Source organism: Choloepus didactylus, chromosome 8 (assembly GCF_015220235.1).
Source record: "Choloepus didactylus isolate mChoDid1 chromosome 8, mChoDid1.pri, whole genome shotgun sequence".
Lineage (NCBI taxonomy): Eukaryota > Metazoa > Chordata > Mammalia > Pilosa > Megalonychidae > Choloepus > Choloepus didactylus.
In genome coordinates this window covers 63,903,932-63,976,020 of record NC_051314.1, presented here as the reverse complement: position 1 = coordinate 63,976,020, position 72,089 = coordinate 63,903,932, and the positions used below count along the sequence as shown (strand labels likewise).

Genomic DNA, 72,089 nt, shown 5'->3' with positions numbered 1-72,089 from the left:
ACCATATGACCCAGCAATTCCATTTCTAGGAATGTGGTAACAGGGTCTCAGACAGATAGTTGTACACCAGTATTTAAAGCAGTATTATTCACATTAGCCAAAAGGTGGAAACAACCCAAGTGTCCATTAACAAATGAATGGATAAACAAAATGTGGTACATACACATAATGGAATATTACTCGACCATAAGAAAGAATGAAGTTCTGAGACATCAGTGCAATGAGGAAGAAACCTTGGAAACATGCTCGGTGAAATAAGCAAGGCACATAAGCACAAATATTGTATGAAATCGCTTATAACAGATGACTAGAAGTAGCAAATTCAGAGATAGAAAGTAGATCAGAGGCTACCATGGATGAGAAGAGGGGAGTAAGGGGGTGTTTGTAAAAATAAAAAAGTAAATAATAAAATAATTCTTTCAAATGGGGATAATATCAGCTCCCCCAAAAAGATTATCAACATTTCAAAAAATGCACTAATAAAACACATCTTAACATTTGCACATGGGTTTTTTAAAAATCCACAAAAAGACAGGTTTCTTGGCTTTTGTACCCAGCCCCGGTGAAAAACAAGAAGCTCATGACTGATGGTGGCAACTCTCCCTTTGAAGAGGCTGCTTCCCACATGTGAGAGAGGGACCTGGGGCGTGTGGATGCTAGCTCATCACAGGCCTCCTGTAGTTCTGATGATTCACAGGAAAGCAGTCCAACTTGTTTGGCCAGTTCTTAGGTTGTTTTCCTTACAGTCACTAATAGCTGTAGAGCTGCTGCAGTCTCCCCTCATCATCCAAAACTTCAGTTCTTCTATGAAACTCAAAGAGAGATATTTACTGTATTTTATAGCTACTATTTTGGTATAATTTCATGTCTTCTCTTTCCATAAACTATTATGCTAGAGCCAAAGAAATGGGACTAAATCTGTCCTTTAAACAAAATTCTTTTTAAGTGTCCACGATCATACTACAAGGCACCAGCAGCCAAAAGAAAACAGCAAGCCTTGGATTAAGCTTTATTTGCAGCCGTGCAGGAAGCCACTGTAGCAGTGGGAGGAGCCTGGCCACACCACCCATTTCGCTCTCCTGAGGTTGGTGGATGGGAGTGTGAGGGCTGGAATCGAGGAACTGAGTTGACCCTAGCAGAAGGCTGGCTGGAAGTCTGCATGCAGTTCACAGAAAGATAATTGCTTTATTGGAACCGGTTAAAACAAAAAGTAACCATCTTACCTCATCTCAGCAGGCCTGAAAATTCCACCATTATTAAAGTGCATGAAATGCTAGAGAGATCTTTGGATGTAAGTGGGGAAAGAAAGGAGGAGTGGAGAGAGCAGAGCTGAGCGTCAGCAGGTTCTGGAATCAGAGTCCCACCCTCTTACAAAATAGAAAACTGGGACTTGCTGGGCACAGAAAAGTGAGTCAGGTCTGACTTTAGAATGGTTTCCTGAATACCCACCAGCCCTCACTTCATTTATAAATCATTAAATACCAGGCTGTAATGACACAGGTAGAGAAGAAGTATTTTGTAGTGCAAGTAGCATGCTATGCTTTTTTACCTTGATCTCTGTGTGCACCATGGATTTCTAAGGGCCAATATAATGATCTGCAGTGAAATGAGCTTTTTTACACATACTTAATTTCATTTACAGGATTGCCCTCAATTCTAACACTATGCCCTCTCTCTCTCTCTCTGTATCTCTCTCTGTCTCTCTCTATAAATGTCCCTTTCTTTCATGAAGTGATGGTGATAGCCAGTAGTATTATTTTGAGAAGAGGGTTGTTGTTTTCTTTTTTATTTCTTCAAATATTTTTCCTGCAAGAATAAAAATTCTGCAACTTGATGTTACTTTATTCTCCCCCTGCCCCACACTTTTTAAAAATATTGTAAGATTAAAATGAGATAATGCATGTGAAAGTACTTTGTACTCTGATAACGAGTTCCCCGGTATATCTGACAAGCTTGAAAAATACTTTACATAGCTAAGTCAATTTAACAATTCTTTACTGAGCATTAACTAGTTACTAAATCTGTATGAGTCCCTAGCTGGGAATACTAAATACATATAAAAATTTACAAGGAAGTCCTCAAGGAACTTATAGTCCAGGCTAGGAACAAGCCACCTAGATGAGCCAAAGGAAAAAGCAGCGCAGCATAGCCGGGACACATTCTATTTCACAACATTCAGGTGTAAGAAATGCCACTTGACTTTGTTTTAATACCAGATAATCTACTGACAGTCCCCGCATGCGTGGCTACATGAAATTCAATCTGTCTTTCCAGGGCTCCTGCATCACTCCTTAAGACGGATGGAGAATTCTAGATACATGTGGTGCCAGAAAAGTGGGTGGGAGCTGAGGGCTGATGTGAGGTGGCCTCTGTCATTGCCACTGCCCTCTCTGGCCATAAGGGTCCGGATTGGGATTGTGCTCTCCACTCCCCCATGCTGGCCCACAAAGACCCTCGTGCTGCTCTGGGGGCAGTGGTTCATGGCACACCCTGTGCAGACTCACCCAGCTTCCTTCCCGTGGGGCTCTGTGTGAGCAAGGGAAGACCAGCTCTCTATCATGTAACCCCACCTACCCCCCATTCCTGGCATTTCTCTCAGTTTTGGGAATCTTCAATCCAAGCACTCACCTCCATCCCCTTCCCTTCAATAACAAACCAGCTTCACCCTTCTCACAAAACCTCAGCTGAGACCCATGAAGACACCTTGCTGGCCTCTTTCCTGGGGAGGCAATGGTGAAAGGAGGTAGGTGTTAGCCCCAGTCAGCTCTATTCTTATCAAGTAATTTCATTATAGTGAGGGTAATTAACCACCCCAATTTGCTGGGGAATGAGCAATTTCCTAGGATGCAGGAATTTTTGTGCTAAAATAAGGAAAATCTCTGGCAAACTGGGTTTAATTATAGCAGTATCTGATTACGTGCTGAATGAGTAAGCGAGACAGTAAATATGGTTGAAGGCTGGAATCAGCAACAGCATAGTAGCTTGGAGATTTACACAGGGCTCTATATTTTACAATGTACTTTCACATGCATTATCGCATTTTAATCTTACAGTAAACTTAGGATGGAAGAGGAGGTAATTATTATCCCTTTATGTAGATGAAAAAATTGAACCCCCCAAAATAGGTGACTTGCCCAATGACACACTGCTAGTTAGTGACAAAGGATGCAGGTGTTGCCTCCAACTCTCTGTGGAGTGAGATGGGTTTTGACCGAATGGTTGGAAGGGCAGTGTTGCCTTTGAAACATAGGCATAGTGGGATTACTTTCCCTCTCGTTACTTAGCTTTTGGGGCATGATGCTCTGTGCATAGTGACAATTTTGCAGTGGAGAATAATTAAATGGGCATTCACGGCCATTAGCCCCACCCCACCCCCAACTACCACAGTTCCAGTTTGCTAATGCTGCCATTTTGCAAAACACCAGAAATGGATTGGCTTTTATAAAGGGGGTTTATTTGCTTACAAAGTTACAGTCTTAAGGCCATAAAGTGTCCAAGGTAAGCCTTCAACAATCGGGTACCTTCACTGGAGAAAGGTCATTGGCATCGAGAAAACCTCTGTTGTCTAGGAAGGCACATGGCTGGTGTCTGCTTGCTCCCAAGTTGCATTTCAACATGGCATTCTCCAAAATGTCAGCATTGGCTTTCAATGGCTGTCCTCAAAATGTCTCTCAGCTGCAGCACTCTCCAAGCATGGCCCTTTTTAAAGTACTCCAGTAAATCAATCAAGACCCACCTGAATGGGCAGGGCCACACCTCCATGGAAATAATTCAATCATCACCTATAGTTGGGTGGGTCACATCGCCATAGAAACAACTTAATCCAGAGATTCCAACCTAATCAACACTAATACGTCTGCCCCCACAAGACTGCATTAAAGAACATGGCATTTTGGGGGACATAATACATCCAAACTGGCACAACCACCCAAAAGGAAGCACAGACTCTGGGGCACTGGCTGTGGTCTCCACCCAAAAATAAAATGCCCTTGACAAAGATTACACTCAAGTGATCTGTGATGGTTTCCTGGTAGAAGGAAGAGCTGAAGGTGGGTTTATTCCAGTGAAGAATGCTAAGGATTCCCAGGATTCTCAGGATAAGGAGACTGAGAGGGCTGTGCATCTTAATGCAGGGTGACAGGTCCAGAAGCAAACAGCTCCAAGGCCTTGAAATGTAGAGAAGCACTCAGGGTTCTGGAATGAGAAACCTGACTCGGCAGTTATCTCTTCCCATCAAACATAACAGTGTGTTAGGACTGCATTTGAAATGTTTGCTCTGTCATCAGGGACAGTATCTAAATTATGGTATTTGAGTCTCTGGGAAGACAAAAGGGATGCTGGTTGGGGTCCTCAAATGGTGGGCTGTTGAACCACTTCAGACACAGTACTCAAGTGGCAGCTGGTGGTTTGGAGTCTAGTTGAACACTAAACCATGAACTTGGGAACTCAGGGGATGGGGGTCCTCGCTTAGGCCTGGATCTGAGGGAGGGAAATAGCCTTGTTCAAAGATCTGAAGCAGGAGAACCAGCTCCTTACTACTCCTACCTGTAGCAGTGCATGCACGTAAAGTTGTAAGTAGGTATTATTTGGGAAATTTTAAGGCCAAGTGGTTGGTGGTTCAGAAAGGAATCATGATCTGTGTGTCCGTTTTCCAAATGGTTAATATGCTTTAGAATATAAAACTAAATGAGACCAGAAATGGAAAACTCATTTCTGTATTTGATCTTTTTTGCCAATGTTCTCTTAATTTATCTCTCAAACTATTCAAGCTACCTTCACAGGTAAAATAAGTGGGAGAAACATATAATATTTAACTCTGCAAAAGAATAGAGTTTTGGTTTTGTTCTCCGTTCATGAATTCTCTGTGAATTAGAGTAGCAGATGAGGGTGAGTATGGTCAGATTGATGTTCTGTGAACAGACAGGTGTAAAATGTGGTTACTAATAAACCATATTAATGTACTTAATTAAATTTTTAAAAATGAAATCAATTACGTTTTCTGGTATGAAATGATTTTGACTAGAATTAACATTTTTCTCACCTCATGAACACAGCTGCATTTGCAGATTCTACAACATTTTAAATTGAGAAAGATACGTGATTCTAGTTGCTACTTTTCTTAAGTTTCTGTTCACTCTCTTAAGTTTTCTTCATTTCTTTTCACTTTCTTTATTGTCCATGCCTAATTCCCACCCTGAATTCCAAACATTAGTTTAAAAATTTTCCCACTAAACTCATCAATTGTCTGGTATTGTTCTTCAAGGCACAATTAAAGAAGATTTAATTTGAATTTTTTAAAAATGAATAATCTTTTAAAATGAAAAGATATACATTTCTTATGCCCTTAATTACTCTCCTTTCCCCAGATTTTTAACCAGCTCATAAAGTGGTGAGTACTTGGGTACTTGTTGTTATTACTTTTGATTTTCCACATAGTGTATAAAAAAAGGTGTAGTTTACCTCAAAAAGGAAAAAGGAAAAAGAAGAATAATGTTACACTTTTGCCTTGTACATTTGGAGCAATCCATCCTGTTCTACAAGTGAGAAGGATATGTACAAATTAGCTTGCCATGACAAAATATCAAATGTGTCAAAACTATCATAGTATTGATCATTCACAGACATATATGGCATCTGCAGATTAGGAGGTTAATAAACCTTAATTCACCACTTCTATTCAAACACAAATTCTAGCTCTTGGGTAAGATTACATTGACCATTTTGTCCTTTCTTGTGAAATGCCTATATCCGCACACTGAAATCCCAGTGTCTGTGATTGTGGTTGGCAAGTGAACTCGTCTGTAAAAAGGTAGATGACATGTTAAAATAAGAAAGAAGCAAAGGAATCCAAAAAAGATGAAACTTTATGCTCTTTCTGAAATCCATATGTTTTCTTCATATGATTCAGCCTTGTTCTTGTGGTTGGTGAAACATTTTGCAGTTATTAGATTTGGGTTCAATAACTTTATTTAGCTCAGAAAGGCCCTCTGTATGTAGTTAATTGTTGGATTGTTTACATGTGTCTCATTTCTACTGGAAAAGGGCCCTGGAAAAAGTTTTCAGCATCTAACAGAGACAAATTCTTAATGTGGAACATTTAAAATAAATGGGTTCAGCCTCCCATTTACAACCCTAAGTTTCACAAGAACAAGCCTCAGGTCGAGGGCTTGATTTATTAAGTAGTGGGTTCCTAATTTCACTTAATATATAGGAGTCTACATTGTAGTGGCAAATATTTCAAATATTTCTATCTAAATACACCCCCAGGGAGTTTAGCATAAAGAACGTTAGAAGTTTTACTTTTTTATTGGTGAAATAAGTTGTGTTTAAGATAGGTCAGCACATGGAAAAATTTGTGCCAAAAACGCTCCCATATATGAGTGGGTATGGGAATCTGATGAGCCCTGTAGCCTTACATTTTTGACACAATACCTTAGGTCTAGAACTCCCATCAGTCCTATGTGCCCCACTTCATGGGGCTGATCTTGCCAATAAAATACATGCTGCATTTGCCTCGTTGATCTACTTTGATGTAATGTGCTTGCCAGAATACCCAGAATGGCAGAGAGTTATGATTTCACCAAGTTTCCAGGTTGTAGGACTATGTTTGGTATACATGTTAGAATCCAGTTTGAAATTTGCTAATAGAAATATGGGGGAGGGAACTTATAGTTCCCACATTCTTCTCATTGTCTGAGGCTTCCAACAGTGGTAAACCAGGAATGACTTAGGAAATTTCACAAAAACTTTCTTTCTTCTTCTATCATCTAAAATAATAAACTCTGCCTTATCTCTAGCACTTAAGTCTCTTTTCTCTTTGTCGTTAAAGGTAACTACTGTTCAAAAAATTTTCCATTAGATGATTCCATGGATCTATTGTTGAAACTCTGATTTTGCATAAGATCCACACCTAGTCTATACACAGGACATATTTATGCATGTTACCTCTAAGTAGCAACAGATGGTATCAGATTTGCCTAGAAGGGCCCACAGAAAAAGACATAAGGTCCTAATGTACCATTAAATGATAGTAAAATGAATCAGGGTTAAGCAACTGCAAATTCAAACATCATGTAGCAGAATTTCTAGGGATGCCAGCAACCTCTCCTGGTTCCCTCCTCCTTTCTGAAAATACGTATCTTTTAGTAGAAAGCAAAAGAGATAAAATACAGGTAGAGTTTTGACCCTGACTGGAGAAATCCATATGGTCCTTTGGGGGTTAGTGTAGAGGATAGTAGCAGAAACATTGCAATAGTACTCCTAAGTGCACCTCTGCAAATGATCACAATTAAATCTAAGCCAATTGAGAAAAAAAAAACCTGTTTAGAACATTCATGTAACAAAGAAGATGGAACTAGAATTTACTGTTTTTCTGGCATTACTATTACATTTCCTATTTGGCACAAATATTTCTGTAAGGCTATTTACAGTTGTATAATTGTTTATTTGGGATTTAGGTACATTTCCAGGGATCTGAGTTTTAACTGGGAAATTAGATCTGATTATGAATAGTAGAAAAATATACTAAAGATTTTCAGAGCAATAATTCACAAATTAAAAAATCCAGCATTGTTTAATTATTTAAAATTTGGGCAAGTTTTTAGAATTTGGTCTTTTATTTTGATGGGGAAAAGATTGGGGGGTTTTATACAGCTAAATTTATTTGGTTTTCAAACAAGAATTTTGGGCTAGAAAAGACTCTGAGATTCCACCTTATCTCTTCCTTCTTCCTAAGCTAAAGTATAAAATATCTGGTAAAGACTATCATTGATTCTGGCTTAAACATCTATAAAGTGAGAGAACCCATATCATCCTTTTATACCTGTAGAAAAACCATGTTACATCCCTGTTTATAAGCTTCATTTTGCTCTACTCTGTGTAAATTTTTAAGCTATGCCTTGGTAAGTTTGGCCTTACTATATTGCTTAAGTTAGGTTGCATCAGGAAGAGTTTGCAAAGTTTCTGGAGAGCTGTGGTACTTAGTATATGCCAAGTAAACGTAAGCATTGTATGACAGTGATGAGCTGTTGGATCAAATGCACACTTATCAAACATTGGCTAATAGCAGTCCCTCTGTCTCACAAGGATTCATAAGATGTGTCCCTGACCCTGAAGAAAACACCCCTATTGGTCACCATGAGAAGTAGAATGACTCCATTTTAATCAAGCAAATATATGAGGTTTTCTGTGCAATGTATTCATGTTGTTTTATAATTTTTTTCTCTTTCTACTTGGCCAAGAGAAGAAAGGAGACTAAAGTTGTAGAGGTAAGTAATTGAGAGCAGGATTTATAAGGGCAGAGAGAGTCTTTCCTTATGTCCCTAATAAGTTCAAAGGTAGAATGCTCTTCTAGGGGTGATAAAGCACATATAAATGAAATTTAGAGTGTCAAACTGCCTGTAAAACTAGCCACAGGTGGTACTAACCATAGTTGGTGTGTTTGGTTTACAAGAAAACAAAGCTAGGAATCAAAATAACCATGATAAAATTTTTGAGGTAGCCACTAGCTGTATGTAGCTATTTAATTTTAAAAGTAAATTAATTAAAATTAAATAATATTAAAAATTCAGTTCCCCTGTCACACTACCCACACTCAAGTGTTCAGTAACTGCATGGGATGGTACAGATTATAGTACATTTCCATCATCACAGAGAACTCTACTGGACAATGCCACTTTACAGCAAGCATTTCCCAGTTGTCTTGATTTGTAGCACAAGGTAACTCTGAACTCCTCCATTACCCATTTGCATGTGTATGAATCTTGTCAATGAGTGACTGGAGGGAACTAGCATTTTTTCTTTTGTTGCAGGTTCCAGGTGTTATCTAAGGTGAACAAGCACAACACACCTGGAAGCACTAACATTGCCCTTATTTTCCTCATGCCATAGCTGTTGAGGAGTAGACAGTTGTGTATCACAATGGTCACAGTAATTACCTCAGTCTCCACATCCCCAGGCAGCAGAACCCCTAGATCCCTTGTCCTCTCTCTCTGTGCCAAGGTGTCTGACCCGTCTAGCATGACAGTCACTGAGGTTGATATTCTCAACGCTGCTCCCAGCACAACTCACCACCTGCAGCCCCAGGTATTGGATGAGCCATTCAGCAGAATGATGTCCTGTCACTCATGTTGCCATGGTTGCTGCTTCAGTGAGGAAAGGGGCGATTTCTCCCCACTACGATTACAGCTCTCTCATTGGACCACATAGAGACTCATCCTTTTGAATTTTCTTAAAACTCCTTCCCCTAACCTCCAGCCCCTTAGAATAAATAAATTCCTCCATGTTCAGATAGAATATGTTAAAACGTTTAAGGAGAATCACACATAATCAAATCCAAAATCAATTCTCCTTGTCCTTCACTATCTAGGGACCCAGGAGTGGGTCTAAGTATCTCAAATATTTTCTACCTCACAGAGAATGTCCTGCCCCCCCAGAATACCAGAACTCTAAGGAGATGGAGGGGACTGTTGTGGCCCTAGTGGCCAAAAATTTTATTCCCTGTTTCCCAAGCCCAATTAGAAGTCCCCAAATCCTTTCATGATATCTCCCAGGAGCCCCTTGGCACCTCATACAAATTGGATTTCTGTTCCCCCAGTTTCTGCCCTGGAATAATGTTAGCACTGTGAACTATGAAATGTTATAAACTGGATGTTTTAGTGATATTTAAGCTATCAATAGGAACTTTTGTTTGCTTCTGTGCTTTGAAATCATCTGTGTCCTCTGGAAGGATGTGAGACCACTTCAGCTTTGTCATCCTGGGAGCAGATCATGCAAATGAGCTTAATCTTAACTTGTTTGTCTCTGTCTGGGCAACATTTCTTGAAGGATTTGTTGGCTTACAGTTTCTAGGCAGCTAGAACTGCCCTTACACGGACCCTGGGCAATACATACATGCTAAAATGTAAATTTATGAAAGAACACATGGGTGCCTCTGTCTCTTGGCATCAGACAATGGCACAAGGAGACACGTAACTCAGCTAATACTGTTCAGGCCCCAGAGAAATGCTTCTCCATAGCTCTTGCCATATGTCCTTGAAACAGAAGATAACTGAGTCCAAATGTCATTAAGGTTTGTGGAGGTCAGCACTGCGTTAGAATACGAGGAGGATTTTAGGAGAGAAGTTCTTAAATTAAAAAAAAAATCTTCTCAATAGCGTAAATGTAATTGTTTCTTGCATCATGAAGAATTATTGTTTTAGATCTGCCAAGAGTCCGTTTTCTTGCTTCACTTCATGTTCCAATTCATGATTATGGAGGTACTTACAAATTAATGCAGTATTCACAACAGTTGTACACAGAGGCTGAGGAACATTTCAAAAAGCTTATATTGCTCTTAAATTTGTATGTATATAGATCTAGATATAACACACACCAAGTACGATACCAGGTCTTTACATTGGCAACTAGATAGATTTTGAGTGTTAGAATTGCCAGTATTTACTTTTTATGTAAATATTTACCAAAAGTTAAATTAAAATTTCAAAATATTAAATAGAATTTCAGCTTTATTTAAATAATTTTGATTTTCTATTTCGATTCTTAACTTTTAAACACAGAGACATATGGTGTGTGGGTCTCTGGTTGTACTCTGGCTCTCAGCTCCACAAAGGTTGGAGGTGGGTCAGCAGCCTGCAGTGCTGTGGCTTTCTATCTGGTTTTATCACAACTCAGAATGAATTATTTTATAAATGTGGTGCCACTTAAATTTTCAACATTTTCACTGAATCAGCAGCTGATATGCAATACAGGAGCAAACTCCAGTGACATGGTGAAGGCCATTAGGTAATGTGGACCATCAGTGATTCCTTTTGGATGTCAGAGATATGGAAATGATTCAGTTATTAGAATCAGTGGAAGAATGAATATTAAAGCGGTCCATGAACTTGGGTGACTGGGATATATTCTGAAGAAGATTTGAGACATCCTTTCTTCTCATTAAAACTCACCCCTTTGTTTCAATTCCCTGGTGACCCTACCTGGCACATCCTCTATCAATTTTGGTGACCAAACATCAACACTTCCTCAGCAAGGTCTGAAAATATTCACACTAGGTATGACAGGTAGAGATTATAAGTGGCCTCATGTCCATTCAGATCAGACTTTTCCACCAAATGTGTCAAGATCAGGTCAATTTTTGATACCGAATAACTTTCCCCAAAACAATTTTGGTTTTCAGAGCTTACTGAATTTTGGAATTATGAGAAAGGATTGCAGATAAATAGCTCTTCCTCATTTCTGCTTAAAGTTTCCATCTAAGAAGCCTTCCCTGACCTGCTAGACTAGGTTAGGACTGCATTTAAAAAGCTCCCCGAGGCAATCTCCATTTTTCTTCCATAGGTTATCACAGTGCAACTTCCTTGAAGGAAGGAAATCTGTTTCTTTTTTCCTGCCATATCCCTAGTACCGAGTTCAATGCTGGTAAATAGTAGATAATAAATACTTGGTGAATGGCTGAGGGAGTAAGTGAGTGATGCATGATTCCTATCACAGCCTCCTAGCAGTGGCCCCTTTCCTCCAGTATCTTTCTATTCTATATTACAAATGGCAAAGTTTGCTATGTGCTCACAGTACCTTTTCCTCATCTCACGGACACACAACTAGCCTACATTTCCCAGCCTCTCTTGCAGTTAGGGGTGGCCATGTGACTGATTTCTTTTTTTTTAAAAATTACTTTAATTTTTTATTAGAAATGCTGTGGGTTTACAGAAAAATTATGCGTAAATTAAAGCATTCCCATATACCTCCCTATTATTAACACCTTGCATTGGTGTGGTATATTTGTTACAATTGATGAAAGCACATTTTTATAATTGTACTTTTAATTATGGTCCATGTTTTACCTTAGGGTTCACTGTTTGTGTTGCACCATCCCATATACATTTTTAAAAACGGTTTTACTGATATATACTCACATACCCTACAGTCATCCACAGTGTAAAATCAATTATTCACAGTACCAGCATGTAGTTGTGCATTCATCACCAGAATCAATTTTTGAACATTTTCCTTATTCCAAAAGAAATAAAAATAAAAGTTAAAAAGAACACCTAAAACATTCCATTCCCTCCCATCCCACCCTATTTTTCATTTAATTTTTGTCCCCACTTTTCTACTCATCTGTCCATACACTGGATGAAGGAAGTGTGAGCCACAAGGTTTTTACAATCACGCAGTCACACCATGTGAGCTTCATAGTTATGCTATCATCCTCAAGAATAAAGGCCACTGGGTTGCAGTTTGACAGCTTTAGGTATTCCCCTCTAACCATTCCAACACACTAAAAACTAAAAAGGGTTATCTATATAGTGCATAAGAATGCCCTCCAGAGTGAACTCTCAACTCCATTTAAAATCTTTCAGCCACTGAAACCTTATATTGTTTCATTTCTCTTCCCCTTTTGGTCAAGAAGATTTTCTCAATCCCATGATGCTGGATCCATGCTCATCCCCAGGAGTCATGTCCCACATTGCCAGGGGGATTTTCACTCCTGTGTCTCATGTCCTATGTAGGAGGGGAGGGCAGCAAGTTCACCTGCCGAGTAGGCTTAGAGAGAGAGAGGGGAGACTTTTAGGCACAATTACAAGTAGTCTTAGCTTCTCCCCTGTAGTAACAAGCCTCATAAGGGAAAACCCCCAGATCAAGGGCTTGACCTACTAAATTTGTAGTCCTCAATATTTGTGAGAATAGACTAATTTCTTTTTAATGACATATGGACAGAGGATATGTGTGTCCCTTCCATGCCTGCCCATGGAGTTCCTTTGCAACCCTCTGCACTCACTCCTCCTTTGTCCACTGGCCAAACTCAGGCTCCAGTAAAGAACTCTGAGGCTCTAGGGGATGGCAGAGGGAAAAGATGAGAAGAGGGCCCTGAAGGACCACATGGAAAGCCACCTGCCATGAGAGGGCATCTGCATTAGACTGTATTTGACCAAGACATTTTTTTGTTAAACAACTGAGATTTTAGGCTTTGCTGTCACAACAGCTGGGGTCACTTATCATGACCAAAATATCATCTAGTCACACTAACCTTGGCCTCGAGAGTAAAATAAAATAGGAATTTACCTATTTATTAGGCTTAGGGATATTTAAAAAAAAAAAAAAAGTTGGCTTCAAGCTGTCCTTCAGCCTCCAGACTTGTAATTCTGTCTGGACATTCAACATCTGTGTGTTCTGTTGGACAGACCATTGTCTGAAGAAGGTCAGTCTTCAATCTCATAGTGGCAGGAGGACTGGACTTGAAGTTGGAGGACCTGAGTTTCAGTTTTAACTCGGACTGTAAAAGCAGGGTGACCTTAAGGCGGGTCATGTTTTGCTGTGAGCCATTGTTTACTCATTCACAGAAAGAAAACAATGCTTCCCTCCTGGGGTTATCAAGAGGAATAATCAATTAAAAATTAATCCACACAATTAGCACAGAGTCTGGCATGAAGTGCTTAATATGGTTAAACAAAAAACAGTTAAAGGGCAAGTTTCTCATCTGGGAACTATGGTCTCACCCTTGTACACTGGCACTCAGAGTCTGGGGGACATAGACTGTGGCAGCAGCACTAGTAAAACAGACCTAGGGGCAGGCAATTGAAGGGATGGCCGGTAAAACAGAATTATACCTGAGAGGCTTATCAGGATTTCAACTCAATAAAAAGAACTTTCTATTCAAAGCTTGACTACATTTTAAGGTAGTGAGTTTTCCATCCCTAATTGTGTTCAAGCATTGATGATAAGACCATTCGGTGGAGGTATGGGGAGCATTTAATAATAAGATGATAGTGGGAGTAGATTCCCAACATGGATAGAATATTATTATAAGAATAGTAGGGTCTATTAGCATAGAAGTGGATATAAAAGAAGCACATTCTTACACAGTTCATGGGGACAAGAAGTTTTCATGAAAATATGTCCTCGGGAGAAGCTCTAGTGGTGGGCTGCCCGGATGGAGGGGCATTGAGGAGAGCAGGGAAGAAGGAAACAATGTGGAAGAAAGAATGTGAAAACTCAAGAGTATGCTTCCCTTACCATGCAGTTTTTTGAAGAACTGGCTCCACATCCTGTACAGAAGTGGTAGGATATCCTTCAAAAGTTATTTTCATTGCTATTGCTCTCTTAGTAAGCCCATACTCATCTCCAGTAATCACCCCATTAAATCCAAGCACACATCCCAACATTCTAGTGGATAGCCTGACTGTGCAACAATGTATGCCATACTTAGCACCCAGGAACCAGGCTGGCCCCCACTGGGACCTGGCAGAACTCTCCTGGGTGCAATGCTCAAACTGTTGGCTCCAGACTCCCTCTCAGGGCAATGTGGTCTGAGTTGCAAAGAGAGTGTCATTGACTTGAGACTCTTAGCACACAGGCAGATTGGCAGCTCTAACTTCTGAGGGATTGAAGCGGGGGTTCTTTTGAAAACCTCATGGTCAGTTAAGCCCATCATGCCTTGCACTTCTTTGACCTTGATTACTAGCTGAGATGGAAGCCTCTCTGGCTTCTGTGCTCATCCCCACTTTCTTCGTGCTTCCTCTCCCCTACACAACCTCCTAGTGCTCCTTTTTTCCCTCACTGATTTTCCCTTTATACCATATGGAGCCTCTATACCTTGGGAAATACACTCCCTACTTCCAGCTCCATAGCCTAAATTAAAAGCCGGCTCTTCCTGGACCGAATACTTCTCTTGCAATTGTATTGCCCCAGGGGAGGTGCAATCAGGTACCAAGCATCCCCTCTGCCACTTCCAGATCATAGCTCCTCTGTCATAGTATAAGAAACCTCACTCCTGGGAAAGCTATGCCTCCCTGGCTCTTCAACGACATACTTAATTGCTTCACAACAGTAGAAAGTGCTAATTTTAACATTTCTGCCACTTAAGTCACAAACTTTGCAGCATGAATTAATCCCACTTAATCTAGGTTGGAATCCTTCCTCTGCTCCTTACTAGCTCTAGACCTTTGGCCAGTTATTCAATGTTTCTGAGCTTCAATATCTTTATCTAGAAAATGGGGATTAAAATGCCTACCAAAGGAGGTTTACTGTGTAAATTAAGTGACACAACATAGGTGAAATCATCATAATAGGTGCAAAGTGTAAATTGAATTTGATTAGAAACATCTTCAATGGTGTAAGTATAATTCACCCGGAGGTAATTAGGAGTTAGTTATAGCTATTTGCTTAATATTTAAAACAATTTGTATAAAGCAAGTTTGGCATGAGTTGATATTGTTGAATCTGGTAATGAGTTCTTAGGAGTTCTTTATACTCTTCTCTCTATTTTTTTTTGTATATATATATATGTGTGTGTATATATATATATATATATATAATGTTCTGTAATAAGAAAAGTTTTTAAAAATGTATTTGTTTAAATTGAATCTCTTGGTTCATCAACCAGAGGGAGATAGTTGACATTTCCAAATATTAGGTATTTACTTTTATTTATCTACTATTTATTGATATTCTATTTTTTTTATTAATGGTCTATTAATCATCAAACTGAATGTTAGTCATAATGGGGGATTCCAGAATACTTGAAGATATGATAAATTTCTCCTTTAAGAAGTTTAAATCTTGGTGCAGAGGCAAGAGGTCTACTTGGGAAATGAGTGAGTAGCACCAGAAAACAACATAATACAGAATTTAAATCCATGGCACAGAATGCATGTTATGTGAGGAGTCAGGGAAAAACTGATAAAAATTTATCAATAAACCTGAAACTTTCTAAATATCATCAGGAGTTTTGCCAGAAAAAAATATATGGATTTTCTACCAAATTTGAAGTGTAAGATGTCACATTCTGTTCAACCTGTATTGTTTTTTTTACTCCAAAGAAAGGGACAGATGGTGCTGCAGTAAGGTCTCATTTTTGAATTGAAAGTAAGGAAGTGAAACAAGATAAAAGTGTGCTTTAAGGGCTGAGCAGTGCCCAGAGCTGGGCTGGATGCTGTCTTCTAATGGAGCACTGTGCCAAGCATTGAGCTATTGCTGAAATGACACTCAGGTGCCTGCCAGCCTTAAGAATATTAGTGTGGACTCTGTGAAGAGTTCAGATAAGGAGAATGTTTTTTGTTTAGACCAGCTCAACATATAAATTGTGCCGATGTGCATGCATGTTTTCCGGGTTTACTTCCCTCTTTATAAAAATGGGTGAGCTGTTAGAAAGTACTTATAGTCATTTTTGCCTTATTGGAGAATTAAATGATGGCTCTGTGTAGGAATCTGTTGTTGGTTCCCTCAGAATTTATACATTAAATGATTTATCAGAAAAAAAAAAAAGAAATCAGGGATTGGATATTTAGATTTTAATAGGGAAGCTCTGAAATTATAACTCCTTGGGAACCAGGGGCATTTGAGACTCTCTGTGCAGGGTTATTTGTTATTTTTAAATTAGATCTCAAAATCAAATTTCCTGAAACACAAAGTCAAGGGGGTTGTAAATTTCAAATTTTGGCAGCTTGCACAGTACACAGGTATCTTGTGATGACTTTTAATTTAGATCTTGGAAATGGAGAGTGGAAATCTAATTAATCTCTCTGTCTCTTTTTTAACTTGTAGAGTCTTTTGACTAGTAAATAAAATTTTGAGGATGCATAAGAAGCATATCTCTACTCCGGAATAGCTTTCCCTGACAACTCATGGGAGACTTTAAATCATTCCCTGTGTTCCTAACTGCTGCCAATTCCTGGAAATGTCCCTGGGTTTAAGAAACAAAGCCAAGAAACCACAGTTTCTCTCTGGAGAGGAGAAGGAAGGGATCTGAGCTGAGCGCACTCTAAACATAGACATAATAGTAGTCATTTATAGAACTCAAAGTACTGTGGTTGATGCTTTATCTATACTATCTCATATAATCCTACAACCGCTTTGCCACAGGAACTATTATCACCTCCATTTTCAGAGGAAGAAACTGAGGCTCAGAGAGCTTAAGTGATGTGCCTAAGGTCACACAGCTGGTACAGTCAAGGATGTACAAGGTCAAAAATGGAAACCGCAATCTATCTGACCTCAAAGCCTTCACATCATGATGCTTGCATAGTTTCAGTTTGCCCTTCACACTCTGGGTAAACAGTTCAAGCAGAAGAGAAAAGGTTTGTGCCAGTTTGAATGTATGGTGTCCCCCAAACGCCATTTATCTTTGATGTAGTCTTGTGGGGCAGATATTCTGGTGCTGATTAGATTTGCTTGGAATGTGCCCCACCCAGCTGTGGGTGATGACTCTGATGAGATATTCCCATGGAGGCATGGCCCCACCCATTCAGGGTGGGACTTGATCAGTGGAGCCATATAAATGAGCTGAGTCAAAGAGAAGGAACATAGTGCAGCTGTGAGTGACGTTTTGAAGAGGAGCAAGCTTGCTAAAGAGGAACGTCCTGGGAGAACGCCATTTTGAAACCAGAACTTTGGAGCAGACGCCAGCCACGTGCCTTCCCAGCTAACAGAGGTTTTCTGGACACCATTGGCCATCCTCCAGTGAAGGTACCCGATTACTGATGTGTTACTTTATGGTCTTAAGACTGTAACTGTGTAGCCAAATAAACCCCCTTTTTATAAAAGCCAATCCATCTCTGGTGTTTTGCATTCCGCAGCATTAGCAAACTAGAACAAGGCTCTTATCCCATTCCTGCAGGCCAGCCAAGTTATTATTTAAAAGTTCACCTGTGCACAAAGCAAAGAAGTGAGTCACCTCTTGGGATAATTTGAGAGATACCCTTTCCTCGACTAAAATATCCACTTTGCCCCAAGATATGAAAATCCTGGAAATTCTACCATTACATAGTCAATCCTTTGAGTTAAATATTGCTTTCTCTTGGTTCTTCTTTTTAAAAGGCAAATATACTCAAGGTAGGGATGGCATATTAATCATTAAGGCCATACTCTTAATAGTCAGTTAATCACATACTTTTTCCCTTCTCAGAAGGGGCTCAGGTAACCCAAAGTACTAGAAAAGCAAAAGTATGCCATGTGGGTTTGTAATCTATAGTTGTGGGTTTTAAAGGCTATGGAGAAATTAATAGAAAAGAGGTTAGTAGGCTAGTTTCAATATGAAAACAGAGATTGTATGTTCACTGGCAAAGACCTTCACACTTTTAGATGAAACCCTTAGTTTTTGGCTAGTTTTACACAGAAATAACAACATACTGGAATTTTGTTCTGAATCACATTGGGTGACTACTGGGTACCCAGCTCTTGCAGGTAAGCTCAGAAGGGAAGGGACTGCATCGCCAGTGAGGGCATCCTGTGGTCCAGCCACCATGCTGGGTTTATAAATCTAATGCTTTAAAAATCTCATCACATTTTATCCTCCAAACAACTCTGAAAGATAGGTTATTAGACCCGCTATGCAAATGTTACTAATAGCGGCCATAAATATCCTTGATTTTTAAAAGATGCAAAAGCCAATTATTGCTTACATACAGATTATTTTAGAGACAAAGTGAACCACTGTTAATTTGTGGCATCAATGGTGTGTGGAAAGAGCTCTGAATTTTAAATCAGCAAACCTGTTTTCACGTCCTGCATTTACCACTTACAAGTTGTGTGACTGTAGCTAGGTGTCTTAATCTACTTAAATCTCAGTTTCCTCATCCATAAAGAAGGGACATTAATAACTTATCTTACCTACCTCCAAGAGTTTTCAGATAAATTAGTGGTGCAATTTACTTGGGGCAATGAATCATTATAGGTGCCCTGGGGAAAAGACCTAAGTAGAGGAAGACAGACTGTGAAGGGTGAAAGTTTATCCACAGAAGAAGCCCTCAGTCTACCTCACAATTTTCCTCAAACTATGCCTTCACCTAAATATCTTCTTCATCTCTCATACACTATTATGTTTCCTTATCCAGTTCTAACAGTCAGATTTCTATAAACTGCCATATATTACAAGACTGAAGAAAAATTAGCTTACATTCTCATTATTAAGATCTCCAAGTTATGTGTGCCACTTCAAGCAATATTAAAATTACAGTATCTCCATATTAGCTGGAGGGGACATGGGGTAAATACAAGCAAAGCACTTGTGAGTAGAAAGCAAAACCACTCATTTCCATAGGCTGAGTAACGCGAGTACACCGAATATCTTGATTCCTCACCAAATAAAAACTGGATCAAAAAGGAGGCAACCTAAAGGAATGTGTTGCAAGATCCACCAAACAGTAGACATTTTCCTGGCACAGAGCAGACACAGGTTTGATGAAATTTAGAAGGCACATTGAGGCTAGATGCAGTCTTGAAAGTTTAAGGCACAAAGCTAAAACCCTCTCCTCCAGTTCTTCTCTGTGGCTGGATGGTGAGGTTACCTTTCCCCAGAGTATTTCCTTACTGATCTCCACAGCAAGCTGCTTTCTGTAAGAGACCAAAGTGGGCAGTGTTGTGGAGTTGCCCCTTTGAGTCCATGCCTGACAATTCTGAAAGGCAGTTTAGATGTAAGCCTGTAACTAAGTGGCTACAATCATGCTGTCAGCTGGGGCTGCAGTCATCTGAGGCTTTACTCATGGCTGGACGATCTGTTTCCAAACACACTCAGGGGAGTGGGTTTGTTATGGAACAATTTTACCTGCTGTGTTGACTAGCTGGAATTTCTTTAAAGAAATCTAGGGAGGTAAGTGCTTTTCAGGCTAAGTAAAGACTTTAATTTAATACAAAACTGTGCTTTTCCTCTATCACTTTTGGGTATTGTACTTGTGATAGCATTGTGTCTTCTGATTACTTAGGAGTGCTCTGAAATGCAAAGTGTCTTGCTGGATCTGGTGCTGGGTTCATGCTATGGTCATCATTGCTTGAATGAAGGAGCCTAAATGTCCATGTGACAACTGGAAAGAAAACTAACAGCTTCATGTGGCCTAATCAAACTGAAGACTGCCAGAAACTATGATACTGGTTTTCAGGGCCCAGGGTGAGGTTGGGGAATGGGGAGCTAATGCTTAATTGGTACAGAGTTTCTGTTTGGTGTGATGGAAAATCATAGTCACATTCTGAATGTGACACTACCAAATTATATATTTGAAAGTGATTAAAATGGGAAATTTTAAGTTGTATATGTTATCAGAATAAAAATTTTTTTGAAAAAAATAGAGCTATTTTCACAAAGAGTGAACCCTAATGGAAACTATGAACTATAGTTAACAGGATAATTATAATAATATTGTTTCATCAATTGCAGCAAGGAGACCACACTAATGGAAGGTGCCAATAATGGGGAAAACTGTATATGTGTGTGTGTTGGGAGGGGTGGGCAGGGTATATGGGAGCTCTGTACTTTCTGCATAATTTTTCTAGAAACCAAAAAATGCTCTAATAAAAAAAGAGAGGGGAAAAAAAAAGCCCCCAAAGATTGTGAAATAGATAGCAAATTTGTATTGTGTTCAAACTCCTCAGAGAGGGGGGTTTGAACAAGTATTTACAAGCACCAAAGAGTGAAGCAGAATGAACAAGTCTTCAGGGAAATGAACTGCTCATCTGGGTGAAGTTGAGTGAGTGCTTCTAGGAAATTACCTTTCCAGAGAACTAAACAAAGTTCGGAAGTGTTAATGTGACTTTGTTCCCATGGATTCTTCAGAGTTCCCGCCATTATAATCACCAGGCTTTGAACCTGGAGGGAAAATACTGCCGGTCTGAACAGCAATTTCATGTCCTTAGCTTGCTTTTGAGGGAGGTTTTGAACAATCTGGGCCCTTAGTTTTGTACATGGGCCACCAAAGTATAGAAAATGAAGCCAGCTGTGGAAGACCTATTGGGAATGCTTTGAACTCATTGAAACAACTGCTCACAATGAAATGAAGTGCCACAGTGCAGGTTTCCCAAAGTTTCAAGAGGGAAGGCTTAATTGAAAAACAGACAAACAAAAACAAGGCCAGCATGTGTTCTTAAAATAACCAATAGCCATTTTCAATAGAAATGAGACAAAACTGCTTATTTCTAGAAGGCAAAAAAGCCTCCTGCAGAAAAAGTGAGGCTGTTATTTATTTTCTTGAAGCCTGACATCAAGGCACGATATTATTGAAGAAAATAACCAGGAGGGTGGAATACTAAACTGGAAAAAAAATGATGTCCTTCTAGCTGTAATGCCTATGTATAGGATTATGAAAAAGTTTATCAAGAGTTTTACAAATTACCATAACTTCTCTTCCACACTTCCTAGTAAGGACACTTGTAAGTGTTTAAACTTATGTTCTTATACATGTATTCTTTTTCATTGTAGATTTTTACGAGAAATATTTATCCTATGTATGTATCCCTTAGCACTTTTAAGACTTGGTCCATCTTGGTTTCACTAATAAGTTGGTAAATGCTAAAATATCCTAGAGTTAGCATCAAATAGACTATGACTAAATAATTTTACCCAGATCAATAACAAGCTAATGGCATTGGTTTGGCATCTACAAAATTGATACTTATCTTCAATTAAACTGTTCTGTTCTATACTCTATTCCTGTATACTCTTTATACTAATGACTCGCTCAGAAGATTTCACTTTTTTTCTGCTTAGCCATACCTTGAATATATTTTTGTTTAATTAAAAATAATTTTGAAACTTTATTCACAGAAAACATTAAATATATGTATATATTAAAATACATAACTTATATAAACATATAAAAATAGAAAGACATTAGAAATATTATACATGGTTATATATTATAAATGCTATATATAAAAGAATAAGGAAAAATAAGATACCTTATGACCTCACCATTCAGCTTAACCGCTGTTAACAATTTAGGGTATTTCTGTCAAATTTTGTTTCTATCGCATTTTTATACATGACCGAGACTATATGTCTGAATCTTGTTTCATTCTGTATCTATCAATATCATAAATATTTTCTCACATCATTAACTTTGTTCATAGAATGTTTAAAGCTGTATAATATTTCTTAGTACGGATTTAAAATATTTTATTTAAACTTCTTTTATTGGAAGGCATGTAAAAATTATTGTTATTGTTATTAAAAATAACACTGTGATTAAACTTTTTTTTTTTTCATCATTTTCTAAACAAAATTTCCCAGGAGTAAAAGTACAGGGCAAGAGAACGTGATCATTTTTAAGGCTTAGGATCCACACTGCGATGTCACTTTCTGTTCCACTGAAAGCCTCATCAGAAGTAATTCTCCCAGCCGCACTTCCCAGCAGCATGAGAGTTCATCTCACTAAGTTTCTTTATTGATACCCAAATATTCTTATAATGTTCTCTCTCTTTTTCCTTTTTTTTTTTTGTTCCTTGAATTCACTTTAAGCATCTCGTTATTGCTTTAATTTGCATTTCTTCAGTTACCAGTACAGTTAATCATTTTTATCAGATTTCTTAGCTATTTAGGCTTCTTATGTAAAATATTTTCTGTAGCTTATTTTTCAAATAGCCTTTATATGACTTTTCCTTTTGGGTTGGCAAAAAATTTCTAGAATTAGTTCCAGTAAATTTAGTCAAACATTGCACCATTCTTGATGCAGTAAAAACTGTGACAAGAATCCAGAAGTATAAAGATTTCTCTACTGCTGGTGTTGCTCCAAAGATCCACACTGAACATTGGATTCAAAGGAGCAGTAACGTTTTGAGGGACCATTATTTGGCTGTAATTATAAATGCACACCATCCTGAGTCTCATTCCCCTTGTTATGAAAACTATTATCGCTATTCATTTTCAAATAATATTTTAAAATCAGAGCTAAACATGAAATTACATTTTTTTCTTTATTCCCTGTCAGGACATGGTCCTAAAAATCAAGTTGGCTATGAAGTTTGGGAAAATCCTAGTCACATGTCACAATATTCCTGTGTGCCCAGATAACTTGGCAGAGAAATACTGGATGAGATTCAGACATATAGGATGAGAGTTTTCATTTGACATAGAAAGAAAACTTTCAAGGGATATGACACAGGAAACTGTCAATTAGGAAGACCATTTTCTTGTTTATTAAAATAGAGCTTGTTCTCCAAATAGAGTCTCTATAGTCAAAAGCCAAATCATACCACTCTGGTGTAGAGGTTTGTGGCTATTTGGAATCTTCCCCCAATAAACCCACCCCTGTCATCTCCTCTCTGCCTCACCCTCCCAACTGTCCCCTTCCTTCACTCTGCTCCAGTCACTCTGGCCTCTGGACTGTGTCCTTGGAATCAGCCAAGCAAATTCTTACCTCATGACTGACTTTTGTTTAGCTCTTCTCTCTGCTTGTACTACTCTTCCCCTAGACAGCCACAGGGCAAACTTAATCACACCCTCAAATTCTTGCTCAAATGCCACCCTCCCAGTGAGCCAACCTGATTCCCCTACTTAAAATTGCAACCTTCTCTCAATCCCTGCTCCCCTTGCCAATCTCCCATACCATGCTCTACTTGTTTCCCTATAAAAATTATCCCCTAACATCATATATAATTATTTATTATGTTTATTGTGTACCCCTTCATTAGAATATAAGCTCCAGCAGAGCAGGGATCTTTGGTTTGCTCACTGACATGTAAACCAAGGGCTTAGAACAGTGACTGGCAAATATTAGATGTTCAAAAAATATTTGTGGAGTGAATTAAAAACATTTTTAAAACTATGGATGGAGAGTGTGCAGTGGATGGCATTTGACTGGGTATCTAGAATAAATGTATGACATAATTTAGTGATAATATAGATCATACGATTCACTCATTGATTGAATAAAAATTGATTGTGGCACTGTGCTAGCCACTGGGCGTACGACAGAGAAAATGTGATCACTGTACTAAATGAATGTATAGACTAGCAGCACACAGCAAGGCACTCAACCCAGAGTTACTAGAGGGTGGAAAGACTGAGAGCTCCAAGCTGAGACCTGAAGGACAAGTAGGAACAGGCCAGAGGAAAGGAGTGGGAGAGTGTGCAGAAGGCATCCCAGGTGAAGGAACTAGCCCTTTCAAGGATCTGGTATGGTGTGGCTCCCACTTACCTTAAACATTATGTTAAGAAATTTGGACTTTGTCCTGAAAGCATTAGGGAGCCATGGAAACATTTAGAGATGTAACATGGCCAGATTTACATCTCAGAAAGAGCACCATGTCCTCTGATTCTCAATGTGTGTGTTCAGTTTAACAAGTTTTTAATGAGTGCTTATTAGAAGCAAAATGCTCTTCCTTTGTGCTTTGAGGAAAATTAGAATGGTATGTGTAAGAAAAATTTTTAAAAACTGAATTGGTAAACAACATTTTAAACATAAGAATAAGAGGTGTTGAAAGAGTTTTATTTCTCCCAAATTAATTGCAATACATTTATATTAGCCATTAAAGAAAAAAATATTCAAAAAGCTTACTGAGAAGGAAAAGGAATGTATTTACAACTTATTATGTCTGGAGACCTTGTCGTGGCTTCATAAAAGTGCAGCAGAAGTGATTAATATGTGTTTGGGAAGCGTGTTTGATGCATGTGACTGGAATTACAAAGCGGCAAAGCTGTGTTCTTCATGAACTCTGGGTCTTCCCTGCCTGGGAAGGGCAGTCCTGCTGCTGTTGGGGTTTCATACTTTGTTGGCTGTAGCTGAGGAGGGGAAGAGCCACCCCATGCTGCAGTCTTCTGTATGTCCAGTGGTACCTCTGGAGGCCTTGTACTGGCCCGAATAAAATATTTCCACAATGTCCTTATACCCACTTTCTGATGTTCCATGACATCTAGTCACTTCTGGGATTTCATATCAGAGAGCTGGGAATGTGGGGGAGATGACAGGCTTTTTCATAACAGTTTATGTTGCTTGGGGTTAGATTTTTGCATTCTCGATCAGATCTATCTGCTCAAATATTATCAAATTCATAACAGTGCTTTTGACTCTGCAGGAGATAGCTTTTCTAATTCTTGTAGCTCCTGCAGAAATTTCTGACCATCCTTGAATAAGATTTTATATATAATTTAATTATTTAAGTGGGTTCTGTTTTTGTATTATTTTCTTTTCTTATTGTAATAGTTAAGGGCATGAACTCTGGAGCCAGACTACCAGGGTTCAAACTAGTTGCTGTACTAACTAGATTTGTGACCTTAGGCAAGTTATATAACCTCTTTATACCTTAGTTTCCTCATCTGTAAATTATAGATTATAACAGTCTCTAGCTCATAGCACTGTTGTGAGTTAATATATGTAAAGCCCTTGGAACAGTGCTGCCTGTACAGCACTTCGTAAATATGAGCTATTATTATCTATTCAGTTTTTCATGGTCTAATGGTGCTTTGGAGAAAAGTCAGTATAAAACATTTCCTCTAAAGAGGTGAATCCCAACACCAAATTAATAATTGTACTGTGTAATTGATCACACCCCACTTTAACACAACTCCTTTGATAGCACATGCAACGAACTGCAATCACACCCATGTCTAAATAACCCTATCAAATCAACAGCTGACAGATGCTTTTATGTGGTCAGTATATTATCCATTTTTTTCTTTTAAAATTGTTTCTACTAAAGTAGCAGACTTTCCTGCTATATATAGTTTTTGTCTTTATTCCCACAGTTTTAATTTTTTCAGTTCAGAAGAAGCCTGCTGCATTTAAATAATGTAGGCCTAAGGTTTTAGCATCTTTGTCTGTGTTAAACCTATCTACATTAACCTAGGTTAAAACAAGTGCAGCAAATTAGCAATGTCTGAATGACTGAAACATGTCAACCCCAAAGACCTTATTTAAGCTGCAGTGAAATCCTGGATGCAGAAGAAAGGAGCAAGCAGAGTTACCATGAGATGAAAATCATATCTTGCACTCTTACTCTGGAATAATTTGAATAAATTTTCTTTAATCTGATATAGAGTTTCCATCTGCTTGGAATTCAACATTAGAGATTAACTTTGATAATTTGGGAATGGCTGCTCCTGTCCGGAGAGAATCAGAAATACATATTTTTATTTTGGCTTCTACCCTTTTGAAGATCATGTAAATATGCTCATGATTGGCAGTATGCATTCTTCTTTACAGATTTTAATTCTGAAAATAGAAAAGTTTAAGTTGATGACATTTCTACCAAATTCATTCATCAAATAGATACAGCCTGGTCACTGTTCTAGATACTGAAAAGCAGCAGTGAAAAAGAAGAAAGACAAGTCCCTGACCTCCGAAAGCATACATTCTAGTGGTTTGGGACAGAGAGAAAACAAGTGAGTAAAATATATAATATGACAATATGATAAGCATGAAGGGGAAAAGTAAAGCTGGTGTCTGAGAAGCAGGGTTACAACTTAAAATAGAGTGGTCAGGGGAGGCCTCACCAAGAAGGCAACCGTTTTAAGTTTCCCAGCTGCTAAAACAAATATCATACTAAGGGTTGGCTTAAATGATGGGAAATTATTTGCTCATGGTTTCAAAAGCTAGAAGGCTTGCTTCCTTCTGGGATCAGCTTCTTCTGGCTGGCCCAGCAATTTTGGGGGTTCCTTGTCTTATTCATTACTTGGCAGTGCACATGGTGGCATCTTCTCCTTTCCCAGATTCTGTTGACTTCCTGCTTTTGGCTTCTCCCATGGCTTCTCTTACTGTGACCAATTTCCTTTGCTGATAAGGACTTCAGCCTTAGTGGATTAAGGCCTATCCTCATTCAGTTTGGGTACCCCTTAACTAAAAATAGTATCTTCAAATGTCCTATTTACAAATGGGTTCACACCCACAGACCAGGGGTTGGGACCTGAACTTGCCTTTTGTGGGCTACATGATTCAATCCCCAGCAGAAGCATTTAGCAAAGACCTGAAGGAAGCATGAGCTTTCTGGAGAAAGGGCATCCAGGTGAAGGAACCAACAGAAGCAAAAACTTTGAGGTGGGAGCCTGTGGGGTAAGTTTGAGGAACAGCTATTGGGCCACCGTGGCTGGAGCAAAGTGCACAAGGTGAGTGGAACAACATATAAGGTCAATGAGGTAAGGCGGAAGACACAAATCATATAGGAGCTTTTGATTACTGTAAGGACCGTGGCTTTTACTCTGGCAAATGGGAATCTGTTGAAGAGTTCTGAGAAAAGGAGTAACATGATGCTATTTATGGTTTAAAAAGATTAATATAGCTACTATTAGAATAACCTGAAGGGAGCAAGGGAGACCAAGGAGGAGACTATTTCCATGATTCAGGTGGGAGGTAATGGTGCCTTTGATTCAGATGATATCAGCAGAGGTAGTGAGAAGTGAGTGGATTCTGTTTATTTTTGAATGTAGAAAGGACAGGTTTTGCAGATGGATTGGATGTGAGGTGTAAGAGCAAGAAAGGAATCAAGAGAGATGCCAAGGTTTATGGCCACAGCAACTGAAAGGCTGGAATTACCTTTTTCTGTGATAGGGAACACACTGGGAAAAGCAGATTTGGAGAGGTGGAAATGAGGCATTCGTTATTGGCTATGTTGAGTTTGAGATACCTGTTTGTTAGATATCTAAGCAGAGATGTTTGTTTATGACTCCTCTGTGTCTTGAATATTATTCGCAGTAAGTGTTTCTATAGTCCCAAATCCTAGTTCAATTGCTGCTTGATACAAAACATGTTTATGAACTTCTATATGAAGTTTAGAAGCGAAACACTATTTTCAGAAAAAGCAAACCAGTAATAGTAAGAATATCACTCATGTGCTTATAAAGTGTAGAGAGTTTCAAAATAGAGTTAACTGTCTACAGCAGCTGCAACAGATCACCAAAGGTTTAACTGCAGCCAGATCTTGGATAGGCAGTGGATTTAGGGTCTCTATACTCTTTGGTACTAAGTATAAATTTGTTGATTTTCAAGCATAAAGGAAAACAATGTTTCTTGTGCCAGATACCAATTGATGTATAAAACTAGTTTGAAGGGAGTGACATATAAAACTAGAACTGGAGGGAAAGAACTGAAATGTAGGAACTGTAACCCATAACATTCTTTGAAATTTGCTACATAGCTACTTAAAAAAAAAGAAAAAAAGGCCTTACCTCTAATACCAAAATTGGAAATTGCCCTCTGTTAGTCATGACAGTAGCATAAAGAAATGGAGCATAAGAAATGAAAAGGAAGATGCATATGGATAAATTTGAGGCAACAGGGTAACGACAATAGGAAATTTCAGGAAATAGAGAACTCGTAGCAGAGGTTAAAAACCCACATGTCTGCTGGAGAAAGGCAGGTAATGTCAGTAGGTAAAGCTGGCCTTGCACACAACAACAGGAAGTGGTAGGCACAGTGGTGGCCTGGGAGTTCCTCCAGAGAAGGTCCTCTGTTGCCAGGCAGGACTGGGAGCACAGTGCAGCTAGATCTTGCATTATTTTTAAAAAAAAGCCAGAATCCATATATTTATGTGAAATCTCCTGATTTCTAAACATTGGCAATTAGTTCACATTTTCAAAAAGCACTGTGTAAGGCAAGCAAAACATATCTTCAAACTGCTTTTGGTCTGTAAGGTCCCATTTTGCAGCTTATAACATTGCCATTCACATAAAAGCACTTTTAATTATTGTTTGGGCTGAGCCCTTAAATCCCTACATAGTTAGAACTATTTCTCCTGTAGTACAGAAAGCCACTTTTTTGTGTGTGTGTCTATTAACTGGAATTTCTATTTCAATTTAAGCTCTAATATTTTAATACAAAAGAGGAAAACATGATAATGATACAATAAAAAATTAAAAAAAACAGTAGTGTTTCTAAACACCAGTAATGAGCAATCTGAGGAGGAAATTAAACAAAATCCATTTAATACAGCAATGAAAAGAATCAAATATCTATGAATAAATTTAACTGAGGATAAAAAGGACTTATACATGGGAAACTACAAAACTTTGTTGAAAGAAATCAAAGAAAATCTAAAATGGAAGAACATTCTGTGTTCATGGATTGGAAGACTATTGTTACAATGTCAATTTTACCCAAAATGATTTACAGATTCAACACAATCCCAATCAAAATTCCAATAGCCTTCTTTGCAGAAATGGGAAAACCAATCATCAAATTTACATGGAAGGGTAAAGGGACCTGAATAGTCAAAGTCATCTTGAAAAAGAACAAAGTTGGAAGACTCACACTTCCCAATCTTAAAACTTATTAGAAAGCCACAGTAATCGATAAAGCATGGTGCTGGCACAAAGACCAATGGAATCAAATTGAGAGTTCAGAAATCAACCCTTATGTTTATGGCCAATTGAGTTTTGGTACGGGTGCCAAGTCCACTCAGTTGGGAAAGAATATTCTCTTCAACAAATGATGCTGGGAGAACTGGATATCTATGTGCAAAAGAATGAAAGTGGACCACTACCTCACACCATAAATAAAAATCAAATCAAAATGGATCATGGACCTAAAAATAAGAACCAGCAATACAAAACTTCTAGAAGAAAACATAGGGAAGCATCTTCAGACAATGGTTTCTTAGACTTTATACCCAAAGCTCAAGAAACAAAAGGAAAAATATATAAATGGGGCCTTATCAAAATTTAAAACTTTCAGGCATCAAAGGACTTTATTATGAAAGCAAAAAGAAGACAACCTACTCAATAGGAAAAAAATATTTGGAAACCACATATCCAGTAAGGGTTTAATATCCAGAATATATAAAGAAATCCTACAACTCAACAAGAAGAAAGACAACCCAATTAAAAAATAGGCAGAAGACTTGAATATGAATTTCTCCACGAAGGAAATACAACTGGCCAAAAAAGCACATGAAAAGATGCTCAAAATCATTAGCTGTTAGGGAAATGCAAATCAAAACCACAATGAGATATCATTTCACATCCATTAATGGTTACTATTAAAATTAAAAAAAAAAACAGAAAATTACAAGTGTTGGAGAGGATTTGGGGCAATAGGAACACTCATTCATGGCTGTTTGGGAATGTTAAATTGTGTAGCCATCGTGGAAGACAGTTTGGCAATTCCTCAGAAAGTATAGAATCATGTATGACCCAGCAATCCTACTTCTAAGTATAAATCCGAAAGAATTGAAAGCAGGGATTCAAACAGTTATTTTCACACTGATACTCATAGCGGCATTATTTGCAATTGCCAAAAGATGGAAGCAACCCCAAGTGTCCATAAACCAATGAATGCTACAGTGAAATGATATTCAGCAGTAAAAAAGGACGACGTTCTGATACATGTGATAACGTGGGTGAACCCTGAAGACATCACGTTGAGTGAAATAAACCAGACATAAAAGGACAGATATTGTATGACCTCACCAATATGAAATAATAGATTAAGCAAACTCTTAGAGTCAGAATCTAGAATATAGTTACCAGGACTTGGTCTGAGGGTAGGAAATGGGGAGTTAATGCTTAAATTGTACAGAGTTTCTATGTGGGTTGATTATAAAGTTTTGATAATGGATGGTGGTAATGGTAGCACAACATTGTGAATACAATTAACAGCATGGGATTATATATGTAAATGTGGTTAAAAGGGGGAAATCTTAGGTTGTATATATGTTACTAGAATGAAAATTTAAAATATCTATAGGACTGTATAACACAGTGAACCCTATTGTAAATGATGGACTATAGTTAATAGCACAGTTATAAAAATGTTTTCTTATGAATTGTAACAAATGTATCACACTAATCCGAGGTGTAAATAATAGAGTGGTATATGGGAACTCTGTATTTTATGCATGATTTTTCTGTAAACATACAACTTCTCTAATTAAAAAAATAATTCCCTACCTTTAAGGATCTTTAAAAATGAAAGTGATTGACTTTTGTTATCATTTTTAATTTCCTCAAATGAAAGTTAAGTGCACTTTAAACTAAATATGGTACAGAATAAGATAGAGTAATATTCTGCTGCTTCCAAAATAGTTTTAGTAGGCTGGCATTTTGTAACATTCTCCTGGAATATTTTTCAGAGGATATTCAGTTGCAGAAGTTATAAAGGCTGATGGAAAAGGACCAGTTCTAACTGGAATGAACAAGTGGAAGGAGAGATTTCCATTATGACTAGGGCTGTTCTCTATAGACTTCCCTACTAAGTCATTTTCCCCATCCTTCTATCTAGAAATCTTCATTGAAAAGCAAGAAAGCTGGATGATTGACATAGATTTGGGGGACCGTTTAAACTCAGTTAATTATAATTCTAATTGTGTGATAGCCTCTAAGCAGGGATAGCCTAAGCAGGCAGCCAGATCTTTGCTCATGTGCTGTGATTTAAGAGGCAACAGGGAAGAGTTCTGTCTTCCAGGGACTGTTCCTGAGAATCTCTTGCCCTGTGATGACCTCATTTCCACACATACAGATAGATCGTGGGGGGAGGGAGTTCTCAAATTAAAAAAAAATCCAAAATAATTGAGAAAGCAGAGTAATTACTCCCCAAAGTGGAGTAGTATCTTAAAATACTTACCAGCCAGCATCTTAGTTGAGAGAGTGATTTATTTATTTTTTTTCAGCAGGGATCAGATGCTGAGAGAGCAAGACCATGAAGTAATGGCAGAGGCTCCAGAAGTCTGGAAGGGGGATGAGCTGGAGGTGGGAGGGCACCAATCAATTCTGCCTAGTGCTGACTCCAATTCCTAGTAAGAGCAAAAATTCAGATACAGTCTTCAAATCACTTTGGATGAATGCAAGAGGCACTGCATTATGGGGTTCAATGTTCCTTTCCCAAATGGGCTTATGGGCTCGTTGAAGACAGGGAGCATATTTTAACTGTTTTTGTGCTTCTGTGTCATGCCTGGCACAGGGTTAGGCATACACCTCAGATGCAGTAAATACAAGTTCCAGTAATTGCAATATCTTCAGGTGGATTTGTAACTCCAGTATCAGACATTGTATATATTATCAATTGATATAGTGGATTACTTTATGTTCTACAATATTGAAAGGGTCACACATATATTGCTGAATTGACAGGTTTCTATGTGGTTTCCTGTCCCAGACACACTAAAAATCTGCAGGTTAAATGCCCCAAAGGAATAATGTTCCTAGATGGTATTTCCAATATAACGTAAATATGCTCCTTAAAAGCAGCAAACTTACTAATTTTAAAATATTTTAATGAAAACATTTATGAAATCATTGTACTTTTTCCTGCCTCATAAACTAGAGTAAGTATAAAGAGCAAAATCTTACTATTTCTTAATCATTGCAGGAGATCATTAATTACATCAGTTGTGCTAACACCTTGGTGTTATTGAAGGGTCCATGGCTTCTTGCTTCAGTGTTCTAGTGCTTGATGTTGATATGTCTTTTAGATCCTTTGCTTACTTTTAAAATTCTCCATACTTTGAATTTTGAACATTGAAATTTCCTTACTTTGAATCACCAGCAGATCTTTTACTAGAATCCTCCCAGTATTTCTTAATTTGCTAATTCTAATATGCAACATCCTGGGAAACCAGATTTCTGAGTTTACTAGGATCATGTGTCAAATAATAATAGCTCATATTTGTTCATTTTTTATGTGCTAGGCTATGTTCTGTGCATTTTAAATAGATTACCTTACTGAATCCCCAAATGAACCCTATGATAGAGATATTATTTTACAGAAGAGGAAACTGAGATATAGAGAGGTTGAGAAACCTGCCCAACATCATGTAATTAGTAAGTAGTAGAGCCACAATTTTTACTCAGGCCATCTGACCCCTGTACACCATGTTGTGGATTGTTTTTAAGCAGAAGGATACATGCTTCTCTTATTAATAAAATGCATGGATTTTAACTCTTGGATTTTGTAATACCAGTTGTGTTGACCTAGAAGCCTTTAAAAATTTTCTTTCTGGTCCTCAGCTGTGTTCTGGATAGTGGATGTTGCCATCTGAATGACCTTCTAATAAATCAGCATTATAGTATTTAAAACTTAGGAAAGACATTTACACTTATCTGCTTAGTCTTTTCTCATGATTTGTTTTAGGAAGTGAATATGGTTCTTAATTTCATATGACTTCACCATTGACAAATCAAAATTTCCTAAAGGTTTTTAGGAAATTTTAAAAAAATCATCTATTGCTTGAGATGAAAATTGAAAATAATTAAAATAGAGAGCTAAAGGATCACTTTTATAGATAATCCCAATATCCTTTCAGGGAAACATTTAATGAGTAGGGAAAGGATACATGGAAACTCATGGAAGAAAAAGTGAGTTTGGGCTCAAGGGAAAAGCTGATGAACAGAGCTTGGGAATTTTTCCAGAAATTCAGCAGTTCTCACCTTGAGAACTTCAGGGAGAGGATGGCATTCTTCTAGATTCTGACACGGGAATGAAGGGGTAAGCCTGTGGTCAAAGGCTGCAGGTGAAAACAGCCTTGTCACAAATGAAGAAGTTCTGCTGCTGTGAGGCTGGTGCAGGTGCCAGTTCTGTGGGCATCATGTGCCTGCTCAGTTGATTTTTTTTGGCATTGTGGAAGACTGTATAGGATTTCAGGATAGTGTCTTTTCCCCTGACTTACTCTTCATAAGTGGTCTCTTTTGATACACTTTGCTACCAGTTAGCTCCTGGCAAAAGTCCCTTTATTAAAAAAAAAAAAAAAAAAAAAGGGAGGAAGGGTGCCTTTCTCTTTTCCATTGCTTTATCGGATTAGAGGACATTATTTCCTTTTAGAGGGTCATCTTATTATTTTATTCTAGTTAAACAACTGTGGGTTACGGATGTTTAATCATCTAATAGGATCTGTGTTCTCAATCCACAACAGCTTTAAATAAAGGGGCACTTTTATCAAAAGATTGTGTTGATTTTTCATTTCTTGAGGAGGATAAAATTACCATATACCATGGTGTTGACATATCTGTTTCTTTCAAAGACTTGAAATATCTAATAATTTCTTGGTGTTGGATAATCTGTCACTATCAGCTAAGATTATTTGTCAACATTCCTATCTTCAAGTGTAACAGAACTTGACCGCATCACATCAGAATGTGTAATTCAAGTCTGGCTCACATAGTTGATAGAGCGCTTCTTTCCATAATTCTCTGGGTATTACTTCATTTACCTTGGATGCTGTCTCAATAGCTCAGTACTTGGAGGAAGTTATTCTGTTCAAGAAGATAGGCACATAAGGGAAGGCAAAGTAAGGACTGAGCTGGGAAAGCTCACCATGGAAACAGACCTATAGCAAAAAAGGAAGAGGCAGTGGATTGTGCTGTGGTTTGGACATGCTGATGGCAGGGATCTTAGTGCCATGGACTCCTCTTCCTTTCTATTCCCCAGCCACTGAAGGGGTGCTGAAGGAGCACAGCAGAAGCTAAAGGTACCACTGTCAGATGAACCTGCATGGGCACAGAGTGGGAGGGAGGGTCCTTCCCACTCTCCATTCCCCACAGCACATATTTAATCCATTCTGTATTGCTAAAAGTGAGCTTTGAAACTGATTTCCCTGCCATTTACTAACAAATCACTTAACCACCAGAAGCCTCTATTTCCTCCTCTCTAAAATCAGGTTAATAATATACCTGCATTAGGTTGATGTGAGGATTCAAAGAGGTAGTTCAGGCAAAGTACTTAGCACAAAGCTTGACACATAGCTCAAGAATAAAGCTATAGAAGAATTCTTTTTGCTAAAGTATATATTCTATGAAACGTCTGGCAGGTTCTTCACTCACTGTGGATTAGGCAAAGAGGAAAGGATAACAGGGTGAGGGCGTGAAAGGAGAAAGGAAAGCAGAGGACTGGAATGGAGCAACCCCAGTGAGAGAGAGCACAAATAATCCCAAAAGGGAAGAAGCAGACAAAGAAGCAAAACAACACCTAGGTAAGGTAAACCCGGCCGTAACAACGCATATTTTAAGAAAATAATTTGATTCTAGCATTCTAGCCATATTTCTTTTCATATGTTTTATTTTCTCACCTTTATATTATGCTTAGCCTCACCTCATACATTTGGTCATACCCCTTCTCCTTACTTATGAAAATTTCTAAGTTTCTCCCATCTCCTCCTTTGTTATTTTTACTCTCCCTTCCTGCTCCCATTTTCTTGTCCTCCATTCTTAGCAGTATCTCCACCATGATTGATTTCATCTCTTAGGTGTTCTTTTTAAGTATTGTTTTCACTAGCTTGCCAATTGCTCTTTTTTTCTTTTTGTTCCCCTCCAGGTTCTTTCTTTTCTTTTCCTACAAAAGGCAATCCTCTTTTTACTGACACTTAACAAACCCCCTCTTAATCTCCTCTATGTCCATTACTATACCCACCAGTAATTAATTCTCTCTTGGCTAATTTTTATTCTATGTGCTAGTCAGAGATGCTGATTAAGGGTCATTTTCCTGCTCACATGCTAAATGTGAGTATTTGCTTACAGATCTTTAAATTTTCTATATTTCAAAACCTTTATTAGGTAATACTGTTATGTGAACATGGGCCTGTGTAATATCTTATGGTAACTAACAAGCACAATGTATTTTCTATAAAGAAATTAAAGTGGCTTTTCATCAATCAAAGATACTTTGTAATAAAAAATGTTAAAACATTGTCTAGAACTATTTAACAGCACTTACCCAAATGATTCAATCACCAAAAATGAGATCTCTTATCTTTGCGCAGTTAATTGAAGACAAAGTGGTTTTTTTAGGCTTACCTTATCCACTGATTATTTATACCATCTAAATGAGCTATCACTTTGCACATTGCCAACCCAGACTCTAACATGCATAAGAATGTAGATATGCATAATGTGTGATTTAATGAGAAGCAATTCTCCAGAATCTAGGGCGGTCTGCATTCTGCTGTGGGATGGCCATACTGGTAGGAGGGAACCACCTCTATGGCCACCGACTTATCCTCCTTTCCATTCATTGAGGCAGAGGGATAATTTGCTACAAAAGAATAAAGCAGAAATAATTAACTTGTGTTTGAACTTTTTCTGAATTTGGCAAAGTTTATTCTTATGGGTGATAAGAAAATCATTCTTGGTGAATCCACAATAAGATTTTTCTACCAAATCACCAATACCTCTAGACTGGTACATGAGGTGGCCATATGCTTTTAGGAATGCCTACCCCTTTGTCTGTGAAATGGAGGTTTATTTTATAATCATTTGATTTGGGGGGAAAAAAAAAAATAGAGAAAAGAAAACTGGTTAGCAGTTGACAGTCCTGGGTTCTGACCCTAATACCTCTTTGACTTTGCCCTGCTGGTCTCAGCACATCAGTGAGCCCTCTTCATCTCAGTTTTCTCTCTATGAAGTAAGCTTGCCCCATGTAACAGGTTACTGAAGAAGCCCTGAAAGCTGAATGACTATATAAACATGACAGGGTCCTCTGAATAGCTCATTTTGTGATGTGAAATATTGGCAGTAATCATGAGATTGAGGCAATCATGGTGATGTTCTGGTCAAATCTCTACCTACCTGTGAAAGTGGCAACCACATAGGCTCTAGAGCCAGACTACCTGCCATGTCACTTATTCATTGTGTGACCTGGGCAAATTAGTTAACTTCTCCATGCTTCAGTTTCCTCATCTCTGTAATGCAAATAATATTAGTACCTACCATACAGGAAACTTATGAGGACCAAGTTAATTCATGTGAGTAAAGTTAGAACGCTATGTGCCATTGTAAATGCCTTATATCATAAATATGAGCTATTATTTTGAGGGTACTCAGGAAGCTGAGGTATGGGTCACCATTATTATTTGGGAGGGTCCCTTAGTCTTAGACCACTGCTGCATTCTTTTTATGTAACCCAGGTCCAGGAATTCTTCAGAACCAGAGTCAGTTTAGAATTACAAGGTTTCTCTGGGCAGGGCCACACTCAACCAAACTCTTCTTAACTTTCCCTCTATCAGATCTACATCCATGGAAGAGTGAGAGTTGCATCCTTGGACTTGACACACAGAGGCCTGGAGCTAGAGAGCCAAAGATGCAGAAAGATGGCTCATACCCCAAGGTACCTGGGCTCCCATGCCCAGCCTCGCCTAGTGAACCACTGCAGTGGGGTCATTCCAGATCCTGTTTGTGTGCCTGAGTGTAAACATCCCTTTCCTCCTTCTTTTCTTTATAATACTTCTTTAAAAGCAAGGAGGCCAGGGAGGATTCTTCCATTTTGTGCATTTTGTTTTAATGACGTGTATCCTTCAACTTAATTTTAAACATTCTGTACACAGTATCAGTAAGAAGCCAGTGCATAAATCTCCATGGATAAGATGTCAGTTAATAAAACTGGGTTCCAGAACTCACTGTTTATTCATCATTTATTATGCATCATTTTCTCCCTGAATGATTGATAAATCCTGTCTAGAGACCACTGGAAGGGATATAATGGGAAATCTTTTGAATTCCGAGTTTTCCTGATTTAACTCTTAATTATGCCTCACGTCAGCAGATCATTTTAATGAGCTTTATTACAAAATGCCCAGATAGGCAGCTTTAAGAATTGTGTATGCTTCTGAAATCCCAAGGTGGCAAGGAAGCTGTCTGCCCTTCCATTACTTCGGACCTCTGCTTACTTCAAAACAAAAGTTCTTCTGGACTCATCAGGAGGAAGCATCAACATAAACAGCATCTGTCCCTGCCTTCCTGTAGCATATTCTGTAGTTCTGGAGCTTGCTGATGGACACATGGAAAGTACCCAGGTAATGGCCAGTTGATGATGTTCTCCCAAAGGGAGCTAGATCTGCATTGCCCACAAGTCTATGCTACCCAAAATGAGTCAGTTCCTATGTAATTTACCTAGTTCCTTCAAAAGAACTTGAAACCTTCTTTTCACATTTCCACACAAGTTAAGATTAGGATAATTCTTCAGCTGTTTCTGTCTATCTATAACCCCAGCCCTATGAGGTAACACTATCCTTCTCCCAGCCACCCCAGGCTCCTTCTGTTCTGAATTGCTTGCATTTCCCAGAACACACCATGCTTTTTCACACCTTGGTGTCTCTGCATATCTTATTCCTTCTGCCCAGAATTTTCTTGCCCAGCTTATCTGACTGGCAAACTCCAAAACAACCTTAAAATCTCCGTGAAGCACAGTCTCTTTGATGCCAGACACTACTTAAATAGAGATACTTCCTCCTGTGTGCCACAATTGTGCCTCCTGTACGCCTTGCTTATCACCCCAGCATGTAATTAAATGTCTTGTCTCCTCTACTGGACTATGAACTTAATAGCAATGACCAGAGCCAGGATTGGGAATTACTGACTTAACTGGGTAGACACAGTATGAATAATGCCAAATATTTGATAGGTGCTTAATATTTTTGCATAAGTGAATTAAAGGATGAATTTCTAATAGATTGCCAGACCAAGGTGGAGTCCACTATATCTGATTAGTCATCATATCCCCTAGGCCTAGCACATACTAAGTACTTTGTAAATGTTTCTGGGATAAGGGGATTGAATGAGTGAATGGATTTTGAAACCAGCAATTTTCTTGTTCATTTCCACTATTCTGCATGAGTGGTACTTTTCCCTGTGAAACCAACTTCCTTATACGAGGCTCAATTCTGAGTTCCCCTAAGTTGTTTTCCCTCTATTCCTGCTACTTTTGCCTATCTACTTACTTGTTATTTGAATATGGAGTTCAAAATCATACAGAACAGAGAGTTTTTACAAGGGCCAAGAAGCAAAGAGCAGAAGCTCTTCCTAACTAAAAGAGACCCCTGAAGAAGTTACTATTTAAAGTCAATACTGTTCTGTTTGGGTTGTGACTTGTGTGGATTAAACATGATAATATTTGTGAAAGAATTTTTCAAAGAGATAAATGTGTAATTTATAATTAATAATGATGCATTATAATAAAATTTAAGAGTAATAACTCTTAGAATTACCCGGTACCTTCTCCCCCAAAAGTCCAAGGAATGCCTTTGTGGAGCTTTCTATTTGATGTAAATTGAGGTTGAAATAGTTAATATTTAACAGACTGAGAGAAATCCAGGCAATTGTAAATACTAATTTAGAAGAGAGTAAGAATTAATACATAAATCTGCACTGGTTGTCCTGGGAAAACTTCCTTTAAAAAAAAGGAATTAATACAAATTCCAAAGAGTGAGTCATTTATTATGAAATTAGCTGAGAAATAGGTTATTTGCAAATTTTCCTTAAATTAAAAAACAAAAATCAATAAAATTGAAACAATTATAGCTGTCAGGTCATTAAACAATATACTAAGAAAAGTTCTCTAAACATTTACCTTTTTCTTTCTTTGCTTGGAGTTAATTATTTGTGTCCTTTTGTAAAAAAAAAAAATAGGACTCCTTTTTCTCATGTTTAATGTGTAAACTACTATTACTAATTTGACAGTCACAAACTATGATTTCTAGTATTTAGCATTTTCCTTATGCATGAAAAATGAGTAGTATGTTAGTGTCTACTGACGTATTTTAAGAATAATTTAAGTTTAAAGGGGTGTCAGATTATATTGAAATTCAAGTTTTTGCTTCAAACTTTGTATTTACCATCAGTTGCATGGAGTACTCATTTAAAAAAGGAAAATGACATGGAAATAATTGTTTCAAAAGAGGGAGGAAGGAAAAGGAGGTGAGATTCATTAACAATCCTAGGTGGTGTGCAAATGTTCGTTCGAATCCCTGCTTTCAGTTCTTCCAAGTATATACCTAATAACGGGGTTACAGGATCATATGGCCACCCTACACCCAACCTCCTGTGTAACTACCACACTGCCCTCCAGAGGGGCTGCATCATTCTACTTCCCTACCAACAGTGAATAGGTTTATCTCTCTCTCCACATATTCTCCAGCACTTGTATCTTCCTGTTTATTTTTTGAACAGTTTTATTCACACACCATACAATCCATCCTAACTGAACTCTCAGTGGCTCCTGGTATAATCACATAGTTATGTGGTATAATCACCACCACAATCTATATGAGAACATTTCCATTTCCTCTGCAAGGAAAGAAGAGGAAAAAAAAGTAAAAAAAAAAAAAAAGAATAAAAAATAAAAAAGGAGAGACAACCACATCAACAACAAGAATCCTTTACCTCTCCATTATATCCCCCTCATATTAACATTTAGCTTTGGTATATTGCCTTCATTACAATTAATGGAAAAATATTACACTGCTACTGTTAACTAGAGACCCTAATTTGCATTGATTTTATGTTTTCCATATACCATTCCATTTTCAACACTTTGAAATGGTAACATTCATTTGTTCTCCCTCATGTAAAAACTTTCTTATATTTGTACATTTAATCACCATCATTGTCCACTCTAGGTTTAGCTAAGTTATACAGTCCCAGTTTTTATCCTCTGTCTATCCTTCTGGTGTCATACATGCCCCTAGTTTTCCTCTTTCAACTATACTTGTACTTGGCTTTGTCCATTATACTTACAGTATTGTGCTACCGTCAGATAGTATTTTTCTATCCACTTCTGGATCTTTACAATCAATCCTGTTGAACATTCTGTACTCTGTTAGCATCAAATGCCCAATCTCCATACTCTCTCTATTTTTTGATAAACTGTGTTCTTCATTTTAGCTCTCAGAGTTTACACATCACAGTTGGTTCATATTAGTGAGACCATACAGTATTTGTCCTTTTGTTTCTGGCTAATTTTGCTCCACATAATGTCCTCAAGTTCCACCCATGTTATTATAGGTGTCATACGTTTATTTCATCTTACAGCTGCATAATATTCCATCGTACATATGTACCGCAGTTTGTTTTATCACCTCATCTGTTGATGGACATTTTGGCTGTTTCCTTCTCTTGGGAATTTGAATAATGCCATTATAAACATCAATGCACAAATGTCCATTGGTGTCCCTGCCTTCAGTTCTTCTGAGTATATATCTAGTAATGGGGCTGTTGGATCATATGGCAATTTTATACTTAGCTTCCTGAGGAGCTGCCAAACTGCCTTCCAGAGTGGTTGCATCATTCTACATTCTCACCAACAGTGAATAAGTGTGCATCTTTCTCCACATCCTCTCCAGCACTTGTAATTTTCTGTGTTTGTTTGTTTTTGATAATGGTCATTCTAGTAAGTGTGAGATGATATCTCATTGTGGTTTTGATTTGTATTTCCCTTATAGCTAGTGAAGTTGAGTATCTTTTCATATGAAGAAAAATGTGGAAATATTAAACTTCCCACCTGGGGGAGTTCCCGATATTCTCACAAGCATTGGGGACTATCAATTGAGAAGGCCAAGCCCTCTATTTGGAGATTGCCCTTTTGAAATTTATTCCTGCAAAGGAAAAGCTAAGCCTATTTATAATTATGCTTAAGAGTCACCCCCAGAGAACCTCTTTTGTTGTTCAGATGTGGTCTCTCTCTCTAAGCCAACTCTGCAGGTAAACTCACTGCTTTCACTCACATGGGACATGATCTCTGGGGATGAGCCTGGCCCTGGCCTCATGGGACTGAGAAAGCCTTCTTGGACCAAAAAGGGGAAGAGAAATGAAAGAAAATAAAGTTTCAGTGGCTGAGAGATTTCAAATGGAGTCAAGAGGTCCTTATGGAGGTCATTCTTACGCATTATATAGATATCCCTTTTTAGTTTTTAGTGCATTAGAATAACTAGAGGGAAATACCTGAAACTTTTGAACTACAATCCATTCTTGAAGATGACTGTGTAAGTATATAACTTTTATGGTGTGAGTGTATAATTGTGAAAACCTTGCAACTGACACTTCCCTTGTCCACTGTATGGACAGATGCATAAGAAAATAAAGACAAAAATAAATAAATATTAGGGGGGATAAGAGGTATGGGATGTTTTGGGTGTTCTTTTTTATTTTTATTTACTCTCATTTTTTATTTTTGTTTTTGGAGTAATGAAAATGTTCAAAAATTGATTGTGTTGATGAATTCCCAACTATATGTGATACAATGAACCAGTGATTGCACACTTTGGGTGATTATCTGGTAGGCCAATATATCTCAATAAAATTGCATTAAAAATATTCCTGGTTGGTAAAATGGAAAACATAGTGAAAACAGAGTCAATAAATTGATTTCTAGCTTCATCTCTACAACTTAGCCCCCTTTTTTTGTTTGTTTGTTCTTCTAAACACTAAATATGTTTTCCCAAGTGGATGTGAATTTGATGGTCTTTTGATGACAAGCATAGGGGAGTACTTCTTGTAGGGGTCAGGTCAGGTCATGGTTCTCTTGAAGGCTTGTTATCGCATTGATAATTTTACTGTGGTTCTGGTTTATTAGAAGTCACTAAAGGAAATACGTTTTTCTTTTTTGGATACATTCCTAGGCAAAATTCTACTTCTGCCACTCCTTTCCTCTACTAATACCTCCTACCCTAAGGCCCCTATGAGACCCCTGGAAACTCTGAGAGGATCATGTGCACCTTGAAACACTGGGTTTTTGGCATTAGTTTAAAGCGGAGGGTGGGACTGTAATTTAGACTCTTGGCTACTCCAGGGGTGATCTCTGCGGGAGGTTGCTATGACAATTTGCAAACAGCAGGGGCGATGGGACTCGGCAGAATGTTCTCTTCCGATTTGAGTCTACACTAGGTCGGGCCTGTACACTTGGTCCAGGCCGGGCCCGCAGATCCAACGTGGGCACAGCCTAGTGGACCCATGTCCCCAGGAGAACTACACCCACAGGGACATGGCTCAGGGAGGAAGTGCCTGGCTTAGTGCTTAGTGTTCTGCCCCATCATCCGGGATTTGCTGGGCTTTTTTTTTTTTTTTTTTCTTTTATCCTCCTAACTGTTGAAGAGCAAAACCTATGACCTTTGGACCAGGGCGTGTACCATGCACGATGGGGCACGTGTGTGAGACAAGCAAGCAGGTTTTCAGTCTTTAAGGGAAGCAGGGGCTGTAGTTGGCAAACTAAAAGGGTAGGAAAATTCCCACTGTGTTGGGGAGGGAAGACTCATCTCTAGGGATGAAAGGAATTAGAGGTTCGCTCCCTTACAGCAGAGAGCTGAAAGGAAGGTGTGCCTCTCCCAGTGGCCGCTCAGGGGAAGGACTCGGAGTTGTAAGGAAATGGGAGGTGTCTCTGATGTTTATTTTTGCCTAGCAACCCACAGCCAACTGCTTCCCCCACTGCCGTCCACACGCGCCTCTGCCTCCCCTTGTCCTAGCGACTGGAGAGCGGTCACTTGGTGTCAGTAAAACCGGGAGGGTGTGTGTGGTGGAGGTGGAGGAGGGACGGCAGCCCCCTCCTTCGCCATACTTAGGGGTCACCCAGCTAAACCGCGGGCCTTCACGGGGCTTCACTCCGAGGTGACCCGCCCCAAACTAAGTTATCTTCATGATAAACTGTGGGGAGAGGGAGGTTATTAAGTCACCGAGAACGGGAAGGGGGACAGTATTGTTTGTGGGCAGCCATTAGGTTCGAAAAACTGAAAATGCTTTTATGTTTAGGGACGCGCATGGAAGGGGAGGGGTCTCTGCAGCGATTTCAGTAGGATGGAAGCAGTGGTAGGTTGCGCTGTGGGGTGGGAGGAGGGGGTCTTCGGGGGCTGGAATGGCCGAGGCGGGGAAAGGTCGTCCGTAGGGGAGCGGAGGGGAGCTGTGCAGATGGCCAGAGGGGGAGGCGGAGGGCGAGTGGAGGCTGCAGTTTTCCGGGGAGTGGAGGGGTGGTTATGCAGATGATTTGCTGGGGGGGAGGGATTCCTGTTGGTGGTTGAGTGGGGGTGGGGTGTACGTGAGTGTGTGCGGTTAGTGGGTGGGGGAGTCCGGGGGAGGGGCTTGCACTATTGGTGGAGGGGAGCGGGGGCGGGGCTGCCCTCCCGGTCTGTGCCGCGTGCGGGCGCCTGTGTGTGTGTGTGTGTGTGTGTGTGTGTGTGTGTGTGTGTGTGTCTGTGCGCGCGCGCGGGGGGGGGCGGTGCGAGCGCGCGCGCGCGCGAGCCCGGGAGGCGGCTCCTGAGCGAGTTGCTCCTCGCGGCCCAGTTTGTTCCCTCGCGCCCCTATGTGAGGGAATCGGGGAGGCCCGCAGCGCGCCGGGGAGGGCGAGGCATGTGCACGGGTCGGGGGGTGCTGCAGCCGCCCGAAGAAGAGGAGGACGGCGGCGGCAGCGAGGAGGAAAGCGGGGTGCTCGCGGCTGCGGGCCCGGGCCGAGGGGATGCAGCGGACTCTGTGTATTTGGCTGTAGCTGACGCGAGGCGGCCAGGAGGCGCCGGAGATCCGCGTGAGGGACGACCCGGAGGCGGCGGCGGCGGTGGCGGCCGCGAGAAGTAGCAGCAGGGACTGAGGCGGCGGCGGAGACGGCAGCCCTGAAATGCATTTTCCTCTCCAGCGGCCATGTTAACCAGGAAACCTTCGGCTGCCGCTCCCGCCGCCTACCCGACCGGTAAGGAGGGCCAGGCTGGCGAGCCGCCCCCACGCCCGCCCCCGCCGGCCACCTCACAGCCCGCGGCGAGCGCTCGTGGCGCGGACAGCCACCTCCTGCGGGACTCGGAACAAAGTGTGCGCCGCGACGCTGCAGCGCTGGTTGCCGCGGGAGGACTGCGCGCCCTCGCCTGGGCTCCGCTCATTGTTGCACGCGGAGCCAGAGGCTCCTCCGAGTGGGAGCACCCCGGCCCGGCCTTGGTTCGGCCCGGCGGGGAATCAGGGGTGAGGGGGAGTTGGCCGTCCTGGGTCTCTCCCGGCTCGGAGCCCTCAGGAGGGGACAGCCCCGGGCTTGGGGACGCTGCGGCACCCTCCCGGCCAGCTGCCGCCTGCAGTGGGCCGCGAAGCCCCGGCCCAGTCCGGCTGCTACCTCGCGGGGACAAGAGCTCGCGCGCGAGGGCCCGACTTAACTTTGCAGTTGCTGGAGCCCCGCCCGTGGGTGCGCGCTGGGGATCCGTGCCCCGGACACCCCCATTCGCCTGTTCCCTTTTACTGTCCTCGGCTCTCCCCCAGGGAGAGGGGGGTTCGCTGCCCAGGGGGGTGGGGCGGGGCGATGGGGTCCGGGTGACTTTCTCCCCCCTGACCCTCTTTTGTCTCCTCCCGCGCGTGGCTCCCAGGCCGAGGAGGGGACAGCGCTGTTCGTCAGCTTCAGGCTTCCCCCGGGCTTGTTGCGGGGGCCCCTCGGAGCGGAGTGGGGACCGGCCCGCCCTCCCCCATCGCCCTGCCACCTCTCCGGGCCAGCAACGCTGTCGCCGCAACCCACACGGTGAGACCCAGCCTACGGGCGGCCGGGAAGGGTAGGGAGGCCGGGGAGAGACCCGAGCCATAAACCCCGCACTTGAGGGGTTCTGGTGCGGGGAGGAGAGAGGTCTAAGTACTAGACCTCTCCACGCCAATGGCCTCCCTCGGACGCCACCCTCTGTAACTTGGGTGAGCCCAAAGCTGCAGCCACAAAGAAAGATTCGTGGCGTGGGTCCTTGGCTTCCCCTCCCAAGCCCGCCAACCCTTGCGATCCTCTTCCTTGGAACTTCCTCTTTGAAGCTTTCCTCCTCTCTTCTCTCTTTTTCCATTCTTGATTGCCAGAGCTCCCTTCCCTGACCGGGTAAACATCTCTCCCCCTCCCCGTGGTAGTGGGTATTTATAGAAACAGATATGTGTTAGGGGACAGCCAGGCTGTCCTGCCTGGAAAATCGATCCCCCAAAGAGCCTCCCAGGCCTTGCTCCAGTCAGCAGGGAGCACCGCCAGTTGTCCCCGCGTGTGTAAGCATGTTTTATGAGTGCTACAGGTTTGAGCACAGCAGAAATTGTAATTAACATTGACAAAAATAAGAGCAGCAGCAGCACTCAAAACAAGCCTTCCCTTTAGTATTCTGCAGCTGGACATTATTCAGAAGGAAAGGGCCAGCTTTGCTTTGGAGGTGGGAAGGGCACCTTGCAGGTACTGTGGTCCCTCAGGGGTCCTTGAGGGAAGGGAGAGGCCTCAGGGTGGGACTGGTGGCTGCAGAGATTGGCAAGCTGGACTTTATTTCACCATGTACCTTTTCTCAACTCCCAGGGATAGCCCATGGATGATGACTGCCAGCTTAGAGGAGGTGTGCACTTGGAGGAGGTGATGGTTTTGGAGATCTTTTTCCAATTGGATCTTCCAGAGGGAGCATCTAAGATGGTTCCATCTGAGGGATATGTCTTCTTTGCCAAGTGAAAGTCAAATTCTTGCAGAAATGGCCATTCAGCTCTGAGGAGCATGTGTTATGGGAAAACTTGTTTATCAGAGGAGAATTTGTGAGAGGATGACTAGACTGGCGTTACGGCTGTTAGACCTGAAGAAATGTGTACAAGTGTCATAGGGGAATGTTTTGTTGTCAGTCTGTCTCTCTTTTCCTGACACATCTAGTTCTAGGGGCTAAGAATTCACTACACAGATGTTAACCAATTTGAATTAGACTGTTGATGGTAGGAAGAGATTCTGCCAGTAGGTTGGGTGGTTCTGGATATTATGGATAAATGTTCTTGTCACAGTGATGTTTTAGTTTAGAAAGTTTGTTGGTTTTGTTTTAGGGGGTTTGGATTTTTTTGTTTGTTTGGTTTTGAATCATCTGACGATTTGGAAAATACAGCATTCAATTTTTTCCATGTGTCATTGCAATCACATGACTTAGTGTGAATGGGAAAGAAATACTTCGTTTGCATCTGGATTCCAGTTTTATAAAGCTGGCTTTGCTTGATGAGAGACTTCATGCAGTTTAACAATGCAATGAACTTAGAGAAAAATGGAATGCTTCCATTAGGAGAATAGCCTGTGTTGTACCCGGAATGAAAAGATAAGTGTGTGCTTCTCAGAATTCTTCATGATGGATGTCTGTACTTTGCAGTGGCATCTACCTGATTTGCCTGTTTTTTTAACTTAAGTGTAAACTTCACTATGCTGTTAATCTTTAGATGCTTGGTTTTGAACATGTGAATTTGGGTTTTGATTGTTTGTTTAGTTTTGATTTAATTTGTGCAGAATTGCAGCATTTGTAGCATAGGAAAGTTTAAAAGAACCACAGAGTTTATCTGGTTCCACTCCCTCATGTTACAGATGAGGAAATAGTCTCAAGCAAGTTAAACGGGGTGGTCAGGATTCCCTGGCCAATTCATATCAATTTTGCAGCTAAAGCCCAAGTCCTTCTGATCCCAATCTTGACAATACTGCTTGACACTGCTAATTCTAGGGAATTATATTAGCTTCATTACAAATGCAAGAACTTTTGCAGAAATATATTCCCATATGCCTGTCAAGTTTCTGTAAGATTTTAGTTTTTAATTTCAGAGCAATTATGCTTGGGAAGAGCTACTTTAAAATGAATGGGATAAAAAATTAAGTAGAGAAAAATGATTTTGCCCATATATTCCCTTCTAAATACTATATATAGTAGGAGGGTAAATATACAGTTATAAAGATTATGAACATTGGACTTCATCTAGTCCATTGTCCTTTTGTTCTCTGTCTCCTTGGATATAGTATTTTACAATATATTTCTGTTTAGTTTCGCCTCTATGTTTGACCTAAAAGTGTATCCAATAGTTTCCTTGATTCTTACTAATTTTTTTCCTCAATGATATTAATATATTATTTGGTTAATTTCTCAGTATTAATATTTATCACTTTCATAACTTTTGATGTTTAAAGCACTCTAGCTACCAGTTTTACCTTTGTAAAATAATTGGGATTAAAGAAGAATTAATATTTGCATTTAAAAATAGTAATATTTTGAAGAAGAAAAAGTAGACATGTGACTCAGGGCCATACAGACTGTTAGTATGCTTGAGGAGGAGCTAAAATTCCAGTCTTCTTCAACTCAATTCTATTCTCGTAACACAATACAGTATTTCTAAGATGACTTCAGAGACATTTTTTAAAGCCCAGAAACTACCAAACTAGTTAGATTGATGTTCATCCACAATTTTTAATACTAAAATATTTCATGGTTAGAGAAGACCCTTGTAGATCTCTCTGTTTTAACCCATAAATTTTAGGTATCTAGCCATTGCATTTATTCAATGTATATAATTTTAATGTGACAGGCCTTGTGCTAGGCATTGGCATATAGGAGTAAGCCATGAACTCAAACTTCATAAGGCGCAGCAGAGAATGAGATGCTTTTAATATCCTTAAGTTAATGATGTAGTCCTGACATATATGTATTCTGGAAATATTGTATCTTTTTCTCCCCACCTAGGTTTTTTTTTTTTTTTTTTTTTGGTGTTGTTGTTGTTTGTTTTGTTTTCCTTTTTTATATAGATTGGCTAATTGGGCTTCTGTGTTTGGTTGTGATTTTAGAATCCTACAGAGTTTGAAATTCTGTCAAAGTCCTCCTTTATTAAAGCCTCTCAGATGAATCTTTAACATCTGGAAAGTTTGTAAAATTCTACATGTTGCTTTTAGGTTTTTTGTTGATATATATCTGCTACAGGAACTTTTTAATTGGCTGTCATTTGCCTCAATGCATCATCTGCTGATGCACTGTTAACCAAATGTTTTTGTGACTTGGGCCACAAGAGACTTTCCCAATACCTTGGACATTGACTTCACGTTATCTTATAAAGGTATGAAATGAAATGCAGTTTTCAAGAATTTCTCAAAAGAGAGGTGAGAGTTAACAGAGATTCATTGCCATGCATTCTTCCGTTCAACAGATATTTATTGAGTGCTTACTGTTTGCCTGGGTTTAGGTTAATGGGGATTTACAAAGATAAGAGATGACTCCTCCCTAGAATTGCTCACAATCAAGTGGCTGCATCAGATGGCAATTATGGTAAAATGAAATAAGTGTTATAGTGTAACTGTGTTTTAGAAATATAGTGGAAGAAGCTCTTCAGCCAGCCAGGGAAGTTTTCACAGAGGAGGTGAGAGTTGAACCGGGTATTGAAGGGTAAGGAGTTTACCGTGGAGACATGGGAATGAAGGAGATTCCAAGCAGCACCTGCAAAATGACACTAATAATGATTCTTATTTACTGAGTACTAGACTAAGCACTTCACACATATTACATTATTCAATCCTCCCAATAGCCCTAATGAGGTAGCTTTATTACCTTCTTTTGCAGATTAGTACATTGAGGTTCAGAGAGATTAAGTTGCTCAGGGTTTAGTATATGGTGGAGCTGGGATACAGTTTATGTGTATCTATATAACAAGGCCTCACCAAAAGTAAAGGAGCTTATAGAGCATGGTATAGGGTGATAGGGTGATATATGGGAAGCTACAGCTTCTTTATTAAAAAAAGAGAGAGAGTGCATGGTGTTAAGAATACAACTTTTTTTACTTTAGGGGAGAAGAGTAACAGTGGTATATGAGACTGAAAGGACTCAAATCATTTAGACTAAATTTTAGAACCTTGTTATCTAGCTGGTAAGTTCCACTGATTGTGGAAACAGTGCAGTTGTGTGACTTGAACAAAAGCAAAGGCAGTGTCATATTGGCACTTTGGATTGATAACCCTAGAAGCACAGCAGGGAAGATACTTAAGGAGTTATAGACTTAGAAGAAGGGGGCATGTTATGAGATGGTTTCATTTGTCCCAGTGCAAGACAACAGGCAGGAGGTGAGGCAGTTGGATGGAGAGGGAATGGGGCAGATAGAATCAATAAGGGTGGATGATGATACGGGGAGGTGAGGGAGATCTTGAAAAGATGTCCATGTATGCAGGGTTGAAGATTCCCAGGTGTATAGCTTTAGGGACTGTAGGTAGAGGTAAAACCTTTTGTTTATCAAAAATTAAGGATGGTGGGAGGAAGAAATAATTTTAGGAGAAATATCCTGAGCTGAGCTTGATTTACCTGTGGGAGAAGGGGCTGGAAGAGGCTGATCAGTGGCTGGACACATGGGGCTGGAGCTCAGGAGATGTAGATTTGGCAGGTCTGAGCTCGGGATGTAGATGTGGCAGACGTCAGCTCAGGGGTGGTTGCTGAGGCCCTGGCTGTGGTCTCAGTGAATCAGGGAGAGTTATGGGGGTGAGAAGCCAGGAGAATTGAGGCTTGCACCCTGGGGAACTCCCTATTTTAGGGGCAGTGGACTAATAGATTATACCACAAAGGAGGCTGTCTTAGTTTGCCAGGGCTGCTATGACGAATACCACACAGTGGGTTGGCTTGTACAACAGGAATTTATTGTCTCGCGGTTTTGGAAGCTAGAAGTCCTCATCAAGTGACAGGGCTTGCTTTCTCCAGGAGTCTCGTGCTTCAGCAATGCTCTGTCATGTGGCCATCTCTCCTTCCTTGTGTCTGCTCCTCTGGTTTCCGCTGACTGTGGGCAAATTTCCTTTGCATTTCAGGACTGTAGTCACATATGGATTAAGGCCCACCCTGATTCAATTTGGCCTCATCTAAATAGGATTTCAAAGATCCTATTCACAAATGAGTCTACACCTTAACTAATAATGACATCTTTAGAGTCTTCTTTAGAAAGATTTCATACCCACCAGACCAGAGGTTGGGACATGTCTTATGGGGCAAGTGATTTAATTTCCAATGAGGAGAAAGTAGTTGGAGACAGAAGGAGGTGGTTCCATTGATGGGTGAATTCTCTGTAGTTCTAATCACTAAAACTTTCTTGATTGTATTTTAAGTTATGTAAAATATAAAAAATTGCTGCTGTAAAAATTGAAGTGACGCTCAAAAAGTTTTGCTTTGCTGTCTTTTTAAAGTCCCCAGATTTCTTCAGTCTCTCATGAAGCCTCATGCTTGCTTTTTTTTTTTTTAAATAGCATGTATACTGATAATATAGGTTTTTCTTCTGAAATATTTCCATCCTGCCCTAAGAACGGTGGTTCTCTAAGAGAAGTATATTTCACATTTTAGGTCCTTTTATTCTGGCTGCTGGAAAGACCACAGAGGGAAGGAGGGGTGCAGAGTGAGGCTTAGGAAGAAAAGCAATGGACAGGACTTCATTGCTTTTATATATGCCTGAGATTTTCCTAGGTTATTTTTATGGACTGCCCTGCTTTTGGCATAGAATGAGGATAAAATACCCTGCCTGGCTACACTTACAGAAGATAGACCGTGCCTATAAGTTTAATAAAAGGGTTTGACTAGAAATCTTCCAAAATATCTCCGAAAAATGACATCTCTGAATCTATAAAGTCACATTTCAGACAGGATCAATTATTTATTCTACTTTTTTTAGAAGCAAGTATAGAGAAAACTCACTCCTCAGATAGTGACAGTGCATGCTATGTATTTATTAAAGAAAACTTGAAGGTCTTGTTCTGCTAAGGATTCAGAATTTCATTTTATAATCCAGATGGTTCCAAACCATTTCTTGAATTACTACATTAAATGTGCAGAGCCCTTTTGTTCTTTTAGTAGTATATGAAATCCAAAAGGTAGGATTTTGAAGCAGATAACAGAAAAAAATATTAATGGCAAAGGACTTCAGGTAGTTGAATATGAGCTCCCAGAGGGCCAGGGCTCTGCTACTTATGTGGCCAGACCTCAGCTAACACTGGTTGAATGAATGAAGTGGATTGTGAATGACAAATTGATCTTTAAGATTTCATGTAAAGTCACCCAGTAGGCTGTTGTTAGACTTATGGTTGTCTGAGGCTGGCAAGAAGTCCTAAGAGGGAGGGATCCTGGCTGCTAGTACTCTCCCATCCCTCACCTCCTTGCAGTTGTAGTGCTTGAAAGAAATTCCAAGTAGATTCTCAGTGGAAGGCTGGGAGCCTCTTGGCTTTACACCATCAGTTTTGTTTAGACAGGAATGTTCAGGGAGGCATGTGTTTCTGAAATAGAAATTGCTACTTTGTATTCCTTGTTGGAAAGCTGAGAATCCAGACGCCCATAGAATTACATTTCTTAGGAGAGCTAAGCCATTGACCAAAAGAAGGCCCAGAGCAGCGTAATGGTTGGCTTGTTGGGCTGAATGGCCTTAAATGGTCATCACAGAAAAGCCCATACACTTCAAAAATAGTTTAGAGGTTTTATAAGATACTGGAGTGGGTATCTACAGGGGAATCTTTCAAATTTAAAAGTGAATTGTTTTCCTTTGTCACCGGATCATATGTTTCTTGATAAAAGCAGTTTGATTTCCAGGTAATGTGAAGACTGGGGATGAAGATACTAGTATTTTTGGAACAGAGGTGGACATTAGGGGAAGAGTTGTGAACAGGACTGACCATGGTCCCTGCCCTCATGTAAAGAGGCAGCTAAATGAGGTGTGCCAGGGACTAGGATTGTGGTGGGGAGGGGGCGGAGCCAGATGAACTTCATATGTGCTCATGCCCATTTATTATCCTGTTCTATCATTTATATGTCTAATATGGATGAGTGGAACATCTGTGATGTTCCAGGTGCTGCACTAAATGTTAGATATATTAAGAGGGACAAGAAAGAAAGGGGAACTTAGCTCTCAGGACCCTGAATGTGTACAGCAAACTGCTTTTTTGTTAGGTGTGGCGTTTGTGGGGTTCTTTTTTCAGGTTCATCAGCCCCCCATCTGCTTTCAGTTTTCATCAGCCCCCCCATCTGCTTTTTCCTTATTTTGTCAGAGATTCTTGGCATCATATGCACTCTCCGTGTCAGTGTGTTCACCAGGCAGTCTCTCCTGGGCACACCACTCTTTCCAATTAGTAATCCTGATTCTTACAATAAATTACAGCCAGACTCAGTTCTGTAAAGGCACTGGTGAAGGCTCACTCATCAGTGTCCCATTTGAACAGACTTCTTTCATTCTATTTATGTTTCCTTTTTGAATTCCAGATTGGCAGCAGTAAGCACACAATGAATGATCTCCTGCATGTTGGCAGCCACAGCCACGGACAGATCCAGGTTCAGCAACTGTTTGAGGATAACAGTAACAAGCGGACAGTGCTCACAACACAACCAAATGGGCTGACAACGGTGGGTAAAACAGGACTGCCGGTGGTGCCAGAGCGGCAGCTGGAAGGCATTCATCGACGACAGGGGAGTTCTACCTCTCTGAAGTCTATGGAGGGCATGGGGAAGGTGAAAGCCACTCCCATGACACCCGAACAAGCATTGAAGCAATACATGCAAAAACTAACCACCTTTGAACACCATGAGGTTTTCAGCTACCCCGAAATATATTTCTTGGGTCCAAATGCAAAAAAGCGCCAGGGTGTGACAGGTGGGCCGAACAACGGTGGCTATGATGACGACCAGGGATCCTACGTGCAGGTGCCCCACGATCACGTGGCTTACAGGTATGAGGTCCTGAAGGTCATCGGGAAGGGAAGCTTTGGGCAGGTGGTCAAGGCCTATGACCACAAAGTCCACCAGCATGTGGCCCTCAAAATGGTGCGGAACGAGAAGCGCTTCCACCGGCAGGCGGCAGAGGAGATCCGGATTCTGGAACACCTGCGGAAGCAGGACAAGGACAACACCATGAACGTCATCCACATGCTAGAGAATTTCACCTTCCGCAACCACATCTGCATGACGTTTGAGCTCCTGAGCATGAACCTCTATGAGCTCATCAAGAAGAATAAGTTCCAGGGCTTCAGCCTGCCTTTGGTTCGCAAGTTTGCCCACTCAATTCTGCAGTGCTTGGATGCTTTGCACAAAAACAGAATAATTCACTGTGACCTTAAGCCTGAGAACATTTTGTTGAAACAGCAGGGCAGAAGTGGTATTAAGGTGATTGATTTTGGCTCCAGTTGTTACGAGCATCAGCGTGTCTACACGTACATTCAGTCACGTTTTTACCGGGCTCCGGAAGTCATCCTCGGGGCCAGGTATGGGATGCCCATTGATATGTGGAGCCTGGGTTGTATTTTAGCAGAGCTCCTGACAGGTTACCCCCTCTTGCCTGGGGAGGATGAAGGGGACCAGCTGGCCTGTATGATTGAACTGTTGGGCATGCCTTCCCAGAAACTGCTGGATGCGTCCAAACGAGCCAAAAATTTCGTGAGCTCCAAGGGTTATCCCCGTTACTGCACTGTTACAACGCTGTCAGATGGCTCCGTGGTTCTCAATGGAGGCCGTTCCCGGAGAGGGAAATTAAGGGGCCCTCCGGAGAGCAGAGAGTGGGGGAATGCACTGAAGGGGTGTGATGATCCCCTTTTCCTTGACTTCTTAAAACAGTGTTTAGAATGGGATCCTGCAGTTCGCATGAACCCTGGCCAGGCTTTGCGGCACCCTTGGCTGAGGAGGCGGCTGCCAAAGCCTCCAACCGGGGAGAAAACATCCATGAAAAGGATAACCGAGAGCACTGGTGCTATCACATCGATTTCAAAGTTACCTCCACCTTCCAGCTCGGCTTCCAAACTGAGGACTAATTTGGCACAGATGACAGATGCCAATGGGAATATTCAGCAGAGGACAGTGTTGCCAAAACTTGTTAGCTGAGCGCCAATCCCCTGATGCTGGTAATCTGAAAGATACAATGTTGCTGAGCCTTATTGGGTTGAAAAGGAGTAGCTCAGACCTGGTTTTTTTTTTTTTTTTTTTTTTTTTCCCCTCAATAACTTTACTCATATTTGTATCTTTTCAGCACTTAATTTAATGTAGGAAAGTTGTTCATTTTGTTTTTATAAAATCCATGGGGACAATGCTTTTAAGTTTTTCTAGTTCTGAAACTTTTTGTGTTCTCAAAGTATGATGAGCCTTACTGTATTTAGTGTGGCAGAGTAATAAACATCAGTGGCAGGCCATTGATTACTTCATGACTGCCACCGCATATACAGATTGGTGTCAAAGACATTTACTATGTTTTCATGATTCATATTATATATTCTCCCCAAAGTGATTGCCCCGTAAGTTCCCCCCTCTCTCCATTTTCCAGGTTTATACAGCATGTCCTGCTGTAACAGCATGTCCTGCTTTCATTTTCTGTTAGATAATGTGGGTGGTAGTGGTGATGGGAGGAGAGTGGTCAGGAAGGAAATGATACTTTAAAAAAACTGCACCTTAGAGATTTATTTTTTCTAAATTAGCATTCAAACATGCAAAATAAAGTCCCCAACATTTAAATTGCCCAATTAGTATTCTGACATTCTGAAAGTTCTCAGCAGACTGGGTGGATGAATGGAGATGGAAATATGTGTGTTCCTCCAAATTTCCTAACGTGATCAGTGAGCTGCTTTGTAAAGAAACCTCATATTATGGAATTCTTTTTGCACCTAAATTTAGAAATGTATTCCACAGACTGTTCCTCCCTTCTCTTTGCTTTTCTTCTCTTTGTTCCTCTCTTGCCACACATCTGTTGCTTGTATTTAGTTTGTCTGCTTCTTTCAAATATATATCCCGTACTGTTAATCTAGAAAAGAGACATTTCAGATCTGATCATGACCATTGCTTCATATTACAGTTTTTAAAAAGTACAGCAGCCTAGCTTTTTAAGTTGAGAAATTCCATAGTTCCAGAGAAGATTTAGCAGATTAGAGTGGGTTCATGCTACTAAAGTGTCACTATAATGTTCTCTTAGCCTGGGAAAGTATCAACCCTTTTTAAATAAAAGGATTGTAAATTCTTTTGATTAGCAGAAGTCACTGTGGCTGTTCAATAAAGTCTATTTTAACAAGTTTAAAGGAGGAAAAGATCAGCCAAAAGTTAAATGGTTTGACTTATTCTTTACATCATTAGAAGAACCACGGAAATTGCATTCCTCTTTTTTGTTTTACTTTCTTTTGGATTGCACTGATTATTTTTGTGGAAATGACACTTTACCTGGAAAAGTTACTCTGAGAGTTAGGTAAAAGAATATTTTCTTCTTTGAATAATAATTATTTTCACAGTGAAAATTTCAGTATTTTATCACTAATGTATGAACAGTGAGATATATATATATATCAATTTGAAGGCACGTGGAATATGTTTTTCTTTAGTATGTGCAATTTAATATAGAAAGATTTCTGCCTATTCAGACAATAAGTTTGGGGTAGTATAAATTAGGATAAATAATCTTTTTTATGCACAGATATTATTGTATTGCCTGTAAATTGATTTATAAGTACTTAAAGCATGGTCCCCAGTGAGGCCAAGAAAGTTTCCGGTTAAGTTCTTTAATATTAATCCTGCAGTTTTCCTTACTTAAAAAAAAAAAAAAAAAAAAAAAAAGTGGTTTTGAACAAAATACTTTAGTTATCTTGAGGCTTTGTTGGTTGATGGCGGAGAAGAATGCTCAGGAAATATTACAGAAATTTGCCAAAAAACAGTAATAAAATTAGCTTATTAATAAGATAGTATTGTTGATACTTGCTTTACTATTTAAGAGTATCACTAATAAATTAATTTGTACTTCTGATTTAAAAATTCTGTCTTCTTTCCCCTAGTCAAAATGAATTCTTTAGCATATTATATACACTCATATGTAATCTGTGGAAGTGCAATATGTTAATAAGCTGCATTTTAAATGATGCTTCTGTAATACCCCCAATCATCGACTTATAGAATTTAAATATCTGTGTATTTATTATTAAAATTTTGGCTTAAAGGCATAAGAAGTCTAAGACTTGGTAAAAACCACAAGCCTCTTAAAGATGGTTAACTTCTTTAAGTCATTAAAAAAAAACCCCAAACATGTAGAGGCTGTTTTCCCCTTTCCATGTTCTTCCATTTCCACACTCATTTTCACATTTAGGTTTAAATATATGAACCTGAGCCTGCCATTATTACTGCTTTCCTTCTAAAATAGTGGAATATGTGAAAATTTATATATGGACTAATACTGCTTGTCTTTTCCCCCACCACAAAAACTGGCTAAGATGCCAACAATGCATTTGTGACTGACTTTATTCACAAATGCAACCGGAAACTTTTAGGCCAAATGATAATGTGCAGTGCTATGGGTCTTTTTTTTTTTTTTTTTTTTGCCCACGCAGTGAAATTTCCTTTACTCTTCATAAGAGACGCCACATTTCAGCATTTTGTGAGACAGCTGCTTTCAAAAAAACTTCTAGCTTAATTATTAATGTTTAAAAATGAAAAACATGTTGCATCTTTGCGATTTTCAAGCATAAATAAATGAAGGGCTCTGATAGGCTACTGAGAGTTGGCTAGGAAACAGTCCTTGGTCTCACAGGTTACCATCATCTAGGGATGTCTGAGCTGTTTTCAGATTTAGGAATAGCACAGTGTCCTCTTGTCTTTGGTTGCGGTCTCATTTGGCTCCGTTTCTTGCACCACCAGAGTGTTCATTACCACTTAAGTGTATTGCTACAACAGTGGGACAACAGAGTGATGCAAGACAGTGTAGATTAACAATAGAGGAGAAATTTTGCCCTTAGTGTTAACAATGTGCCTTTTGTTCTGAATGCCATGTTGTAAGGCATGCATTTTTTGACCTCTTTAACCCTTTGACTACTAGGCAGTAAGGATGGAACCCACCTCTGCAAAGATACATCTGTCTTAAATATCCTAATACTTACAGGCCTTAAAAAAACAAAACAAAACCATAAGGCCTGAGTCATCATCAGGCACTAAAAAAGGTAACCTATTGGTTAGTTATGTAGGGAATTCCTATGTTTAAGGGGTTAAAGATGGTCTTTGTTGTATCTTAATTAACATCAGACTGATTTTTTAAATATTTTTTGTTATGCTAACACTAGACAGAAATCAACTGTATTTGTAAAAATTTACCTCAAACCATTTAATTTTATAGTGTGATTAATCCCAGGGCATTTGGTATGAACCAAAGTGCATTCCTTTTCTATGTGCCTGGCTCTAGTAAGGATGGCCAGGGATTTTTATAATTTGGGTGCAAGGCACTTAAGCCACTTTTAAACTTACTGGGTGGTTTGGAGTCATGCTAAATGACTCCATCAGAATGTTAGAAAACACTTAAGGCATCAGTAGCATTGGGCCATATTGGAATCTTAAAAGTGTGAATTATTTTAAAGAGAGCATTCATTTTTGTAATTTTTTTCATCAATGATATTTCTGGTAAGCAGAAGACTTTTTAAAAATTTGATTTCGTTGGTAAAGATTTTAATATTGCCCAACATAATGCTGTGGTAGCATTTAAAAATAAAAGTATTTGTGAACTCTGTTTCTTAGGGGCTTGTACATCTCTGCTATGAACATATATCAAATTAATTGTAATTATACTCAGCTCAACTGCTACGGTTATGTCTAGGCAGTAGCTTGGGTTTTTATCGAGCAACAACTTAGACACGTGACTGTAATATGCTGCAACTGTGTGTACTGAAAATATGTGAAAATGGTTGAATGTGGACTGTGTATATATGTAAAAATTTCTGTGAGATGCTGCTGTCGCCACTTAACATTAAATATGTTCTAGTGGATTTTAATCCTAGTGGCCAGTTCTATGATACTGTATGTATTGTACAGCTGATGACAGGAGTAAGACTGTTTAGTGAATATTTGTTAAATTTTATTGTTGTGGCCAGAGATAATTTCAGAATAAAATTTTAATGTCCTACCTTACTTTTCTCCCCTTTTCTAACTATAATTGATCTCCTGATCTATTTCTGGTATTATTGCTGGTCTGTTAGCCTGGAGGTTATGTAGAATGCTTAATAGATAGTTCTAAACTGGTATTCCAAGAAGTTAAAATAATTCATTGTGATTTGTTCATCCAAAATAATTTACTTTTTATAAGTTCAGTATAAATATGCAAATTCCAAATAAGAAATACTAAGAGTTTAGTAGGCAACTCTTAGTTTTCTCAGGATATCTTATTCCTTTACTTTTAGTATTTCTATGTTAGTATTCTTTTATGCGGCCTCTGACGTACTGTCATGCAAGTACTTACAATCTTTTTTTTTTCTTTTAAACCTAGAAGATACTAGTTAAGCTGTGAGAGCTGAGTGTATTGTTTCCCACCAGTCTTCATTCTTTCCTATTCACAGGTACTAGAAAATGTACCCTCACCAGTCCCACCACATGCTTTTTATCCTTAGCCTTTTGCAGTTTTTGCACTTGATGATACGTATGGTTCACTTTTTTTTTTTTTTTTTTTTTTTTTTTTTGCATTTTAGTGTCTCTTGTCACAGCTGGGTCAGAAAATAAGGTCTGAACTGCATCAGGCTCATGATTTGTCAAGCTCAGTTAATACCAAGCTAAAAGTTTACTTAGAGTTGACAGCAAGCAGATGCTCTAATAATTTGTCAGACATCGCAGGGATGTTATGTAGACAAGTATTTCCCTCTTGTGGAAATAACTACCTCACATTTTTATTTACACCCCTCCTGCCACCAACCGCCAAAGAATTACTTATTACTGTGGTTTTCTGCAGCACAGGTGGGATTTGCTAAGAGAAGGGAATGCTTTAAGAGTTCCCAAAATGTCCTTGTCTTATCATAGCCTAAGCCACAAAGTTCCAATACTGCTTGTTCAAATTACTTCTCAGAGTTCTTACCCAGTGCAGAAACACCAACCATCCAACCAAGGAACCCAATATACTTTGAAATAAAAATTTTAAGGGATGTTTTTTATATGCAAAATTAAATGTTGATTTTAAATCAGCAATTTAAATTTACTGTCTAGATCTGACTTAGAGCAGATTATAGTTCCCATTTATTCTCTTTTACCAAGTTTTTAAAAGCTCTTTCTTAAATTGATTGTATTTTCTGTTTGAATCTATAACTGTTTCCCCTTGGGAGATAACATACAAGTAAATATTCTTGGAACTTCAAAGCTGCCTTCAAACTAACACTAGAGCATGTTCCTAGCTGACACTGGTATTGGCTTTTTAAAGAGGAGAAAATTTGTTTGATTACATTCTATTTTGGAGAGAAAGCATTAAGAGATTTGAAGAAAGGGTCATTTGTGGCTTTGTTTCGTTGTTGTTTTAACAGTTTGGGCCATTAGGGAATAAACACTTGTTGATATTTAACACTGTCCAAATGAAAAACAGCTGCCACTGTGTTGCATACACGTAAGAAATTTGCATCTTATTGCAAAGTCTTTCGTTTGTTTATTTGGTTTGCCTTTGACTTGCTACAGTCACATTCTTAATATTGATGCTGCATTTCATGTTTATATAGGGAGGCATAATTGCCCTTCCCTTGCATCTCAAGGAAGTTTACTGTGCAAATTAATGGGTTAATATTTACTCTTCTTAAGAAGGCTGACATTTTAGGAGCAATAACTGGCCATGTATACTAAGGAGCAGCTGGATGTATTATAACTAGCATGTGTTCCAGAGAGGTTTGCCCCTTTCAAAGAAAGCTCCTTCACAGACCTAATGGTGTTTGGTGAATATCAGTTCAGCCTTATACATCTCTGTGAGCTATAATTACCCTCTCTTGATATTTGAGGAAACTGAAGTGACTTGCTCCAAAGTGACTTTGCAAAAACAGTCTGGGGCTCAGGTTGCAGTCAGGTAGAGTTTTGGTCCTGGACGATGAAGGGAAATCCCCAACTATACATTACACAAAAAATTTAAAAGGGAGGGTGGGAGAATTTGAGCTAGCCGTGGGCTTTTTTATTATTTGAATAAATTATGTTTTTCAGTTTCCAGGAATATTTTTTAAAAAGGAAGAAACTACAAAAAAACTGAGGACTAGAATATCTTAGTCTCTAGGAGCACCTGATAACTTTAAAATGCATGTGTACACACATGTGCCTCTCAGTTAATTTGTGCCATTTGTGGGGAGGTTAATTATAATAGCTTTATTCTTTATTTTTTATATGTTCTTGAAAGATGCTTTTTACATTTGAATGTACAAAAATACTATTTTAAGCTCTTTATTAATTCTCAAGGATAAACAGTTAAATTTTACTGACTGTAGCAGCAGGTAAATCTCATTAAATTCAAACTTACTCAGGTTTTCTATCCTTTGCCTCCATATTTAAGAAAATATGGAATGCCTGCCAGGGAAATATATAAAAATATATTTTAAAAATTTCAAATACAATTTTAAAATACCAAATGTAAATAAACCAATTTTTCAAACTAAAATATGTGTCTTTCCTTGCTTATTTATTCCAAATTATTTCCCTCCTAAGTTTGAGGAGTTTAAAATATCTAGACTATTTCTTCACTTACAAAAATACTGGGTTTTATTTTCAAAATGAAAGCCCATGTATAGGTCTAGATCACTTATGTAAGAGCTTATTGAGTTGCTTTCATTTTTTTTTTTTTTTTTTTTTGGAGGTGAGTAAGAAATGCAATTAATGATAAGCAACTTAGGTAGACTTACACTAAATAAGTGTATGGGTAAATTTGGGCTAATTTGTCATCCCTTTATCTAAAGAACAATACCCAACCCAATTTCCCCCTTCCCCAAAATTCAATTCATCAGAAGTATTTTGACTTAGCTAGACTTAAATTTAAGAAAGAAAGACATCCAAGATCTAGAGGCTCTTATTGGCATCAATTGCAGAAGGCATTCATTTGTCATATATTTAATAATGTTATTATGTGCCTGGTACTATTGTAAGCACTAGGAATATGCAATGGTGAAATAACAGACATAGTTCCTACATTCAAGGAATTTTTTAGACTGGTTGGCAAGGCAGGCATTATTCAAATCATCATACAAACAAATACATAATTGCAAAGTTCTGTGAAGGAAAAGTGGTAGGTGGTTCTTTGAGTGTGTATAAAATGAAAGGGAGGGGTTATGTTGTGAGGGACAACCTTCCTGAGGAAAAGGCTTTTGATCTGTGGAAAGAAATGCATTTGTAAAGACCTTGGAGCTGGAGGAAGCAGATAGGTGTGAACAGCTGAAGGAAGGTCCTTGAGACTGGAGCCCAGGGAAGGAGAGAACCTGGTGTGAAATTAAGCTGGCCAGTTGGTCAAATACCTTGCAGGTATTGCTAAGGCTTTTGGTCTTTATGTGCAAGGGCAGCAACCAAAGAGTTCTAAGGAGGCAAATGCCATGAGCAGATTGGCTCTCCCTAATCTATTGGTAGATTTTACTAACTATTTTTACTAGATTTTACTATTAGTAGATTTTACTAAATGCTTTGTATTAAGTGTAAGAGTCGCTGCAGGAAGGCCAGTTAGGAAGTATTTGCAAGAGATCACAGATTGAACATAAGAGTTTGGGATGAAGACTTAGAGAAAGAGGATGGACTTGAGGGCTTTTTAGAATGCAAGTGTATTAAGGTAGAAATAACAGAGGTGTTTCTTTGTATATAAAAGTAACTCTTGCTATTTTAGTATCTGATTTGCTACATTTCTTCAAAGGGAATTACAGTATCTGATTTGTTTAAGGAAAGAAGAGGAGTGAAAATTAATGCCTTTGGTTTTAGAGTATGGACTGGTAAGCTATGTTTTGCTGAAAATTAGAAGAGTTTGGGTAAAATCTCATTTATTCATTATATTTTCTTTTGGGAAATTTTAAATTTAAAAGAGCTTTTTTTTTTTTTTTTTAAAGGGGATGGTGGTGACTGTAGAAGTCACCAAAGCCAAATTTTCTCCAAAGACAGCAACCTTCTTTGCTGCATTGCCTTCCCTCTCTCCTTCGCTTCCACTTTTCCTTTCTTTCTTCCATAGGTGTTAAGCATCTACTCTATAGGGCATTTGGAAATTACAAAACAAAACACCCCCCCCCCAAAAAAAAAAAGGAGGAGGAGAAGGATTTTATGTTTAATTGGGAAGATAAGATCTGTTCAGAAATATTAAAAATTCAAGAACAAAAAAAGTAAGTAAAGGGCTTTTGTGCTACTGTTGACTAAGGAAAGCTTTGGAGAGGGTCTCCAGCCAGGTATCAAAGGAATTCAAACTGGTAGAGAGAAAGGATATTTTAGGAGAAGAAAATTGTCTATCATGTATCGTTCACTTGTCTATTCAGCCAGCGGTTATTTTGCACCTATGCATGTGATTTTTGACATAGTGCAAGGGGTGGGCAAAAAGACGGGGGTTATTGCAGACTAAGGAAGTAGAGGATGATTCCTTTGGAAAGGTGAAGCCTATAGTTTCGTGTTTTCCTCAGATGTGCTTATGCTCTCGACCTTCAGCCTCTGCACTTGTTGTTCTGTTGGGAGTGCCTCCCCTTTCTAGATTTTCCCACTCTCTGTCTCATCCTGTAGGACTCAGCTCAGCAAGATGTCACTTCACTCTGCAAAGCCCTCTCTAACCTGAACCTGGGTAAGGTGGCCCTTACCGAAGACTTAACACCGACAATCGTTTCTTAGTATCTGGCAGGAATTTCTGCCAAGTAGGAGATGAGTGGAACTGAGCTGAGAAAGGCACTTCAATCCCTTCCTCTGTGTCCCTCTCCCCTTCCCTCTGGGCCTGACTCTGAGAAACAAAGCAGTGTGGTGTCTGGAGATGACATTCTAGGAGAGAAGGTAGATGTCAAACAGATAATCACAAAAATGTTAATTCTAAATGGTGAGATGTGCCAGGAAGGAAAAGTAGCTAGATTTTATGAGGAAGAATAATAGACCGGCAAGGACAGAGAAAGCCCCTCTGGTATAGTGGCATTCATATGGTGTTCTGATGAGGGAAGGTCAAAATCCCAGAGGAGAGCAATCCGGAGCATGGGTTCTAGGATATGGAAGGAGGCCTTTTGTGCCTGGAGTTTGGTGAGCAAGGGGAAGGATGGTGCAAGATGAGGCTAGAGGAAGGCAAGATTGGACCACAGGGAGACTGTGTTGAGGTGCTGGGATTTTCTTCTGATTACACAACAAATCCATTGAAGTATTTCAAATAGATTTTTAAAAAGTCATTCTGGTTTCCCGTGGAGAAAGGACTAGAGGGGGAGCTGAGTGGAAATGGCAGGCAGTCCTATCCTCCTGGAAGAAGTTGGGGAAAGATAATTTGATAGGAATAATGATCCCAAACCACGGGTTCAGTTTAGGAAGTTAGGAGATATGGGCATTTGCAAGATTCTGAGATACCATCTGAGTTGTTATTTTTATAACCATAGTAACATAGGCTGAAAAATGTGTTTTTTTTTCCAGTGTGACTATATAAAAATTGTAAATAAGCCTTAAAAGTATTTTAACTGACAAAATTAAGAAGACTAGCTTATGAAACATCAAAGTTCACAGATTCAATTTAATTAATCTACAAAGGGCTTTTAAAATCAGGAAGCAAAATGCTAACAAACCAGTGAAGTAAACGGACAGATGACATGTCCAAAAGTTTATATGTGAAACATGAATGAACAAAAACAACAAAAAACATTAAAAACTGTGACTCAAAATAATGTAAATTAGATCAATGAGTTTATTTTTAATCTATGAAGTTTCAATAATTAATAAAACCATGGTGCTCAAAACTAGCAAGTGTGCAGGATGGCACGAAACACTCATTTGCTGCTGCTGGTATGTAACTGGCACAACCATTCTCGAAGGCAACTTGGCAATTTTCACTAAGAAGTCTAAAAATGCTTGTTTGCTTTTACCTGACATTTCTACTTCCAGGCATCTATCTCAGAAATAATCTATGATGTAAACAAAGATTTATGTACAAAGATAATCATAATTATTTCTCCTAACACAAACTTAGAAAAAGCTTGTGTCTATCATCAAGGGATTGTTTAAATTATGATCAAGTCATGGTTTCATGGAAAAAAAAATTCACAGTGTAATGTTAAGCAAAAAAAAAAAAGACTAAATATACAGTATTATCCTCCCTTCCCTGACCCCTACTTTCCACAAAAAAAGGCATAGGTAGAGAGATGGCATAGGAAGACCATTAGAAGAAAATAGACCAATGTGTTAATAGATAGTTGATTTTAACTTTCTTTAGATATTTTTCATCAATTTTCACAAGGAGCAATCATATTTTAATAATATTTTGGTCGTACCCTGACCTCCTACCTCCTCAAAAAAAGGCAGAGAGAGAGAGATGCCATAGGAAAAACTATTAGAAGAAAATAGACCAATTTGTTACCAGCTAGCCAATATTAATTTTAATTTCTTTAGATACTTTCCAGCAATTTTCACAATAGACACTCATATTTTAATAGTATTTTTAAAATCCAATACATTATTAAGAAGAAAAATATTTGGAAGGGAAGATATAAAACCAAGAGAAGATGTTTGCTATGAACCAAGGGAATACATTAAAACAGGAAGGAAATTTGCTTCGTTTTCTACTGAACCATTGCTGAACCATTTTTTGTCTTACTACTACCTGCGCTCTTTCTCACCTACAGTTTCTGCCCCTGGAATACTTTTTATCCTCTTCTTGGCTTGGCTAATTCCTGCTGTCCTCAGGTACCTATTGCATTCTCTGCATTTCCTGTCCTCCACTTCACCCAGCCTTCCTTGGATGAGCTGAGATGCTCTGTCAGTGGTCTCCCATGATAATCCTAATGCCTGCTTTCATGGCCTTAAAACATCATTGCCAGAGCTGGCTTAATCATCAGACTTTAGGTTCGATGAGGACTGGGTCTGTCTGTCTTCCTATGGTATCCCCAGTGACTAGCACAGAGTTTGGAACAAAGCATGGTTCCAACAAAGATTTTTGAGTTTGTGAGTGAAGTGCTTGGAGATAGGAGGCCATCAGTGCCCTTCTAGAGAGTGGTTTTCAGGAGAGCAAAGGAAATGGAATGTATTATCAAGTGGCCAAGAAGGAGGCGGGTGGTGAGGAAATGGTGAGGTGGATGCAGAGGTCAGCAGTACGTGTAGATAGATGGAGAGAAAGATGATCAGCAAGGGTGGATCAAGCCAGTATTTTTTCCATATTGGCAACAGTAAATCAGATAATGCTACTTCCTTCTACTTAAACTCTCCATTGACTCCTCATCACACTTAGGATAGAGTGGGCAATTTCCTTGAGAAATCCTTCAAAGTCCTCTGTGATCTGGCTCCTGGTTGTCTTTCTGACCTCATTTGGTTCCACTCTTCCCCTACTCAGTGTGTTCCAGTCATCCCTGTCTTCTGTTTCTTCCCTGAATGTATCAATCTCATTCTTGCCACAGAATCTTTGGATTTCCTCCTCCCTCCGCTGAAATGCCTCTTCCCTCACTCTTGACATGGTTGACATCTTATCATTTATTATTTAGATCTGATGCTGTCTACCCAGAAAGTACTTCACTGACCATGCTACCAGTGCCTATATCCTCCATCCCCAATCCCTCTGCATCGCATTACCCCATTTTATTTTCTTTAAAGCACTTATCAGTATTTAGGATTATCTTGTTTATTTGTTAAATTTTGTTTACTCTCTTAACTATAATAAGGATCAGAGTTCTTACCTCTGTATTTCCTATTGCCAGCAACAGTGGTTGGCACACAAAAATGCTCCATAAATATTTGTTGTTGAGTTTAAGATACATGTGTTTGCAGGAAGGGAGGAAGCAGCCAGTGAAGAGGGAGAAAATAGAAATGCTATATGCCAGGAAGGCAAATAGGTATTATTTCCAGTTCCAACCTTGAATGCTTGGTAGTGGCTGCCTTGAACCCTGTTTGGGGATTATGAAGCTTCCTCAAGATTCGCGTAGAAAACTGTATTATGATTGATTAGCAATGTCAGCCATGGTTATAAGAAGGGGCGGTTTTGCGGTTGAGTAGATGTCTCTGTATTCCAGCATGCATTGCTTCAGTTCTTCTCTTGACATTTGGACATTGTGCTCAGGATGTGGCTGAGACTAGATCTTAATCAGTGTATAGGTTTTTTGTCTTTTTTTTTTTCTCTAGGAACCAATATAACATGAGGGGCCTAAGTGCTTTTTTTGTTAGTAGAGCTTACTAATTTGTTCTTTAATATGACATTTTATATATGCCTATGTGTTTTCAATGGGATGGGAGAAGGAAAAAGAGCATTTCTTTGTCATTTTAATCTCCTTTCTTTCACACTTACATTGCTTCCTTTGCCTTTGGGTGATAAAGCAATGGTAGCCAATTCTGGGTAAAAATCCATTAACAAGTCCTTGCCTGCAATAAAAGGTGGTCTAGTAGAGACAGCAGGTAGGAAGAAGCTGCAGTTGTGTTGTTCTTATTCTTCAGATACTTACTGTCTCCTTTTAGGCTTGGAATGTCCAAGTCTCTTACTCCCTGAGCTAATTACTTCCTCTTGAGGACAGTTAGGCATTTTATCAAGATGGTTGTATTCCTGCTGTCCTGACACGCAAATGATGAATAATGGGCTGATTAACCCAGTGACCTTCATGAATAATAAAAAAAGAATATAAAGATGTGAGCTTTTGCCTGCTCTGGGAATTTGCTTCTTTCTGGACTTTTCAGAACCATATTTCTTCATAATAAATAGTGCAGTGCACTTCTTATCTCTTTGATGCATTGTGCTATCTTGAAATTAGAATTTTAAAACCTAGTACAGAGAGTTTGACCCACAGACCTCTGATCAGGAACTGCTCAGCACAGGCATTTACTAGTTTTCAGATTAACCTCTGGGCATCTGTGAGCCCCAACAGTATTGCAGCTGCTATGGCCACAAGGTATAGAGGGGCCCAGCACCACTGTCACATCTCCTTTTACTCTAAGTGCTCATATTGATCTTCCCCTGAACCAGTGCCAGAGAGGAAGGTTGGCTGTCTGTTTGGATGTGGTCCGAGAATCTATTATAACCACTTTGGGAAAAAAAGGCCAAAGAGCAACTGCTCTACAGAATGGCTTTCCTTCTCCTACTGGCCCTATCTGTGACCAGTTTCCCATCCGCATCCTCACTTGACCTCAAGAGTGTATCACTGCTGTGAGTCTGCAGTTCCAAGTACAGCATTGTGATAGGCAGAATAGTGGCCACCAAAGATGTCCCAGAACTGGGGAATATGTAGGCCCAGTGTAATCACAGGGGTCCTTCAGCGCAAAAGAAGGAAGTAGGAGAAGAGGACCAGAGGGAGATGTAACTATGGAAGGCTGATCAGAGAGATGCAAAGTTCCTGGCTTCAAAGGTAGACTAAGGCTCTGTTTTAGTTCCTGGCTATTGAAGCAAACACAGTACAATGAGTTGGCTTAAACAATGGGAATTTATTGGCTCACTGTTTTAAGGTGAGGAAAAGTAAAAAATCAAGATGTCATGAAGGCTATGCTTTCTCACAGAAGACTTGCGTTCTGGGGCTGGCTGCTGACCATCCTTGGTCCTTGGCTTTTCTGGGTCCCATAAACTTTCAGCTCCTCCCCATGTTCCTCTCTTTCTGTGGCCTTCCCTATAAGGCCTTCAGTAATGGTAAAATTAAAACCCATCCTGATTGAGGTGGGCCACACCTTAACTGAAGTAACCTCGTCAAAAGGTCCTATTTATAAGGGTTCACACCCACAGGAATGGATTAAGTTTAAGAACATGGTTTTTGGGTGTACATAGCTCCAAGCCACCCCAGGGACCATGAACCAAGTGATATGGGAGGCTTCTGGAATTTGGAAAAACACAAAGAAATGGGTTCTCTTCTAGAGCCTCTACAAAGTAACACACTCCTGCCAACCCTCTGATTTTAGCCCAATGAGGTCCTTGTTGAACTTCTGCAGAACTGTCAGATAAAAAAAATTGTGTTGTTTTAAGTCACTAACTTTGTGTTAATTTGTTACAACACCAGTGGAAAATCAATACATGCATGTTATGGCATAATATTTGTGTACTAAGATTTTAAAAGAATACTTTGGATATACACACATATTTGGGATCCATTTCCTCCCAAAAGAAAAATTGATGATTTAGAGAAAAATAACGTGACAAGGTGTCATCTGTCTATAATTCATATCAGGTATCACCAAGAGACCACTGGGGAAATGGAATGAAAGGGCATATAACTTGCACTTTTACTTTATTTTACTTTCTGTATCAAAACTATGAAACTTATCATGATTTTAATAGATCACAATTTAAGGAAACATAATACCTGTCTGCAAAGGTATTGAGTAATAACTAACTCTCTCTATGGTGGTTTGAAGCTGTACGTACCCTAGAAATCATGTTCTTATACCTAATCCATTCCTGTGGGTGTGAACCCATTGTAAGTAGAACTTTTGATGAGATCACTTCAGTTAAGGTGTGGTCCACCTCCATCAGGATGTTTCTTAATCCTATGACTGGAGTCCTTTATAAGTGGAATGAAATTAAGACATAGAAAAAACCACAGGAAGCAAGAAGCTGAAAATCCATGGAACCTGGAAGAGAAGGCAGAGACCAAGATCGACCACTGTGTGACTTGCCATGTAACAAGCTAAGGACCAAGGATCCAGCTGGCCCCAGAACACCACAGTCTTCAGGAAGAAAGCGTCACTTTAATGACACCTTGATTTAGGCTTTTTCCCAGCCTCAAAACTTGAGCAAATAGATTCCTACTGTTTAACCCAGCTCATTGCATGGTGTTACCTTTGAGTGTGTGTGTGTGTGTGTGTGTGTGTGTGTGTGTTGGGGCATGGGGCGGCGGGGCTTGTCCAGGGATTTTCAGGAATCATCTGTGGATTCAGGACTCCCAGCTCTAAAACGGGCTGTTTCTAATTACTATCTTTTGCAGTATGGCCTTGCCATTCTTTCTGGCTTCTTTATTCTCTTTTGTCAGCAATCTGTTTTGTTTTCATTAGGTGTTAAAGAAACCAACCCTTTCTTTACTTCACAGTGAAGAGAATATTATCTATGGTGATCTCTGAAAAAGACTTTCTTAGTCCTGGTCAACTATCTAAGTACTCATGGTTCATCAGCTCTGAGAAAAAAATCAAAAGGCAGCACTCCTAGTCAAATGAACTCACATTCCCCTTTTCTCAATGGAAAGGAAATGATTTTCTACCTCCAGCTCTCTCTGTTCTTTAGCCCTTTGTGCTAATTTTGATTTGTATTGATTGCCTGCATTTACTCTGTAAACACTTTCCTTAACAGCTCTAGCTCCGCTGTAGCTTTAGCTATTAATGCTTTTTAAAATTTCACTTTCCACAGGACATACACTTTGAAGAACTTTAAAAGAAAATATCAGTATTTAAATTTGAGACTTAAGATGATTATGTTTTTGTAAGCGGATATAAATATTGTAGCTATGTTCTGAAGTATTTTTAGTACTGTTAGAACTTTTAGCAGTGGTTAGAGCTGTTTTATATAAAACACACCTGAAATTCCTTTTCTCTGTATTCATTACATATATGAAATGTAGCATAAAACAATGATCCAATTCAGAATATGCCTTCCCCTAATTTTTACATCACACTTATTTCAACTTTGAGATAGTTTTGCTGATGTATTTAAGATTTTCTTAAGGTTTTGAGTTGTTTAAATGTTGATGCATATATTTCCAAACATGACCTCATTGAAGAGTCAGTGTTTTGGGGAAACAATTAAAAAAGATTTATAAGATTATTTAAGAAAATATTCATACTACAGTCAAGTAGAAAAAGGAACATTTGTGCACAGAGGCACTTGGTTTACTCTCATTGGGTTGTCCTTTGTGATTTCAGGCAGATAATTTCATTATTTTTTTTTATTTATTCTTTTGGGGAAATATGTAGCTGACACCTAATCATATGAATGTTTAAATTTTTGTTCTATGACATCAGCCATTCATGAAAACCACCTGGGTATACAAAATCTAAATTTATGGCTTCACTCTATATACTATTCAGCCACTAAATATTTGAATGCCTTTGTTCACCACTGCATTTCAGTGTTTGGCAATAAGAATGAGTTAACTCCGATAGTTCTTAATAATCAGGAAGACTAATTATGTGCTAGACACTGCTTCCTATAATGCTATGATATAGCTACTATTGTTACCCCCATTTTACAGATGAGGAAGCTAAATCATAGAGGAAGCAACTTGCTCAAGGCCCCGTATATACTAAGTAGTAAAACTGGAGTTTGAACATAGGTTTCTTATTCCAGATTCTATGCTTTTAGCCATGATGTTAATAAATAGTTGGTAAATGAGTGAATAATGCACTGACAATTCCCAAATTTCTCAAAATTGAGTAAACTTGATTAAAAAAAATGTAGCTTATGGGTAACAAGTACTACTTGGAAAGGCATGGACATTTCTGGCCTATTTAAGAATACTCCATATTTCTTATCCAATCCCTCTTATTCCAAAAAAAAAAACCCAAAAAGAAACATACACAGCATCACTCTACTACACTGATGTCTGCACACAGCACTGGAAATTGGGTCAACTGAGTCATCTGATGCCAACAATCTATCAGAGAGGATGTTGTGAGGCCTAATGGATATTTGTAGCATGCTTTAAGGCATGGGTGAAAGACTTAGGAAAGTGCAAATTCTTATAAATATAATAAGTGTTGCTTTCATAATGTTACTATCCTTTGGAAATCTTTGCTATTGATGTACTGTGTTCTTCTTGGCCTAGCTCTGAGCTTGTAAAGTAGTTACAAGAGCAGATGTGATTGCTAAGAATATAGCCTTGGCCTCTATGTAAAATTCATAGGGCTGTAACACACAGTGCTTAAGCTTTTGATCAGGCTCTTTGCAAATATCGCATGCACATGCTTCAAGTAAAAAAATCACTCTAATTATTTTATAGTTTTACTTCACATGAAGGATATTTGTAAGTAATCAGAACAATTTAAACAAGCTTTCTATTTATAATATTGTTTCTAATTTGAAACTTTATATTATTATAATCCAAATGATTTTCCTAACAGGGCCCATGGTTGATCTAAGGATGGGATTTTAAGTTCATGCCATTCGAAGGTAGGTCTGATGAGACAAGGGATGGAAACATCTATCGAGTGCTTTCTTTGTGCCAGGCTCTTGGGTTAAGAGTCTTTACCTTCCCTGTTGTATTAATCCTCATAACAGCTCTGCAAGGCAAGTATCCAGATTTTATAGATGGGAAAACTAAGGTTCAGTAAGTTCACATAACTGCAAATCTAGTAAAAGCTAGAATTGAGATCTATTTCCCCGTCTGTCTTTTCTCACAGTTGTTGCCCTAACTCTGCTGAGCTGACTAATCAGCTGGTGGGGTCCGAGACGGCTTCCTAGAGGAAGCAGTGCAGTGGTTGAGCTGAGCTTTGAAACCAGGGTAGTAGGACTCCAGGTGAATGAGGAGAGCAAGGGTGTTTCAGGCAAAGAAAAGGAAATGTGAAAGAGCAGGGCCTGGTTTGAGAACTGAAAATAGCCACCCAGGGCAAGAGCACAGCATGCATCTAATGAAAATTGTAGGAGGTCCAGCTGTAAAGGTCAGATATCCCCAAGGGCTGCCAATACCATGCATGCCAGGTACTGCCACATACCTGTAGAAACAGGAATGCCTTATCTCCAAATTCCCATTGATCAGAGGAAGTAAGGGTGAGATGACTAACTTTCCTGAGATATCTTCTTAACTTCCAGCAATTTTTCAGCTCTCCTCATAGTCAACCTTCCATAAATGTTATTGACACAGTCCACTTCTCCCAGAGAGTGGAAAAAGTGGAAGACTTCTTGTTTCCTACCTGCTGGTCTCATCATTTGGTATGCTTCTGAACTGATCTCCCTTAACCAAAGCTCTAGAAAACAGGTGCTTTGACAAGTTTAAATCCATATATTGTTTGTTTGGAATTTTATTTATTAATTTATTTATTCATTCAATGCAAACTCCATGAGAAGAGAGACTGAGGTCTTTCCATTATATTATTGAATTGCTAGTGCCTAGCACATAGTAATTTCTTAAATAATTCTTTTTAATAAACAAACACACACACAAACAAATAATATATAGATTTTGAAAACTTCCATTAAAGTCCTATAAAAT

The 72,089-nt window shown here is 39.3% G+C and overlaps 1 protein-coding gene across 2 annotated transcripts; it reads left to right on the top strand.

The window, feature by feature from the left end:
- Positions 1-43,099: 43,099 nt before the first annotated feature.
- Positions 43,100-54,045, top strand: DYRK2 (dual specificity tyrosine phosphorylation regulated kinase 2). 2 transcript variants are annotated; one of them, XM_037847239.1, is made up of 4 exons: positions 43,100-43,186; positions 43,860-44,057; positions 44,713-44,861; positions 52,336-54,045. In XM_037847239.1, the coding sequence occupies exons 2-4, from the start codon at positions 44,009-44,011 to the stop codon at positions 53,941-53,943; spliced, it is 1,806 nt and encodes a 601-aa protein (XP_037703167.1). In that variant the 5' UTR covers positions 43,100-43,186; positions 43,860-44,008; the 3' UTR covers positions 53,944-54,045. The 2 variants fall into 2 exon arrangements, with proteins under 2 accessions (XP_037703167.1, XP_037703168.1); XM_037847240.1 differs by lacking the exons at positions 43,100-43,186; positions 44,713-44,861 and having other exon boundaries at positions 43,761-44,057.
- Positions 54,046-72,089: the final 18,044 nt, after the last annotated feature.

Coding starts and splice junctions, on each gene's coding strand:
- DYRK2 (XM_037847239.1), top strand. CDS start 44,009: ATGTTAACCAGGAAACCTTCGGCTGCCGCTCCCGCCGCCTACCCGACC. Junction 44,058..44,712: donor TCCCGCCGCCTACCCGACCG/GTAAGGAGGGCC, acceptor CGTGGCTCCCAG/GCCGAGGAGGGGACAGCGCT. Junction 44,862..52,335: donor CTGTCGCCGCAACCCACACG/GTGAGACCCAGC, acceptor TTTGAATTCCAG/ATTGGCAGCAGTAAGCACAC.